The sequence below is a fragment of the Primulina eburnea genome, chromosome 3 (assembly GCF_022965805.1).
Source record: "Primulina eburnea isolate SZY01 chromosome 3, ASM2296580v1, whole genome shotgun sequence".
In the NCBI taxonomy this organism is placed as follows: domain Eukaryota; kingdom Viridiplantae; phylum Streptophyta; class Magnoliopsida; order Lamiales; family Gesneriaceae; genus Primulina; species Primulina eburnea.
This window is the reverse complement of record NC_133103.1, coordinates 29,763,658-29,835,746: the sequence shown is the minus strand read 5'-3', so window position 1 is coordinate 29,835,746 and position 72,089 is coordinate 29,763,658. Positions and strand designations below refer to the sequence as shown.

General features: G+C 38.4%; 2 protein-coding genes across 2 annotated transcripts; both read left to right on the top strand.

The window, feature by feature from the left end:
* The first annotated feature begins 60,560 nt into the window (after nucleotides 1-60,560).
* LOC140827233 (uncharacterized) lies at nucleotides 60,561-61,103 on the top strand. The gene has a single exon (XM_073189862.1). The coding sequence runs from the start codon at nucleotides 60,561-60,563 to the stop codon at nucleotides 61,101-61,103; it is 543 nt and encodes a 180-aa protein (XP_073045963.1).
* Nucleotides 61,104-62,924: 1,821 nt separating this feature from the next.
* On the top strand, nucleotides 62,925-63,696 carry LOC140827232 (uncharacterized). Its single transcript, XM_073189861.1, has 2 exons — nucleotides 62,925-63,479; nucleotides 63,577-63,696. The coding sequence occupies exons 1-2, from the start codon at nucleotides 62,925-62,927 to the stop codon at nucleotides 63,694-63,696; spliced, it is 675 nt and encodes a 224-aa protein (XP_073045962.1).
* Nucleotides 63,697-72,089: the final 8,393 nt, after the last annotated feature.

The following is a 72,089-nucleotide window of genomic DNA, read 5'->3' as shown; positions in this document are numbered from 1 at the left end:
TAATTCTAGATCATGAATAGGGTACTTCTCCTCGTGAGGTTTTAACTGCCTGGATGCGTAAGCGATCACATGATCATTCTGCGTCAACACACACCCTAAGCCTTGAAAAGAGGCATCGGTGTAAACACTGAAACCATCAGATCCTGATGGTAACGCCAAAACAGGTGCAGAAGTCAGAAGTCGACGAAGCTCTCTGAAACTATCTTCGCACTCAGATGACCACTCAAATGGAACATCCTTCCGAGTAAGTTGCGTCAATGGTCTAGCTACCTGAGAGAAATTCACAATGAAGCGACGATAATACCCTGCCAGACCTAGGAAACTACGGATCTCAGCCACCGTCGTAGGACGTGACCAATTCAGCACTGCCTCAATCTTGCTGGGATCCACAGAAATTCCTTCCTTGGAAATCACATGACCAAGGAATACTACACGATCAATCCAGAACTCGCACTTACTCAGCTTAGCATACAATTGCTTCTCGCGAAGAATCTGCAACACAATCCTCAAGTGCTGGATATGCTCTTCCACACTGTGAGAATAAATCAAGATATCATCGATGAAAACCACAACAAACTGATCCAGAAAATCACGAAAGACTCGGTTCATTAGATCCATGAACACCGCTGGCGCATTCGTCAATCCGAATGGCATAACTAGAAACTCGTAATGCCCATATCGAGTACGAAATGCAGTCTTGGAAATATCATCATCTCTGACTCTCATCTGATGATAACCCGATCGCAAGTCAATCTTGGAGTAAACAGAGGTACCCTGAAGCTGATCGAACAAGTCATCAATACGAGGTAATGGATACTTGTTTTTGATCGTCACACGATTCAGCTGGCGATAATCAATACACAATCGCATCGATCCATCCTTTTTCTTGACAAACAAGACTGGAGCTCCCCAAGGTGAAACACTCGGGCGAATATAACCTTTATCAAGAAGATCCTGCAATTGCTGCTTCAATTCTCTCATCTCTGACGGAGCAAGACGATAGGGGGCACGAGAAATCGGTGCAGTCCCTGGCATTAATTCAATGCCAAATTCCACCTCTCTAACCGGAGGAAAACCTGGAATCTCATCTGGAAAAACATCAGGAAATTCACAAACCACTGGAATATCATCTATACCAACACTACCTGTGGAGGAATCAATCGCATAGATGAGGTAGCCTTCCCCGCCCGCCTCTAAAGCACGACAGGCTTTCAGAGCAGATACCACTGGCATCGGAGGTCGCGCTCCCTCACCATAGAAAAACCAACTAGAGCTCTCAGTCGTACGAAACTGAACAAGCTTCTGGTAACAATCCACGGTAGCTCGGTAGGTAGTCAAAAGGTCTATACCTAGAATACAATCAAAATCTTCCATCTCCAGGATCATAAGATTCACAATCAATTCGTTACCCTCAAAATCTAAGGGACAACCCATCACTAGACGCTTAGCTAACACCGAATGACCCATCGGGGTAGAAACGTAAAGAATGACGTCTAGAGAAACATACGGTAACTTATGACGCTTAACAAATCGTGCAGAGATGAATGAATGTGATGCTCCGGTATCAATAAGAACAAAAGAAGGAATACCGCATAAACGAAAAGTACCTGCTATGACTCTCTCTGTCTCATCTGCAGCCTGATCCTGGTTCAGCGCAAAAACCTGACCTTGGGCACGAGGTCGAAGATTTGAACTACCCACTGCCTGACCCTGCCTCCTCTGCTGAACAGTCGTCTGAGATCCGGAACCAGATCCTGCTCCACCTCGCAACTGAGGACAATTCTTCTTGATATGACCCATCTCTCCGCACTGAAAACAAGCTCCCGCGGCTGATCGGCATTGCTCCGATGGATGGTTCTTCCCACAATGCACACAAGAAACCTTCTTCTTACCAAAGCGAAAAACACCGCTAGACCGTGATCCAGATCCAGAAGAAGAAGAACCTGACTTCTTGAAAGACTGAGATCGAGGGCTCAAAGTACTCAGAGGTCTAGAAGAAAGAATAGCCCTACCACGCTGGAGACTGATCTCTGCCTGGCGACACCGGTTCACTAACCCATCATAAGAAGTAGGATTATCACAGACAGTGACTCGATCAAAAATCTCCTGGTTAAGACCCTGAAGGAAATGGTCATACTTGGCCTCAGAACTGCCACTGATATGAGGAGCAAAGGGTAACAACTCGAAGAACTTCTGCTGATATTCATCAACAGACATACTACCCTGCTTAAGGTTCAGGAGCTCAATCGTCTTTGCCTGGCGAAGGGCTGGAGGAAAGTATAGCTGCATGAAAGCCGCACGGAAATCGGCCCAAGTCACCCTACCCTGGGACTGAACTATCGGCGCAGAAGTCGATCGCCACCACTTACGCGCACGTCCCTCGAGAAGAAAACTAAGGGTCTCTATCTTCTGCTCCTCGGTGCACTGGAATGCACGGAAACAGCTCTCCATGCGCTCTAACCAATCCTCAGCATCATCGGGAGTCTCACCGCCGACTAAAGGCTTAGGCCCCATCTGAATGAAACGGTGCAAATCAAAACGCCTAGGACCATCCCGACGATGACGATGTTCACGATGACGCCTACGATCGTCCTGGTCACCCCAACGACCTACACTTCCCTGACTACTCTCATCACCAAAGTGGTCAGCCATCGCTACAAGATAGAATGGGGAAAATGGTAAAATGGTCAACGAAAATCCCAAAACAGAAATCTATATCCCAAAATCGTAAGCATGCTCTGATACCATAAATGTAGTGACCCGTTCCAGAATCACCTACTAATCAAGAACTAATCATGCGATTAACTTAATTAAAAACAATCAGAAATAATGGCGGAAAACTGTCACCAAAAGATAGTTATACAACCCAATCGAAAATCCAGGACAACTCAACTAAAATGAAATATACGGTACAACCATATCGAATCAAAAAGATACCGAAGAACTAAACCAACCAGCTACTCAACGTCCTCCTCCTCCTCCTCCTGAGCTGTCCAACCTGAGGCCTGCCCCGTGGGAATGGGGTGTCCAAGATAAACAAAACCGAGGACATGAGCGATAAGAACGCCCAGTACAAAAGCATGAGTATACAAACCTATATGAAATGCACATGCTATGATATGATACCAGGGTAGTCAAGAAACAGGAGTAACAAAGGATCTCAATATGCTCAGTCTAGAGGCGCCAAGTGGATAGTGCCGCGCGGTACTCCTCTGGGTCACTGCATCCACTACAAGAACAGACGTGGACCTAAAATGTCCCGGATCACCGAAGCCCTCCGGACCCGTCGGCCACTGTGTACTCTCGGTGTCCATGCGTCCACAACACAAGACAGGGCTGAGCGGCCCCACAAGATATAGCTTATCTCGAAAGAGATACAGCTCAACAGTAAAGGCTATCTCGAAGGAGATACGGCTCAACTTGAAATGCAACATGCATCATACAGCGTGACATAATAGCATGCATCATATGACATATATCAATGCACCACATAATCATGCAACACATATAAGAATGTATACTCGACCAGGATATCTCGGATAGTACTTTCGTACCTCTATCACTGCAATCCTAATCCACTGGAAAACCAGACAAACAGGTCTATTCCAAGCCTATTCATCAAGTGAAAACCATCACTAAAACTTATCTACCAGACTTAACTAGATAATCCTGAAATAATAATGATACAATTCCAAACCTTCGTCCGTCGCTAGCCCGCTGATGCCGCTAGCTCCCAACTAGAGCACAGCTCCGCTACAAAGCCAGTAGCTCCCTGCTAGTGCCTGAACCTCGGGAAAGACTAGAAACCTCTCAGAAACGACTAAAACGCTCTGGAACGCTCTGAAATGGCGAGTAAGAAATGAAGCCTCGTGCCTCTATTTATAGCCAATGTTCGGACGATCCGATCGACTTCGGAAGCTCCGATCCGGTACACTTCGGACGATCCGAACCCACTTCGGACGATCCGAACCTTGCATGCGTTCTACGTGTCCAGCCACCTGTCTCGGACGATCCGAACCCTTGCTCGGACGATCCGAATTCTGCATGTCTGCCACGGGTCCAGCCACCTGGCTCGGACGATCCGACATCTGGCTCGGACGATCCGAACCATGATCGGACGATCCGAACCCGGTTCGGTCCTTCCGATCCAACCGAAAATAATTAATCCAATAATTAACTCAAATTAGGAATCGGGATACTACAGTGTTGCTGGTGTCCCCGTCGCCCAGTATTGTGGTTTTCTTTAGATGGATCTATCGCCCAATACGATTAAGAATACGAGTCACAATCATGATCTGAATTCAACAAACACGAACATGAATATGAATATGAATACGTATATGTAGATGATGATATGAATATGTTTATGATAATATGAAAATGTTTATGATTTTGCATGTTTATGAAAATGTTTTTATTTAAAGTTTATGCATTATTAAGAAAATGATATTTTAAGTACAAATATTTTTTACTGTTATATGTTAACTGTATTACGTATTATTTGTTATTAAAGGTAGGATGTGTTGAGTCTTTAGACTCACTAGGTGTGTTGATGCAGGTGATATTAATAATTATGATGTTGGAGGTCTTGACGGGTGACGTTGCTGGACTGTCGGTGCACATAACCCGAGGACCTGCGTTTCTATTTCCGTGTTTAAGTTTACGATTTTAAGTTAAAGATTTTTATGACTTTTTATTTATGTTTTTGAGAGATTTTTGATAGGTTTAGTATGTGCTAATCTTTTCAAATTATTGCTTTTAGGTTTTGGTAAAACAGTAGACGATTTTATTTTATGTTTATTTCACTTGATTTTAAAAATGCTAGTTGGTTGATGTTTTATTCTTAAGGGAAAAATATTTTATAAAAATATTTTTGGTCATGGCCGAAATTGAGAAAAAAAGAAAAAATTTATAGTACTTTTAAAGCAATAAAAAGGGCAGACGTTTCAGTTAATATCAGAGCAAAGGTCCTGTAAAGGGTTGTGCCACCATCAGCGCCAGAAAGATCAGTCGTAAAGCCTCAATCTGTAAGTTTACATGCTTTATATGATTTTATGATATTACCTGCATAAGTACAAGAATTATATGTTCACGTCACATGTTTAATAGCTTCATAATAATATATGATTTATATGATTTAGAATTTTTATTCGTGATACGATATGAAATGAAAAATTATTTGATTTCAACGCATGTTGGCTTCGTGGTGGAATTGGACTATGTTGATTTTTGGATTTTAGTATTCACGTTCAATTTTTGGGTCATAAGAAATAGTGAATATTATGAGTGCTTTGGGGATACGTAGATTTTTCTACGAAAATATTTATGATTTGTGGTTACTAGTTAAATTAATTTTTGGGAATTACTCATAAGAATAAGGATTTGAGGATTTGCAACGACTTTGGGAATAAGAAAATGTATAAATTGAGATTTTAAGTTTAATGAAAAGACAGTATTGGTTATAGGAATTGATTTTTGGGTAAATAAGTTTAAATTTATCGAAATTATGTTATGAGGAATCAGTAGAAGGAAATTAAGAATGTCAAGAATTTATGGGTTAATCGTAGGATTTCGAAATTAATAATTTATTTCGCAAATATTAAGGAATTTGAGGACTAGTTTAGCAATAAATGCGAATTGAATAGGTTAAATAGTAAGAATTTTGAGGATTTAGACTTTTTAAGAATATATGGAACCTTGGGATATCATGGTTATAGTGTTATAAGGAATGTTAATCAAGGGTTTTTAAGGATGAATCGATATTAAACTTGAAAAATCTAAGCGTTAACAGATGCGTTTGGAATTTTAGGATTAAAATATGATAAGTCGACGAACATTTGGGTATAAATTAAGGAAAATAATATACGATAAGTATGGTCATCCATATTTTATATTGGGAATTTTAAGAAAAGTCGAAATTCGAGGTAATAATAACATAGCGCTTAGTCATTATGGGTCTTTTTAAGTTGCGATTTGAAAATAAGGATTTAGAAGGAAAATTTAATCGGGATCAAGGAGACGTAAGGACCTTCTAGAATTTAAGTTTTATCCGAGTAACGCACGGAAACGTGGATTTTCAGGATACTAGAGCTGAATCTAAACTTTGGGTTATTAAGGATAAGGGAATTTCGAGGACGAAATTCAATTTAAGGGGGAAAGATTGTAACGCCCCGAAAATTCGAAGGTCCACGCAAACCACATGCATGTAAATTCTCTTGTATTTTAATTATTTGTTTTAATTGCATTAATTAATTATTTTTGTGCATATTTGCATGTTTAAATTTTATTTTCTACATGGTTACATTAAAATGTATTTTTAAAGGTTATTCAAGTTGCGATCAAGGAACGGAGACCGAAGGCTGAAAAAATAGAAAATGTTTTTATTCGTCAATTGTTTTTTTTTAAATTAAGGGTGGTGTTTTTTCTTATTTTTGAAAATAAGGAGTTTTGAGGTGAATTTATACGCCGTGACGTAAATTTTATCGGTGTTGGTTTTTCAACAAAATACGAACTTCTTGGCAATCCGGCTATTTAATTTACAAACTTATTTTTTTACCAAAACTATTTTTATATGTTAATTAAATACTAATTAAGCACTAATGGGCCTAATTATATGTTTAATGGGCCTAAGCCTAATTAGTAAGCAATTAACTATAAAATATATTAAAAACCCTCCCCAAAACCACAACTTCACGCCACACAATCCCAAAATTGTAAAACTCTTCCCCCAGCAGCCCTACTTAACGAAGCACACGACACACACACTTTAAGTTTTGAAGAAATTTGCGTGGGAAGCTTAGGGAGATTCAAGCCAAAGGTTCCCGTCTGTTCTTCGCAATCGTCAACAAGTTTTTCGTGCGTTAAATACGCAAAGGCACGCCTATTCTTTTCTTCAAACCATCAGCACATCATATTAATTGTTTTATGCATGAAAAGTTTGCAAAATAAGAGACACTTTATGTAATTTTCGTTTGTGCATGTAACATGAAATTTTCAAGTAGGTTCTTTGATCCAAAGTATGTTTTTTTTGTGAAAAAAGGGGCTGCCACGTCTAGGAAGGGTTAAGGTATGGTTTTACATGAATTTTAGACTCTTAAAACATCACCTAAACCACACACACCAATCTGGACGCAACCTACAAGCACTTGGCTGTCATGGGGAACAAGGGGGTTCGGTTTTATTGTTGCAAGGGCTAGGGCTCGGTTTGTTGGTTCCAGAGGCTAGCCAAGGTCGAGGGATGAGTCAGTGGGAGAGTCCTAGCCACACTAGGACTCGATACCATGGGCTGGGAAGGAGTCCTAGCAAGCTAGGACTCTACCCGAGAGGGAGAAAACATAGGGGCTGTGCAGGTTGCAGCAAATGTGCAAGGTTTGTGGCTCGGTCAGGGGCGTTGGGGCTGGGATAGGGTAGGTCCTTAGGGTCCTAAGAAGGTGCACAAGGGGCTGGTTCAAGGTCTGGCTCGATGGTTAGGGGCTTAGCATCAGAAAACGTGAGGAAGGGTCATAGCAACAAGGGTGGCGTGAGGGTGCTGTCCAACTTCAGGAGTTTGCTCCTCACGTCCAGGGGCTTGGGTTGGTCTGGTATGGTCTGGGCGTGGTCCAGGGTCAGTTAGGGTCAGGGTGGCTCGATGGTTAAGGGTTGGGAGGAGTCCTAGCCTAGGTAGGAGTTCATTGGCTCAAGGTAAATCATGCACACACACTTGCAGAAGGTGGGGTCAAATTCCAGCAAGCTTTTGGTCAGGGCCAGGGCCTGGCTTTCGGGCTGGGCTTGGTCAGTAGGGTCCCTAGGTGGGTTGACTAGGTTTTGGCTCAAGGTGGCACGGGCGTGGCTCGAGTAAATTAGGAGATAGCTCGGGTTGATCGGTTAAGGGTCAATTTCGAAAATTAAACAACTAAAATTGAATCCATGGGTCCACAGGTGTGGCTCATCACTTGGAAGGGTAGAATAAATCATGAAAAGGTTATGTTAAAAATTTGGGATCAAAATAACGAGTTTTGGATTTATTCGGTATTTAATCGCCGCGAAACGCTAATTAACGAGTTAATTGAAACGCCTAGTTTTAAGCCTTATAAAATTATGAAAAAATTAGGGTTAAGCTTAAATAATTATTATAAGTCTAAGTCTTTAATTTGGGAATTTTACAATAAGGTTTGGTTTAATTCGGGATTAAAACTCATTAATACGTCACATTTAAAAATTAATTTAAAAGTCATCGAATTAAGCTAAATAAAATATGAGAAATTTCAGGTAAGCTTAAATATTTATTTAGGACACGTTAGAGTCAATGAAATTAAGAACATGTCTAAAACGTGAAAATTTTACATCCAGGGGTAAAACGGTCTTTTTACACCTAGAAATTAGTAAACGTCATGGCAGTGTCCTAAATGCTATTTTATATGCTAATATGTTTATTTCAATAATTATGGATGATTATGAATTTTGATATGTTAAATTATGATTTTTAAAATGTTCATGAAATTTTATGGATTTAATTATTGGACATTTAAAAGAAATGGTGCACGCTTGGTTTCAAAAATAAAAACGATACGTATATGCATGATTTTTATTAAGTGGTGATAACATGTTGAAGGATGTGAAGGGATTATGAGTACTGATATGTTGGAGATATCGTGAGGGTTATGGTCCCAGTGGGAGCCCGACGATCGTATTTCCTTGGATACGGATACGAATACGAATACATAATACGAATACGAATATGTTAATACGTAGGCCAATGCCCAGTTGACCGGTGAGAGTGTTGCTGGTGTCCCCGTCGCCCAGTATTGTGGTTTTCTTTAGATGGATCTATCGCCCAATACGATTAAGAATACGAGTCACAATCACGATCTGAATTCAACAAACACGAACATGAATATGAATATGAATACGTATATGTAGATGATGATATGAATATGTTTATGATAATATGAAAATGTTTATGATTTTGCATGTTTATGAAAATGTTTTTATTTAAAGTTTATGCATTATTAAGAAAATGATATTTTAAGTACAAATATTTTTTACTGTTATATGTTAACTGTATTACGTATTATTTGTTATTAAAGGTAGGATGTGTTGAGTCTTTAGACTCACTAGGTGTGTTGATGCAGGTGATATTAATAATTATGATGTTGGAGGTCTTGACGGGTGACGTTGCTGGACTGTCGGTGCACATAACCCGAAGACCTGCGTTTCTATTTCCGTGTTTAAGTTTACGATTTTAAGTTAAAGATTTTTATGACTTTTTATTTATGTTTTTGAGAGATTTTTGAGAGGTTTAGTATGTGCTATTCTTTTCAAATTATTGCTTTTAGGTTTTGGTAAAACAGTAGACGATTTTATTTTATGATTATTTCACTTGATTTTAAAATGCTAGTTGGTTGATGTTTTATTCTTAAGGGAAAAATATTTTATAAAAATATTTTTGGTCATGGCCGAAATTGAGAAAAAAAGAAAAAATTTATAGTACTTTTAAAGCAATAAAAAGGGCAGACGTTTCCGTTTTGTTGAATTTACTAGTACTATTCAACCTGTTTTTCACAATATTTCTAGGCACACACTTAAGAATATTGTTTTGATATTTACAAAGAATATAAAGAAACACTAAAATCGCATCTTTCAAATATTTCTTGTAGAGTTAGTTTGACAACTGATATTTGGACTAATTTAAAATATGAATCATATCTTGTTGTTACATGTCATTGGATTGACGAAACTTGGACTATGCAAAAAATGATTTTAGCACTAGATCATTTAGAATCGTCTCACAACGCGTACACTATAGCTAGATATGTTTTAAATATTGTTAAGATTTATGGCATACAAAATATAATAATGTCGATAACGTTAGCTAATGCAAATGCCAATACTCTTGCAATTAAATATCTTAAAGATTCACTAAAACCAATTTTAGAAGGTAATTTGCTTCATGTTAGATGTGCGTGTCATATTATCAACTTATGTTTTAAATGTGCACGTGATGAACAAATGTCCACTGTAATAGAAAAATTCAAATTATGTGGGAAATTATTAAGTGAAAGAAGATATGGACGTGATTGGAAAACACTAGTCGAATCAACCGGAATTAAATTTAAAAAATTTCCTCTTCCTATTGAAACTAGATGGAATTCTTTATATCACTTTCTTCATACTTTATTACGTTTTCAAGATTTAGTTACTCCATATTATAATAATATTACAACACAATTTTAATGCTAAGTGACGATGATTGGAATATTTTGAGTAAATGTGTTTCTTTGTTAGAAATTTTTAAAGAAGCAACCGAAAATTTTTTTGGCATTAAGTACCCTACTTCAACCATGTTTCTACCTTTACTTTTCAATATGTTTTATAAATTTATAGAATATCGCGATGATTCTGTTATGCGTGATTTTGTTTCAAATACGGAAATTTTTTTTAAAATATTGGGAAACTATCCCAATTGTGCATGGTTTAGCAATATTACATGATCTTACTCAAAATCAAGGAGGATTAGACGTGTTTTTTGAATATTATGCTAAATTTCTTGGGAAGAATGTTGACGATCAAAAGAAGTCAATCATGCATTCTCTCTAAGAATTGTTTGATTTGTATGCTAGTGAACAATGTGATGAACTGAGTGCGCAGCCGGAGGAGATGCCGACATATAAGAGCAAAAGTGGATCACTGAACTTCTTTCAAAGTTTGAAATATAAAAGTTCAAAAGAAAATCGATGACAACAACCAATTACAATGAGATCCAAATTTATCTAAGTCAATATTGAGACTACGGATAATTTCGATTTTCTTGATTGGTGGAAAATAAATTCTAAATTTTATCAAGTGTTATCTACAATTGCAAGAGATTTCCTACCCATTCAAAATTCAAGTGTTGCTTCCGAATTAGCATTTTCAGTATATGGACGGATCATTGGTGACCAAAGAACCAACTTAAAGCCAGAAACACTTTCCATGCTAACGTGCCTACAAGATTGGTTTGCAAGTAGAAAAAAAGAATAGGACCTCTGGCGCGATCGACGAATTCCAAAGCTCAAGTTCCGACGAAGATCCAGAATATTCCAAATATATTTTAATAAATCGTGATGAATTTTAAATGTTCAATTGTAAAAATAAATGTTTAAGTTATTCTGTTAAATTTTTTTATGTAATCACAATTATTAGCAATCAAAATACTAAATAAAAAATTGTTCATTAATATTATTAATTTTAATTATATAGTAAAATATAATAAATTAGAGTTCGGAACTGGTTTAAAAAGAAGCCGGAACCGGTTTATTAGAAGCCGAACCGGTCTTGGTTTGCTCACCCCAGAAAGGTTGTTGTTGTCTTTATATGTGGACAATGACATGTACTCCAGGATAGTAATTGTTTCCCAGTATATATGTTTATGTATCTATATACCGGGGCATAGTCCCGAGGATATGAGTTTGCTTTTATGTATTTGATCTAGATTATGTGTGGGCTTGTTTTATACTGTGACATGTTGAGACGAGACTATATTATATATTATTTTTAGTATTATAATTACAGTTGACATGTTTTGGCTCATTGTAAAGAAAATTTAAACTCGTTTTCCATTATAATTATTTAACCTTAATCAAATTGTGTTGTAATAATGATTAAGAGTTAAGGACTCCACAAATTGAAAGACGGTAAGATGGATTTTTCCCAAATTTATCATATAAATAATATGTTTTTTTAATAGTCAAATTAATGTATGTATTTTACACATCACACATATATTTGACTTGACTGGTATACAAATGGGGTGGGTGAGAACCACAAGGCACCGACACTCCGTACTTATATTAAATATATAATATATATTAAGGTTGTAACATTATATCATATATTCTTTCAATCCATTTTTCTTTTCTCTTCATTTTTTCTTTGTATTAGAACTTATTTTTATACAATTAAAAAAATATATAATATATATTAGGTCGTAACATTATATCATATATTCTTTCAATTCATTTTTCTTTTCTCTTCATTTTTTCTTTGTATGAGAACTTATTTTTATACAATTAAAAAACTTAATTTTACTATTATAATTACAAATTTATGCGTTACTAAAATATTTTCTGACTTCATATATTGATGCGTAGACGTGGTACGAAGATCATATTTCAAATACAATTTCTTGCAAATGCATATAAAAATTACTTTAACGTATTAGCATAGTAATTCAAAAAAAGAGAAAATAATAATAATAATTTTAAAAAATGCATCTGGCAATGAAGTCATGTAAGTTGACCTGAAAGTTTTTTTAGTCGTACTGTTCAGTTTATTTAGATAGACCGCACATGTCCTGTACATTTTGGGATATTGGATCAACCCCGAGGATAATACACATAATAACATCTTGTTAACGGGAAAGGATAGATTTTGAGCTCCATTTTATTTATTCACAAAACCAAGATAAGAATATACTTTTAAATTAGCTCACTTTCGAGTATTATTTATAGAGAAATAGCAGCCATGTTAAAAATGAGGAGGATGTATTCGTTGAAATGATTTCCTTTTGGGATCGGTGATGGTGATTTAGAGAAGGGTAAATAAAGCACTACAATTTTTGAATTTTCTTTTCTTCAAGTGACCTCTACTGATATTAACAGTAGAAATCTGATCTCGACCTTCAAATGTCAATAGACAAATGATAAGTAATGCGAAACGAGTTTATTGAACTCTATGAATGTAGAATCCGTAACTTAGTCTACGTATAAGCCATGCATAATTCTAGTATTTTAAATTAAATTGACTTCATTGCATGATTATTTAAATGCATTTCTTTGAAGTTAATTATTTTAGCCAGCAGTTAATTTTTATTCTTTTCAGTTAATTCAGTGAGGTCGGACTGGAGTGGAGTTTAGAAATAAAATTTAGGACTCATAAAATATTTCAGAATTTAATTTAGCTAGCAAGTAAGTTAATTTAAGTTAAAAAGGAGGTTTGAGGATTTAATTTAATTACTTGAGGTGAATAGGAAATAAGATTCATTTAAGTTCCAATAATTAAGGGTTTAATTCACTAAATTAATTAAAGGATTAGTGAGACTTTTAAGGGTTATTAATTTATTAGATAATCAACATTTCCCCTTTACTTATTTGTGAATTTTCGGCCACCTTAGTTGCTAGAACAATCCTTGCCAACTCATCACCCTTTTGACCCATTCTTTGTTGAGTTAGCATAATAATCTTTTTAATTCTTGATCCACCTTAATTAATTAATTAATGAGCATTATCCTAGTCCAGATTAGCAAGGAGAATTTCGGCCACCTCATTCCCCCAAAAGATTTGATAGCAAACCACAATTCAAATTTCAAAATGAGGGAGACTTACTCTTTTTTTGTCCCTTATATTTTGCACCCATCACCCTCACTCTCCTAACCATTTCCCCACCTCCCTACTCTCGAAAATTCAGAGTGTTTTCAGAGTAAAAAAACGTGAGAATTCAGTGGGTGATAGGAGAGAAAAATCAAGTGCAAGAAAGATAGAAAAGAAAGCGTTCCACTCCTCCGCGCCGCGTCGTCGTCGTTTCGTTCGTTTTCTTTCAAAACGAAACCAGGCATGTCTAGATTTCTTTCAAACTTCAATCAAGTCCTATTATCAATTATTTTTCATTACATGATCATCATTTCCCATGTCATAAACCGAAAATCACCAAAGAAATTTTCAGAAAATAACATGCAGATTTTCGGTGCTTCACAGGTTGGCTAGTTTTTGTTGTGCAGGTATTGGATCGACTTCCAGTCTCCCCAAAGCTGATCCTAGGCATGTACTAGGACATGTTAGGAACACACTTGGACAGAAATGGTGTTGCTGTCATTTTTCTTGGTCTCGGCTGACATGGGGCTCAAGGCCCGAAAATTCGTGTTTGAAAATTTGCGGAAAAATTAAAAATTTTCTTTTTAAAATAATCAAGATGCCTAAATTCACAAAATAAACTGATAAATCAAGTCTGATGTTTAAAAGTAGCGGCGGAAGAAATTATTACTTGCCAAAATAACAATTTAAAATATCCAACAACTGATAAAATGTTTGAGCAATAAAAAAAATGGCAAGTGCTAAAATGAGGTCCTCGGGTGCCACTACTGCCGACCCAAGCTGGCTCACTGGTCCCTGCCCTCGGCCCCCTGCTCATCGGTACCTACAACAATCAAGTCTAGTGAGCCTAAAGACTCAGCATGCAAGTATCGTAGGTAACGAGTAAATGCTATAATAAAATTTGCATGGGATAAAATGTCATGTCATGGGGGCATACTGAAAATAACTTGTACTGAGCAATTATATTACGTGCATGACTGTATAAAATACTTATTTTTGAGATTTATGCGATATTTGCTTGTGGTCAATTCACTATTATGGGAGCATTATTTTTACACGGTTGCCAGTGACCGATCAGTTCAGTTTGGTACCACCTGGTCGCCAGTGACCGGTCAGTTCAGTTCAGTTTGATACTCCCCGGTAGCCAGTTACCGATCAGTTCACTTCAGTGCAGGGGCCACAGGCGTAGACCATAATCTCAACAGAAAATTGTTACCAGTTATTTCAGTACAGGGCTCCAAGGAGCAAACATTTTTGCTATGATATTTAATTCAGTCATGCACGTAATACAATTGCTCAGTACAAGTTATTTTCAGTATGCCCCATGACATGACATTTTATCCCATGCAAATTTTATTATAGCATTTACTCGTTACCTACGATATTTGCATGCTGAGTCTTTAGGCTCACTAGACTTGATTGTTGTAGGTACCGATGAGCAGGGGGCCGAGGGCGGGGACCAGTGAGCCAGCTTGGGTCGGCAGTAGTGGCACCCGAGGACCTCATTTCTGCACTTGCCATTTTTTTTTTATTGCTCAAACATTTTATTAGTTGTTGGATATTTTAAATTGTTATTTTGGCAAGTAATAATTTCTTCCGCCGCTACTTTTAAACATTAGACTTGATTTATCAGTTTATTTTGTGAATTTAGGCATCTTGATTATTTTAAAAAGAAAATTTTTAATTTTTCCGCAAATTTTCAAACACGAATTTTCGGGCCTTCACAATGAACAATAATAGAAGTAATGAAATGACACAATGATTGTTTCTGCAAGTTTGAAGGATGAAAACATTATATGTCTCTCCTTCTTCTATTTCCAGAAGATATTGATCACTAAAAAACTTTGATATTTACAACTTCGGTATAAGCTCACTTCAGTGGACTTAACAATGCCTACTGAAACTCTTAATATCAACTTCTTTACAACTTTCGCACTGACTTTTGATCAGAAAAACTTTTCCGTCTGTAACAAAGATCAAATCAAAATGCTAATATAATAATGAGATTACAGAGAGTAGAAGATTACACAAGATGATCTCTTAGAAGATATGATAAGGCTTTTATGAGTGTGCTTCTAATTTATTTTCAACATGCTTCTGAATAATAAGTTATGTTCGCTTGAGTGTATTGTCTCTTGCTGAAATATGATCTTACATTATATAGATGATATTCAAACTATCAGATCTGAATGGCAATAAATTGGTCGTATCAAGATTCAAACGATCAGATCTGAAAGGCAATAAATTGGTCGTATCAAGATCATTACTGCATTTGTCAAGCATGTCAAATATGACATGCTCCAAAAGTAGAAAGCGACATTAAATGCTTGACATTGTATGTCAAATCATTCGGAATGTGTCCTGTATAACTAGAATGCTGAACATTTTCTGAATGTCCTTTATGATGATTTTATGCTTCAATATGAACAAAAGTATATTCAATGCTTATAAATGACCGTTGTCAAGATCCAGTAGTCTATGGATGTTCAGTAATTCTTGTCCATTAGATTTAGTATACTATGATTACATTCCAAATTATCGGCTATTGGCTAATAAATTTTTCGGATTGCTGAATTTAATAATTTTGAGTTAATTCATTTAGCCTAGCTGATCACAAAAACTTAAATTCTCTAATAATTTTATTATTTTTGGTGATGCCAAAATTCAACACGCAAGCAGTTTAAAAAACTACAAATTATTATCAGATCAAGTTAGATACAAAGAAAATTAAAAAATAATTTATCGGTTATGGGTTCTGATGAACATATATATTTCGTGGAGTTTTAGCTTTCAGTCCTTTTTCTCTTTTTTGGAATCAATTTCTTTAATGTAAGCAAAAAGTTCAGAAATATGATAAGTGATGTGAGGCCCGGGGTCGAAGAGGCGGGGGATGATAGCCGGTGCCATGAGTTGCACGGACAATGAGCGGCTCTTGGCAGGCTTCTAGGCGGAGGGAACATGAATGAACCGATCTTATATATGTAATACTCATATCAAGAAGGTACATCTTCTTTTTGGGAGCTCATCACATAAGAATTGCAAAGTTAAGCGTGCTTGACGTGTTGCAATTTTTTGATGGGTGACCCTTGGGAAGTTTCCCAAGGTGCGTGTGAGTGAGAACATAAGCACGCTATAAAGACCCGTCTTGATACAAGGGCAGTCGTCGAATCTGGAGCGTTACAGTTGGTATCAGAGCCGACCTCTCCTAGTACGGTGTGATTCGGGGACGAACCAAGCGGAAGCTGGTGGGCATGTGAGGCCCGAGGTCGAAGAGAGCGGGGGGTGATCACCAGTGCCATGAGGTTGCACGGACAATGAGCGGCTCCTGGCAGGCTTCTAGGTGGAGAAAACATGAATGAACCTATCTTACACCGGAAGGAGAGGGATTCCGAAACTGTTCAGGTATGAGACTATGCAGTTGAGAAGGGCTTAAAGATTTGATATGTACTAGTCATATCAAGAAGGTGCATCTTCTTTTTGGGAGCTCATCACTTAAGAACTCTAAAGTTAAGTGTGCTTGAATTGGGGCAATTTTGGGATGGCTGACCCCTGGGAAGTTTTCTAAGGTGTGTGTGAGTGAGGACATAAGCACGCTGAAAAGACCCGTCCTGATATAGTGAGTACAGTCGTCGAATCTGGGGCTTTACAAGTGAAAGAAGCCTGTACATGATCAGTTTTATCTCAGAACTCTTTGGGGCTTTGTTGTTGTGCCACTAGCTCTTAATGGCTTAAATTCTAAAATTCAACAAGAACATTATATATTCCCATAACAGATTCCTGATATTAAATAATGAATGTCTTAAAATGAACAAAAGACTTGTGAAGCGAGTAAATTTTTTTAATAATCTCCACATATCTCATGATTCTTGTCTTGAAAAGTTTAATTGTCACACTCTTACTCTATAATTGGCATAATTATCATACTCAAAATAGGGTTTGAATGATATATCTATAGTATGAAGAAAATCAAACAAGGGGCAGCAATTTGACGGTTTATAAAAAATTTGATATGATGTCCCTATATTTTGTGTAAACCAAAAACTCAAGCAATACCATATATATAACAACATCAACTATATTATCATACACAACCATACACCATATGGTTATACAAATACATATTCTCATATATAAGCATACTTTGTATGATCGTAAATATCGTAAAACTTGTTCAAACCCTGACATATTTTAGTACAATACATATGCGGAAGCTATACAATAATAAGTTCCGGTTCTTGTCAAGGTGAGGCACGTCACAAGCATCCATTGGCGAACCGACATCCTATGTCTCTTCACTACCTGATCCTGTAATACATGAGCTACGTGAGTTTATAAAACTCAATAAGTTGGCACTTATACATATCAATATGCGTCAAAGGAACATACATATCAAGTCGTGACAACAATGAATCTTTAAACGATGTCATATCATAGCATATATTCATGTTCATTTTTGTACTTGAGCCTCATTATTTGACCTGTACTACCGTGCTTGCTTTATTATATAGCTACTACTGTGTTGGACGTCAGGGAGAAATCTTTGGCAACCCCACGCCCCATGAACATATATTGACCAATAGCTTTAGTGGACTTAAAACCACCCATGATGTCAACAAGCTCTATATCATGTAAAAATCAATCATTTTCCTTTCATGTTCATGTTCATGTTCATTACATAGCACCCATCTTCAATATTCATCAGTTCCTTTCATATTTAATACATAACAATGGAATCTGGTGCTATGTTTTCAACAATAAGATACTAACAATGTACATTTAGCAATAAAAAATTGGAATTAATTAAAATCATAATATTATTCATGTATTACTTTAAAAACATGCCAACTTACTGTCCAAGCGTACTAATACTTGTTTGAGGCGATGTTTATCAGTCATATGCTGTCAATAAACCAATAGTTCAGTTACTATTTCTATACAAGGTGAAAGTTACTCCTATACATGTAGAACAACTAAAGGAGAAGAAAACTTACACCCTTAGGAAGTTCTTGTGATGGAAAACTTAATTCTAACTTCAAAATGATGAAATGAATGAAGAAGAAATCATTTGGAGGAAGTTTTCTAGGTTTTCTTTCGAGTTTATGCTGTTATAGAAGGTGAGAATGGTGGAAAGTTCTTAGAAAAGTCGATACTTATCTTTTATACAACAGCCAGCGCCCGGGCGAACGTATTTTACCGCCCGGGCGCGTAACTCTCGGCCCTAACATGTTTATTTTTTTGTGAAGGTCCGCCTGGGCGGACATTCACCTCGGCTCGGGCGCACAAGTTTCGGCTCTGCACACGTTTCATCAAAAATTGCTCCAAAAACGTTTCTTCCTTTCATAATCTGAAAGAGTGGTAGACATGAAAGTTGTAGCCCTATGTCTTGGCTTGAATCTCAAACATGTTTCATGTCATTTGGAGGTCTGAGTAAAATGTTATGCTTCTTCTCCCAACATGTGTTAGTAAAGGAATGACAATACACACGACACACTTCGGGGCACTTTTAGCTTGTCTTCCACAATGATTTGGACAAAACCCAAAACATGAAAGATGTAGCATTATATCTTAGCTTTCTAATGGTTATGGTCACACACAATTTAGGATCATTATTCAAATGATTATGCTAAAAATCGTAAGAACTACCATATTTTCATCTAATTTCCTATCAACTTCATTACACTACTTCTACCTACACATCTTACTATCACTATTTAGACACATATTCATTCTCAATACACTATGGACAATCTAGAAATCATATTTAATGTCAATATTGATACCGCAATCAACATGTAAAACTTAATGAGTTAAATAACTACATATTAAATGACATAAACGCATTATTATCATTTGTACAAGTAACCGGGCATTACAATGTGAGGCCCGGGGCCGAAGAGGGCAGGGGCTGATCGCCGGTGCATGAGGTTGCACGAACAATAAACGGCTCCTGGCAGGCTTCTAGGCGGAGGGAACATGGATGAACCGATCTTACACCAGAAGGAGATGGATTTTGAAACTGTTCAGGTATGGGACTGTGTAGTTGAGGAGGACTTAAAAGATTTGATTTGTACTACTCATATCAAGAAGGTGCATCTACTTTTCGGTAGCTCATAACATAAGAACTCCAAAATTAAGCGTGCTTTACTTGGGGCAATTCTGGGATGGGTGATCCCCTGAGAAGTTTCTTAAGATGCGTGTGAGTGAGGACATAAGCGCGCTGGAAAGACTCGTCTTGGTACAGTGATGACAGTTGTCGAATCTGGGGCGTTACATTAATGTTGTTCTTTAAATCAGTAACACTATATTGAGTATCTTTTATTAGAGATTCAAGAGATCTTCTCAATGCAGCAAGATCTTCCAATTTTGTTTCCTTGGGTGTAACTTCATCTGATTCAGGCACAAGAGCTTCACTCCTCTGGTTTTGAGAAAATCGGTCCAAGATTTCTTGAATCTAGCTGCTGTAGCTTCTGCTGTTCTGGATGACTGAAAACATTTGTATCAGCAGAGGGCCCTTCATTCAACACTCATACTTCAAGATTTTGATTTGACCGAGGACACATGGGAGTGTCATCGTTGATTGTTGTCGTATGATGAGCATAGATGGTTTCAATGGAAATGGCTTCTTCTTGCACTTAATTTTGAGAGACTACTAGAACAACTTGCACATTAATAGTCTCGGAAGCCTATACTGAAATTTGATATGGAAGAGGAGGCGGAGAAGGTGCAGATGCTAGCTCAACATGTGCTTGATCTTGCGAAGGATCAATAGTTTTATTTTCTGTCAAATTTTCTACATGAGAAATTAAGTTGACTACATCATCGACTGTTGATAAAATCAGGTATCTAACTGAGAGCAAAGAAGAAGATTTATGAGATTGAAGAAGAACTGGTGCTGATACATGAGTACTTGATGCAGTTTCTCGGGGAATAAATTGAGCACATTCCTATTGTTGAGATTCATTGGAACATGGATCTAAAAAGCCAAGGGAGTTGCAAACTCTGCTTCCATAACTGTGACCCTCATAACCAAGGTAGACCAATCACTGCTTCACTGCTGAATAACCACACCATCATGAAAAACAGTAGGGCTTGTATGGTCATAATTGTCTTTGAGAGCAACAAAAGTATCACCTTCATCTTGGCCCGCATATAGGCTCCCCGTTGCATGGCCCTAGAAAAAATATTTGGTTTATCCTATGCAAAGAACAATGCTTCAAGCTTGACAACCTTCCTCAACTTCTTCAGGGTTCTTCTCAAAGATGGTCTATCTTGTGACAATCCTAAACTTCACTCATTCATCAAAATAAATGATCACATGATCAACAAAATCATATGTTTTTTCCATGTGAAGATCAATTTGTGTATGGACAAAGGATTTTGGAACATCCTCTTCATCTTTCTCTTCAACAATAGGGTCATCAGTCATCTTCCCCTTTATTTTTTCCCTTAAATATAGGGACAATCCAACTCGCATTGGGTATATTCTGGCAAAGTTTCTTCAATAATCACTCCTTTAAATCTAGGAGCAATAGTAGGAGCTGAAGATGATCTTGCTCTGGGTGGTATTGCTGAGATCAGTTGAGCTCTATCGGGTTGTTTTGATTTAGTAAAGACTTGAATCATTGGTACCTATTCAGTAGTAGTAGTGGAGAATGATACAATAGAAACAATTTTATTTGAAGCTTTACCTTGAAGTTCTAGATTTTTTCTTCAGCGACAAGGTGATTGGCAAGGAAGCAGAGACGTCAGAGGCTATTTGCTCAGAATCACTTGCCAAAATCATTTTTCTTTTGGATTTCTTCTTTGTGGTTGATTCTTGTACTTCACCACGTTCCTTATTGATAAAAGCTGCTGGAATGACTTAGATCTTGGATCTTAGAGCCAGAACATTCACATCATCCAAAAATTTGGATTTGCTCCAATCCTGAGCAAAAAAGTACTTGAACTCTAAGAACAGTAAGCATTTTTTTGATGAACAGTACGAATTTTGGTGATCTGAATAGCAAATCTAGTAGTGTTTGGTGGTCATATCCATCAAAACATTAAACAATATTGAATACCAGTTGATCTTTGTACTAGCAGTGACATCAAACACCACCAGAAACTTCTCTTTGGTGTTGGCATCAAAGGATCCAGCCTTCACTAGCAGAGCTTTCGAGATGACGTCCATAAGAACCTCGTTTCCATCTGCATCTCATTCTTTTTTCAAGAAACGGAAATACCAGAATCAAAGAGTGATCACTTCAGGTTCATTTGAAAAATAAACATAAGGGGATAGCTTGGAAAATTATGAGAGTCCTTCGATAGGCAGAAGAAAGTATAACCAAACATGGCTTCGTTGAACAAATACACCAACTCATTAAATTAGTATGAAATTTGTTTCTTAGTAATGACTGTGGCCTTGGCAAAAAAATCCAATAAGATATCTTCATAGATAACAACTTGAAAACTGAGAAATGGACGGAGTCCAGTATTCTCAAGGGTTTTGAACATAGCCTCGCAACATCTTCCAATCCATAGACATATTCGAAGTTCACTTGAGAAGCATTCATCCTTTAAGATGTCATTATAGTAGATTTTGAAAGATAGTAAGCTATGAATCAAATATGTGAAAATAAGAAGGGTGCAGAGAGTAGTGAAAGCAAGAATTAGAAAATTTTGCTGAGAGTAAAGTAAAATGAAGATGAGGCAACGAAAGAGCATACATACAGACTTTTTACCCATTTAACAACTGGTTTTAGTGAAAAAATCGTTGTTTTATAGGGGGTCAAAGACAACGGTTTTGTAAAAACTTTTGTTTTTTAGGGGGTCAACGACAACGGTTTTCTAAAAATCGTTGTCTTTTAGCGTTAATTTAGGGCAAAAGACAACGGTTCTACGAACTGTTGTCTTTCGGCGAGTTTTTTTGGACAATCGACAGTGGTTTTTGAAAACCGTTGTCGATTAGCATGTTTTTTTGACAAACAAAAACGGTCTTTTTAAACCGTTGTCTATTAGCGTGTTTTTTTGGACATTCGACAACGGTTTTAAAAATCGTTGTCGATCAGCGTGGCTTTTGGACAAACAACAACAGATTTGGAAAAAGTTGCCATATTTAGCGACAGATTTTAAAAAGCCGTCGCTAACTTTAGCGACGGTTTTATAATAACCGGCGCTAAGTTCAAATTAGCGACGGTTGTAGACAAACTGTCGCTACTTATTGCGACAGTTTTAGATGTAAGAAAATTCGTCGCATGTTTAAAATTAGCGACTGTTTTACAACACCTGTCGCTAAACATGCGACAGTTTTTTAAAACAACCGCTACATTTAGCGACGGTTTGTCTAAACCCGTCGCTAAATTTGGTGACGGGTTTATGAAAACCGTCTCTAACGTAAACTAAGTGACGGTTTAACAACAAACCGTCGCACAAGCTCTATAAATAACTCCATTTTCGGTCGATTTTCCTCCACAACACTTAAAATTTTTCTCTCTTACACAATTTTATCACTTCACACACCACTTAAAATTTTTCTCACTACTTCATAACACTTAAAACTTAAAATTTTTGTCATTACTTCATAACACTTAAAATTTTTCTCACTACTTCATAAAATTTTTCTCACTACTTCATAACACTTAAAATTTATCTCATGTACACGATTTTAACTACTTTACGACACTTAAAATTTTTCTCTTTTACACGATTTTAGTTTCATTTAGATTTATTAAATTATTAAAAGAAATTTTTATTTATTTTTCGAAACAAGTTAGCGAAGGAAATCATGATTAAAGTATGTCGCTGAAATTAGCAACGGTCTATATATGCTAATTGTCGCTAAATATAGCGGCGGTTATCATTTTAGTGACGGTTTGAAAAACCGTCGTTAATTGAATAAAACCGTCGCTAATAATAAGCGACGATTTTCAAAAACTGTCGCAAATTCTACCTACCAGAATAGATAAAAACCATTTTCGTTGAACGGACTTTCAACCACACCCTCAGTTACAACAGTTTTAAAAATGCTACGACAACCGATAAAATCCGTTGTCGTATGCCGTTTTTGTTGTAGTGTATATTTATGATATATGAAAACTTAGCCCATGTGAGTGATTTGGTGAAGAAATCAGCATCTTGTTTGTCAATAGACACATATTCCACTCTGATATATTTCTTCATAACGTGGTATCGTTATGATTTCTGGAATGCAACACTGGATTATATGTGATCGCAATCGCACTGGAGTTTTCATAGAAATTAGAAGATTTAGAAGCTTGCATTCCTTATGCATGTAGCTGCTGCTGAATTCATAGCTACTGAGAACAACAACTTCCAGTAGCCAAATAGTCAGCTCCAGAAGTTTATGTAGCAATGCAATTCTTCTTTTTACTGAACCATAATATTAGGCGATCACCGAGAAATTTGCATGAATCACTTGTTTTTTTCCTAATGGATTTACATTCTAAGTAATCAACATTTGAATATCAAATTAAATAACATGGAATCTTTTTGATACCACGGTCCAACGTTCTGAGTGTTTTAAATATTTCAGTATTCTTTTAGCAACAATAACATGAAATTGCTTAGGGTCAAATAGAAACCTAACACAAATACATACTGTAAACATTATATTTGGTATACTGGCTGTAAAATAAAGCAATGATCCAATAAAACCTCGGTACTGAGTCACCTCTACTGAATTTATCTCTTCATCTTTATCAAGCTTAGTTGATGAACTCATTGGGTTGTTGATGAAGAACAAGTCTCCATAAAAAACTTTTTCAATATCACCTTGGTTTATTTTGCTTAATTTATCAAGATTGTAAATTCCAGTTGTCTAATTTGTAATCCTAAGAAAAATTTCAGTTTTACTATCATGCTCATTTTGAGTTTGTCCTACATTAACTTGGTAAATTTATCTGACAGTTTTGAATTAGTAGAACCAAAAATAATATCATCTACATAAATTTGTATAAGTAAAAATTGATCATTTTTAGAAAATTTCAACAGTGTCTTGTATAGTGATATGATAAAAATTCATGATTATTTTGACGTTGAGACATAGTATCATACCATGCACTTGGTGCCTTCTTTAAGTCATATAAAGCTTTATGCAGTTTGTAAGCATGATTTGGCAGAGTATAATCAATAAATCCTAAAGTTTGTTCCCCATATACCTCATTTTAATAGACCATTTAGGAAGGTAATTTTGATATCAATTTGAAATATCTTGAAATTCTTAAGCAAAAAAAGCAAGAAAGATTTTAGTAGCTTCTAATCGAGCTACTGATGCAAAGTCTCGTCGAAGTCTATAATTTCCTCTTGTTGAAAATTTGAGTCACTAATTTGGCCTTGTTTCTAATTACTACGCCATCTTCATTCAACTTATTTCTGAATACCCACTTGGTACCGATTACCAATTAATGACTAGGTCTAGGAACTAGATACCAAATATTATTTCTTTTAAATTGAGTTAATTCATCTCGCATAACTTCAATCCAACTATAATCAGTAAGAGTCTCTTCAATTTCTTAGGTTCTAATTGGGATATGAATGTTGCATGCATAAATTTATTTATCATTTGTTTCCTAGTTCTAAGAGGTGCTGAGGGATTACCAACTACAAGTGAAGGAAGATGTGTTTTGCTCCATCTATAGCTTGGTTTTGAGAAGATTTTTGTTTGAGTTGGATCAAGATTATCTTGTAGTAGGATCTCTTCAGTATCCTCTGAAACATTTTGATCAGTATACATTTGATCGTGTCCTCTATTCATATCTATTACTGATTGCATCTCAGTAAAATCAGGTTCATGAGGCTGGACAAAAACAGCAGGCTGTTAGTCAAAATCAGTAGACAATATAAAAGTAGGACTAAGTTCTCAGAATTTAGTTAACCAGAAGTAGAACCGAGTATGGAATTAAGATAACTTGATGTCTTTTATGCTAACTGAAGTAGTCTTAAATGTTACCGTTACTTTATCGAGTACAAGTATTTATTGCACCATTAAATGCTGTACTAAGTCATTTAATTCGATTTACCCATTTTAGTAAGTAACAAGACTGATTGTGTTGAAAGCTTTTTGCAGGATCCATTTAAGGAATAAAGTTGTTTCTTTCAGACATCAAAAGAGCCGCTTTTTATTATAGACATTGGATTCAAGTTATCTATATATGGATCAAAACCACTTGAAGATGACCATTGATCTTCTATCTATCCAACGCTAATTTGAGCAACCGCGAATCAATCACCATCTTCCAAACTCAAAATTGCAGAAAAGTAGTACACGCTTCATATGTTACATCTGATCTTTGGAGATCATTTTTTACTGCTGTTTCTTCATCTCTTCAAGCAAAACACCTTACTATATTTCGAGAAGAGTTTATAAACTGGAAAAAAGTCTTTCCCAGAACTTTATTTTACTGAGTGACTTTGTGTTTAGTTAGTAAAAGTTTCAGTAGGCAAAAGATAAGCCCTGCTGAAGTGGGTGTGTACAAGTGTTGCACTGTAAAATCCAAAGTCTTTTAGTGATACCTTCTGGAAACAGAAGAAGGGGAGACGTAGAGAATTTTATCTTCGAACATCCAGAAACAACTATTGTTTTATTGTCTAATGTTATTACTGTTTTAACATACTCCATCGGATGGTTTCCGCACTTACTTTTGTGATCTGCTGGACGTACTATTGAACAAGAACATCTACAATCTGTAACAGGATTCTAGCACCCTTTGCAAAAACTATCAACAGAGGAGAAGAGTTTATTCACCCCCCTCTAAACTCTACATCGATCCCCAAGAAGTGGTATCAGAGCAGATTTATCTTGTTCTGAAAATTTGCAACAGTTATGGCACATTTTAGCAAGGTTCCCATGTTCTCGAAAGAAGATTTTGATGATTGGAAGATCCGGATGCAAACTCATCTGGCGGCCCAAGATGATGACATGTGGTATGTCATCACAGATGGTCCATTAAAGATCTTAAAACCAAATACAGCTATTGCAGTTACTGAAGATGCACCACAAATGATTGAAAAATCAAGAAACGAATGGACTGGAAAAGACAAGAAGAAAGCTAATCTTGGCAATGTTGCGAAAGATATTCTCTATAAAACTCTTGATAAAAACACATCAAGTAAAATCAAGATGTGTTCTACTGCGAAAGAAATCTGGGAAAAGCTCATTCAGATATGTGAAGGAAATGAGCAGACGAAGAAAAATAAATTGTCTGTAGGAATGTAGAAGTTTGAAAACCTGAAAATGAAGGCTTGAGAAAATCTAAATGAGTTTGATGAACGATTCAGCAGCCTCGTTAATGAACTAGCAGCCCTTGGTAAAGAGCATAGCAACAGAGAAATAGCACTCAAGGTGATGAGAGCTTTACTTAGGGAATGTGACGTCAAAACAATGGCTATGAGAGTCTCTAAATACCTAAACAATGAGTTCGAGCTAGAAGTGAGAAGCGGAGAAGAGCCTTCAACAAACCTGCCAACCAAAGCCCTTGCTGCAACTACTGCTACTACTTCTACTGCTGCTGCTGTAGTCATCCCACAAGCAGTACCTACTACATTTATTGAGAGTACTTCTGAAAAGACTGATGAAAAGATCAGCAATGACGCTATGTCTCTCGTTGTAAAAAAGTTCTCCAGGTTCATGAAGAAGAATCACCGAGCTTACCAAAACCCTAATCGGAACTTCAAGAAAGATTGCACCACCTGGTGATATGGCGTGCTTCAATTGTGGAAAGATTGGTCACTTTATTGCTGACTGTCCAAAGCCCAAGAAAGATGATCAGAAGAAGAAAGAGTACAAAAGGAATGACAAGAAGTTCAGAAAAGACCGCAAAACGATGATTGCTAAAGAAAGAAAATCTAAATAGGCGGATTCCAGTTCTGAGTCATCTGACTCAGAAAGTCATTCTAGTGAAAGTGATGCAGAAGAGTTCAAGTGTCTTATGGCAGATGTTGAACCAAACTCGACATCTGAAGAGGTATTCGACTTTGACTCTGACGAATTTACACGAACTGATTTAACTAAAGCATTGATGACATGGTAGGGGAGTACTCGAGATTTTCTCAATCATTCGAGGAAGTTAAGATTGAAAATCTAAACTTAAAAAATCAAGTCAGTAAATTCACTTGCTTGCAAGAGAATAGCTGCAATGATTTGAAAGTGGAGATGAGTAAGTTAAAAACCGAGAATGAAAAAGTGAAGGCAGTTTACCAGACAATGAGATCTGAAAATTAGAAGCTGTCTATTCTGGTAAATGCTTGGAATAAGTCTTCTGTTTCATTGGAAAAGATGCAAGAATTGCAGAAGCAATCCGGAGATAGAAGTGGTCTCGGATTCAGCAATAATGAAAGCACTTCTGAAACCAGTACCAAGCCAGAACTGGATAAAGGCAAAGGGAAATTCATTCACTTTGTCAAATCCAATGTACCTGAAGTACCAACTGTTCAAGTTGAAAGGAATGTAAATCAGATGACAAAAGGAAGAATTATGGTCTTGGATATGTTGAACCTAAGGGAAAAGTTCACCAGAGTGCTGGATCCAGTAGAGGATTCAACTCAGGAGGACAACCCCTTATGAAGGTTAAAAACTATCAGTACTATAATTCTAGACCTGTTCAGAAGAGATACAGGCTAGACAACACAAACAGAAGGGAAAAACATCATCCCAATATGCATACTGTTAGAAATAACATATCCTCTGCTGCACACACCTCTATGGATACCTGAAGTACTAAATCATCGAAAATTGTATAAATGTGGGTTCCTAAGAGACTAATAAGGCATGGACCCAAGTAGATTGGGTACCCGTTACTAAAATTTGTGTTTGCAGGAACATGTGAAGAAAGCTAAAGTAAGCAGATCCACATGGTATCTGGATAGTGGAAGTTCCAGACACATGACTGGATAGAAAAATCTGCTATAAGAAATAATGAACTGTACTGGACCAAAGATAACCTTTGGAGATAATTCAAAAGGTAAAATCGTGGGTAAGGGTAAGATTATCCATGGTAACATAACTATCAACGACGTAATACTGGTTGAGAATCTCTGTTATAATTTGATTAGCATTAGTCAACTGTGTGATAATGGTTATTATGTAGCTTTTCAAAAGCACATATGCACAATTAAAGATTCTGCTGAGTCTACAGTATTAACTGGAAAGAGAGAAGGCAACACTTACAAAGTCTCGTGGAACTTAGATCATGCTACTGTTCCTACATGTTTAGTTGCTTCTCTTACTGATAAGCATTGGATCTGGCACAAGAGATTCAATCATCTGAATTTCAAATCAATCAATAATCTCAAGAAGCAGAGCATAGTTGATGGTTTGCCTGAGATTAGTTTTGTTAAGAATCATGTCTGTTCTGCATGTCAGCTTGGAAAAAAGATCAGATCCAGCACTACAAGAAAATTGATTTTTCGCAGCACGTCATCAACATCGTGCATTAAAAGCATGCTGCGAATACTAATTTTTACGGCGTGCACCTATATATGCGCTGTTAATAGTGTTGCACTTGATACTATTAACGGCGTGCATTAAAAGCATGCTACGGAAATTACTATTGACGGCGTGCATTCAAAGCACACTGCGGATTGATACTATGAACGACGTGCATTAAAAGTATGCTGTGGATATTACTATCCGCAGTTTGCATTAAAAGCACGTTGCGGATATTACTATGGACGGCGTGCATTAAAAGCACGCTGCGGATAGTAACTTGATACTATTAACGGCGTGCATTAAAAGCACGCTGCGGATAGTAAATTATTTTTTTGAAAAAAAAATCGTGTTCAGACATTAACGACGTACATTAATCGCACGCCGTCAATAGTATTATTCACGGCATGCATATTATTAGCACGCTGTCCAAATTTTTTAAATTAGCGACTGTTTCAGTAAAGCGTCGCTAATTTAGAAAGTGATTTTAACGCCACATTTAGTGACGGGTTAGAGGAATCCGTCGCCGATGTAGCATCGGCGACAGGTTTATAGTAACCGTCGCTAATAGCCATACATCGGCGACGGTTGTTTACTAAACCGTCGCTACAAAATCGCAAATTCACTATTTATATCAGCTCTCCGTTCTATTTTCCTCCACGCCACTTCACAACACTTAAAATTTTCTCTACTTATAAGATTTTAGTTTCGATTTAGATACGTGTTTTTGTTTCAATTTTTGGTTAATTTTTTAGTTGTTAATTATAATTATGAGTATTATTATTATAATTGTATTGTAGTTTTATAAAAAAATTACTAAATTATAAAAGTAATTTTTTTTTATTTTTACGCAAAATTTAGCGACTGTTCGTCGCAAAACTATAAAACGGTCCCTATATTTGAAGACCGTCGCTACGAGAGGCGGATTTGATTTGTCGCCAATTGGCGAATGTTTTGTCTAAAACCGTCGCTAATATTTTATTTTTTATGGCTACTAACGGCGTATATTGCACGCTGCGGAAAGTTATATGAACAGCGTCCACATGCACATGCACGCTGCGGATAAACTTGAACTTTTAACAGCTTCCAACTTTGCAGCGTGCAATGCACGCTGCGGAAAGCCCATATGCGCGCTGCGGAAAGCCGTTTTTGTTGTAGTGCAGCTTCAAAAACAAAGGTAGTAAATCAACTTCAAGATGTTTGGAATTACTGCATATGGTGTAGAACCCGTAACTTAGACTACGTATAAGCCATGCATGATTCTAGTATTTAAATTAAAATGATTTTTATTGCATGATTATTTAAATGCTTTTCCTTAATTTAATTATTTTATCATAGTAGTTTGAATTTTTATCATTTCAGTTAATTCAGTGAGGCCGGACTGAAGTTTGAGTTTAGAGATAAAATTTAAGATTTAGAAATCATTTCCAGAATTTATTTTATCTAGCAAGTAAGTTAATTTAAGTTAATAAAGAAGTTTAAGGAATTATTTAAGTTACTTGAGGTAAGTAGAAAATAAATTCATTTAAGATCCTTAATTAAGGGGTTAGTTCACTAAATTAATTAAAGAATATGTAAGGCTTTTAAGGGTCATAAATTTAGTAACTAAACACATTTCCCTTCATTTTTAGTGATGATTTTTGGCCCCCCTTGGATGACTTAGCATGCCTTGCCACCTCACCACCTTTGACCCTTTCTTTGTATTTAATTAGTAGGACAATTCTTTTATTTTTGGGAGCACCATTTAATTAATGATCAACCTTATCATCACCTAGTCTAGATGGTAATATGATCGGCCACCTCACCCCAGCAAGCACCAACAAATCATTTGATATCAAATAAGAATTCAAATTTCAAAAATGGGGGAGACTTGGTCTTGCATGCATCCCACCTATATTGCACCCATCTCCCTCACTCTCCCAACCATCATTCTCCACCCCTCCATCACCGAAATTCAGAGGATTTTAGAGACACAAATCGTGAGGTGCTAATGGAAAAACAAGAGAGAAAAATCGAGAGCAAGAAAGGTAGAAAAGAAAGCGCTCCACCTCTCCTCCGGGCCGTATCGTCTTGTTCATTCGTTTTTCGTTCAAAACGAAACCAGGCATGCATATATTCTTCCTTGACTCTTCAATCAAGTCATACTATCATTATTTTTATGTTTCATGATCATCCTTTCATGTAAAAACCGAAACACACCAAGAAATTTCAGAAAATGTACATGCAGATTTTCGGCCCTCCCTTTTCAAGCTTCACGATTTTCTTTTGTTTTGTGGTTTCAGATATTGGTTCGATTCCAGGCTCCCAAGGCTGCTCCTAGGCATGTACTAGGACATGTTAGGATCACATTTGTCCATTGGTTTGAGTCCCAAGCTAGCCGTAATAAAGAAGAGGACATCAACCTCCGTAAGTTATGAGCTTGAGGCAAGGAGATATGACTGTTACGGAATTCATCCGTAAGTTCGAGAGGGGTTGTCATTTTGTACCCCTTATCGCAAGTGATGCTAGAGACAAGATGATGCATTTTCTGGTGGGTCTACGGCTGATCTTGCGCCGTGATGTTAGGGTGTCTGACCCTACTTCTTATGAGGTCGCTGTATCCAAAGCTCTAGCCGCAGAGCAGGATCAGCGTGATATTGAGAGAGATCGCTAGGGAAAGCGACCAGCCCAGGTACCGCACCGCCTTCCTCCTCAGCAGCTTCAGCAGCAGAACAAGAGGCCTTTTCACGGGCCGCCTAGAAACAGAGGCCAACAGCAGCAGCGGGGACGCCCAACCCCGAGGGCTCTTGAGTGCCCAGTCTGTCCTAAGTGCTCACGTCGCCATCCTGGAGCATGTATGTACGGCTTAGGAAAGTGTTTTAGGTGTGGTAGTCCAGACCACTTATTTCTACAGTGCCCTCAGAGGAATCTGCCTACCCAAGGCAGAGTGTTCGCTCTCCATGCCACGGAGACGAACCCAGATACGATGCTTATGACAGGTACCTTACGCTTTAAGTTTGCAGTTGGAACTTAATGTTTTGGGTTAATATTTTGAACATAGAATTGCGATAGGATTGCATGCTCTACTTTGTAATATTTTGGAAATTTAAGTTAGAAGAACTTCAACCTTTGCATGTCTATAAGTTTAGTCTTTGTAACTATTGGGTTCAACTTAGAGTTCCGATCTTTCAGGGAGAATTTTTATATCCGGTTCCGCTACGAAGGCCTTGATAGATTCAGGGGCCACTCACTCATTCATTTCAGAGGTCTTTGCTAGTTTCCTCAAAGTTAAGACCATTGGGCTAGATATATCCTATTTCGTAGTACTGCCGTCTGGCGAGGAGATGGCAGCCACCAATGTGATCCGAGACATAGATCTTGAGCTCCATGGCAACCTTGTTTATGCGGATCTTATCATACTGCCGATGCCAGAGTTTGACATTATTCTAGGGATGGATTGGCTACTGCGGAACAGAGTTTTGATTGAGTTACAGCGGAGATCTGTTCTAGTCCGACCGCCTGGAATGACGCAGTTCTTACTCGAGCCAGACAGGTACTTTCCTCTACCACGTATTATTCCTTATGTCCAGGCTAGGAAGCTCATGCATAGAGGGTGTCGGGCGTTTCTAGCAACCTTTGTATCTGCCCCCGAGGCGCCCAGTCAGTCAGCCTCAGATGTTCCGATTGTTAGAGACTTCTTAGACGTTTTTCCTGAGGACGTCTCTGGAATGCCACCTGAGAGAGAGGTGGAGTTTTCCATCGAGCTTATGCCATGTACGGCTCCAATCTCAAAATCACCGTACCGACTTGCCCCGACAGAGATGGCAGAGCTAAGAAGCAGATTCAGGAACTTCTTGACAAGGAGTTCATTAGCCCTAGTTTCTCACCTTGGGGCGCGCCAGTCTTGTTTGTTAAGAAGAAAGATGGCACGATGAGGCTTTGTATTGACTATCGAGAGTTGAACAGGGTTACAGTGAAGAATAAATACCCACTTCCGAGGATTGAGGATCTTTTTGACCAGTTGCAGGGAGTTTCGATTTTCTCTAAGATAGATCTGCGTTCAGGTTATCACCAGTTGAGGGTGAGAGACGCCGATGTTTCGAAGACAGCTTTCAGGACTCGTTACGGTCACTACGAGTTCCTTGTGATGCCGTTCGGTTGGACGAATGCGCCAGCGATCTTCATGGATCTCATGAATCGAGTATTTCAAGCCGTACCTCGACCAGTTTGTGATAGTGTTCATAGATGACATTCTCGTCTACTCCAAGAATCGGGAGGATCACAGCAGGCATCTGACCACAGTGTTGCAGACATTGCAGAAGCACAAATTATTCGCAAAATTCAGTAAATGCGAATTCTGGTTAGAGAAGGTGGCGTTCTTAGGCCACATTTCTTCCAGCTGTGGCATTGAGGTAGACCCAGTGAAAGTTGCAGCAGTCAGAGATTGGGTTGTGCCGCAGAATGCATCATAGATCCGCAGTTTTCTTGGCTTAGCAGGATATTATCGGAAGTTCATTAAGGGATTCTCTTCGATTGCAGTTCCACTCACAACACTGACAAAGAAGAATGTGAAATTTGTTTGGAGCGAGGAGTGTCAGAAGAGCTTCGATACTTTGAAGCAAGCTCTTATCTCAGCATCAGTTTTGGACGTGCCGTCAGGGTCTGGTGAGTTTGTACTGTATACCGATGCTTCGAAGCTCGGTCTTGGCGCCGTATTGATGCATCATGGGAAGGTAATAGCTTATGCTTCTAGACAGTTGAAGACTCATGAGAAGAATTACCCTACCCATGATCTAGAGTTGGCCGCAGTAGTTTTTGCCTTGAAGATTTGGAGGCACTACTTGTATGGAGAGAAATGCCAGATCTTTACCGACCACAAGAGCCTCAAGTTTTTCTTTACACAGAAGGAGCTGAATATGCGTCAGAGTCGTTGGTTGGAGCTTGTGAAGGACTATGATTGTGACATTAGCTACCACCCGGGTAAAGCTAATGTAGTTGCGGATGCATTGAGCAGGAAAGTTGCAGCGATGGCCCATTTGACAGTTTCGAAACCTCTTCAGTTTGAGATGTAGAGGTTTGATCTTGAGACTTATCCTCAAGGTAGAGTTCCCCGTCTATCTACCTTGACCATTCAGTCTTCTCTTTTGGACCGCATTCGCAGTGGTCAGTCAGCAGATGAAGAGTTGGCCAAGTGGAAGCAAAGAGATGAGGCCAAGGGCAGTGTCTTGTATTCAGTCAGTGATGGTATTGTGAGGTACCGAGACAGGATATGGGTTCCTAGCAGTGATTCTATCCGAGCAGATATTTTATCAGAAGTCCATACGTCGCCGTACTCTATTCATCCAAGGAGTACGAAGATGTACAAGGATCTACAGCTATTGTATTGGTGGCCAGGGATGAAAAAGGATATCAGACGATTTGTATCCGAGTGTCTGACTTGTCAGTTAGTGAAGGCCGAGCATCAGAGACCATCAGGTTTGCTCAAGCCTCTTTCTATTCCCGAGTGGAAGTGGGAGAATGTTACCATGGACTTTGTGACCGGATTGCCGAGGTCAGCCAGAGGATCGAATGCCATCTGGGTGATTGTTGATCGTCTTACCAAATCAAGGCATTTCTTGCCTATTAAGACGACTTTCACCATGATTAGTATGCAGAGTTGTACATCCGGGAGATAGTCTGACAGAGATCCCAGATTTACTTCCTCATTTTTGAAGAGTTTGCATTCGACTATGGGGACAAAGTTGCTGTTTAGCACAGCTTTCCATCCGCAGACAGATGGGCAGTCAGAGCGAGTCATTCAGATTTTGGAGAATCTTCTTCGTGCTTGTGTGATTAACTTCTCAGGGAGTTGGGAGTCGAACTTGCCATTAGTAGAGTTCAGCTACAACAACAGCTTCCAGTCTTCTATTGGAATGGCTTCTTATGAAACACTATATGGCCGTAAGTGTAGATCTCCTGTTCATTGGGATGAAGTAGGAGAGAGAGCAGAGTTGGGTCCAGAGATTATTCAGCAGACGGTCGACGAAGTTTCCCGGATCCGTGATAGAATGAGGAATGCTCAGAGTTGACAGAAGTGTTATGCAGATCAGCGGAGGAGAGATTTAGAGTTTGCTGTCGGCGACCATGTCTTTGTAAAGGTAGCACCTATGAAGGGTGTCATGAGATTTGGGAAGAAAGGGAAGCTCAGTCAGAGATTTATTGGACCGTTTGAGATCCTCGACAGAGTTGGGACGCTAGCTTATCGTGTTGCTCTTCCGCCGAATTTGGCTTGAGTACACAATGTCTTCCACGTCTCTATGCTGAGGAAGTATATGGCGAACCCTTCGCATGTCCTTAACTTTGAGCCGTTGCAGCTTACTCCGAACATATCTTATGAGGAGAGACCAGTGCAGATCTTAGACAGGCAGGAGAAGAAGCTTCGGAACAAGCTTCGGAACAAGCTGGTTAAGCGAGTCAAAGCCAAATGGCTTAACCATTCTGAGGAGGAAGCTACGTAGGAGTCTGAGCCGGAGATGAGAGATCGTTACCCCGAGTTATTCGGTGAGTTTTAATTTCGAGGACGAAATATTTTTTTAGGGGGGAAGGATTGTAGAACCCGTAACTTAGACTACGTATAAGCCATGCATGATTCTAGTATTTAAATTAAAATGATTTTTATTGCATGAGTATTTAAATGCTTTTCCTTAATTTAATTATTTTATCATAGTAGTTTGAATTTTTATCATTTCAGTTAATTCAGTGAGGCTGGACTGGAGTTGGAGTTTAGAGATAAAATTTAAGATTTAGAAATCATTTCCAGAATTTATTTTAGCTAGCAAGTAAGTTAATTTAAGTTAATAAAGAATTTTAAGGAATTATTTAAGTTACTTGAGGTGAGTAGAAAATAAATTCATTTAAGATCTTTAATTAAGGGGTTAGTTCACTAAATTAATTAAATAATAGGTAAGGCTTTTAAGGGTTATAAATTTAGTAACAAAACAACATTTCCCTTCATTTTTAGTGATGATTTTCGGCCCCCCTTGGATGACTTAGCATGCCTTGCCACCTCACCACCTTTGACCCTTTCTTTGTATTTAATTAGTAGGATAATTCTTTTATTTTTGGGAGCACCATTTAATTAATGATCAACCTTATCCTCACCTAGTCTAGATGGTAATATGATCGGCCACCTCACCCCAGCAAGCACCAACAAATCATTTGATATCAAATAAGAATTCAAATTTCAAAAAGGGGAGACTTGGTCTTGCATGCATCCCACCTATATTGCACCCATCTCCCTCACTCTCCCAACCATCATTCTCCACCCCTCCATCACCGAAATTCAGAGGATTTTAGAGACAAAAATCGTGAGGTGCTAAGGGAAAAACAAGAGAGAAAAATCGAGAGCAAGAAAGGTAGAAAAGAAAGCGCTCCACCTCCTCCGCGCCGTATCGTCTGGTTCATTCGTTTTTCGTTCAAAACGAAATCAGGCATGCATATATTCTTCCTTGACTTTTCAATCAAGTCATACTATCATTATTTTTATGTTTCATGATCATCCTTTCATGTAAAAACCGAAACACACCAAGAAATTTCAAAAAATGTACATGCAGATTTTCGGCCCTCCCTTTTCAAGCTTCACGGTTTTCTTTTTTTTTTGGTGGTTTCAGGTATTGGTTCGATTCCAGGCTCCCAAGGCTGCTCCTAGACATGTACTAGGACATGTTAGGATCACATTTGTTTATTGGTTTGAGTCCCATGCTAGCCGTAATCAAGAAGAGGACAGCAACCTCCCATTTGGTGTCCACATGAGTTTCGAAAATTCAGTTTGTGGTCTAGGGGAAAGTTTCAGATCATGGCTGCCCAAAAGGCCTATAGCCATGGTTAGATCACTTCCCTAGCATTTCTAAGACGTGACTAAGTCGCCCTTTTGGTGGCTTGGTCCATGGTGTAACGGTTTTCAAATAAAACAACAAGAACAGCCCCTTCCCCTTTCGGCCCCTTCACTTTTCAGCTACTGTTGTTTCAATTTGTAGGGAAAGGTGTGGATCTTGGTTGGCCTCCGGCCCTTAGCCATGGTTCATATCATACCCCTAGATGTCTAGATCATGCCATGGTCAATCAAATGGCCACTGGAATGACGAGAGACAGCAAACAAAGAGACACACTTCCCACGCGCAGAATTGCACTCGGCCGGGACGTTTGGCTTGTTTCATGGTGTGGTTCGAATTGTGGCTGGCCTATAGCCCTTAGCCATGGTTCAAATCATTCCTTAGGATGTTGGTAAGAGGTTCTGGTCAGTGGTTCAAGCCCCAATGCCCATTAGCCTCGCAAACGATGCAAAGAAACCAAAGCACAGTTGCTGTATTTTTGGACAGCAACTTGCTGTGACGGTTCGGTGGCTCGTTTGAGTTCTTGGTGGCTTTTAGCCCATGGCTTTGGACTGGACAGTGCCTCATCGAGTTAGGAAGGTCAGGTTTTTAACCGTTTGTGATTCAGATCATTTTTGAGGTCGTACGAGAATTTACGGTGCGATGTGCCAAATTGACTCTCGAAAAAGCGTTTCATGTTTCGGCCTCCATTCACCTAAAATTCGACTTGCATCATTTTAGGAGCATTAATTCATCATTTTAAGCGTATTTTAATAATGACTATATGATGTTTCAGTGTTGGCTCGGGTTGGTTAGGAGTCATGATTAAATACGAAGTCGTTCGGTGTAATTGTCACATTTTTGAATGTTATTGCATAGTTCGGTCCCATAAATCTATTGCATATTTTTCATGGCATATTTAAGTTGCAGCGAGCCTGGGAGCGATCCAATCCAAGCAGTAAATTATTTCAGGATATTTAAATGTGCCATTTAATTATATTACGTGCATAAAATTATAAAATGTTCATTTTATAGATTATGAGATATTGCTTGTGGCCATTTCACTATCATGGGATTATTGCTAAATCCGGTCGCCAGTTACCGGTCAGTTCAGTTTGTACCACCCAGTATACTGTGGCATAGTCTGATCAGACGTTTACTATTTTACCCGGTCGCCAGTTACCGGTCATGGGAGCATTTTATTATCCGGTCGCCAGTTACCGGTCAGTTTTCAGTGCAGGGGCCACTTGCGTAGATCATAATCTCAACATAAAATTTATTACAGGCTATTTCAGTACAAGGCTCCAAGGATCAAACATTTTCACTATGACTTTCAGTTCAGTTATGCACGTATTATAATCGCCTATGTTATGTTATTTTCACATTGTGCCTCATGACATGATATTTTTACTCCCATGAAAATTTTACTATATTTACTCGTTATTTACTGATATATGCATGTTGAGTCTTTAGACTCACTAGACTTGATTGTTGTAGGTACTGTTGATGTCGGGGCTGAGGGCGGGGACCAGTGAGCTAGCTTGAGTCGTCAGTAGTGGAACCCGAGGACCTCATTTTAACATTTACCATTTTTATGCTCAAACTGTTTATCCGTTGTTGGATTATTCTTAAATTGTTCTTTTGCAAACAAATAATTTCTTCCGCTGCTATTTTTAACATTTAAACTTTATTTAACGATCTATTTTACGAATTAGGAATTTTACTTACTTTACAAAGAAAATTTTTAGTTTTTCCACAAATATTCAAACACGAATTTTCGGGCGGTTATATATGGACTTATTTGGTCCAATCCCTATCATGAGTTTAGGGGTAATGAAATATACCATAGTTGTTATTGATGATTTTTCTAGATTTACTTGGGTAATATTTCTTGCTGGAAAAGATCAAACCAGTAACCTCCTGATCAAGCTTCTGAAAAAGATTCAAAATGAAAAATCTTCTTCTATTATTAAAATCAGAAGTGATCAGGGTACTGAGTTCACTAACAAAATTCTTGAGATGTATTTAGATGAACAGAGAATTAATCATGAATATTCAGCTACCAGAATGCCTCAACAGAACGGAGTAGCTGAGAGGAGAAACAGAACTCTTAAAGAAGCTGCTAGAACAATGCAAGCAGATACAGATATCTCTCAAGCGCTTCTGGGCAGAAGCAATCAACACTGCATGTTACACGCAAAACAGAACAATGATCAACTAAAGGCATAATCAGAATCCTTGTGAGATGTGGAAAGGGAGTAAGACTAATATATCTTATTTCATGTGTTTGGTTGCAAATACTTTGTGCTCAATAATGGCAAAAATTATTTAACTGCATTTGATTCAAAATCAGATGCTGGACTATTTCTTGGTTACTCTGCTGTGAGCAAAGCTTTCAAAATCTTCAACAATAGAACTCTCAATGTTGAAGAATCGGTTCATGTTGTCTTTGATGAGGACAGTAGTGCTCCTGAAATATCTAATATGTCAAATTTGAGTAACAGGTTAAACAGGATTCACTTGGAACTGGATAGTGAAGATGTTGCAGAACCAAATATCAAAGATGTTCAAAATCCAGAACCAGACATTCCAATAGTGGAACCAGAAGTACAAACATTAGATTTACCAGTACCAGCAGAAGACACTCAAGAACCTACTACTGGTTCAGTTGAGATCAATCCAAATATATCAAACCAGGAAGAAATCCCTTTAAACCCTTTTGTTTGGATAAAATCTCATCCTCCATCTTTGGTTATCGGAAATACAGCAGCGCCCTTGAGAACCAAAAGGCAAATGATTAATGAATATATGCATGCTGCTTTTATTTCTTAGGATGAACCAAAGAAAATTGAAGAAGCTCTTCTGGATCCAAGTTGGATTGAAGCTATGCAAGAAGAAGTGAATCAATTCAAAAGAAATTAAGTTTGGTTTCTAGTACCTAGACCATCTCACCAAGATGTGATTGGAACCCGGTGGGTATTCAGAAAAAAACTAAATGAAGAAGGCACTGTGATTAGAAATAAAGCAAGACTGGTGGCTCAAGGTTTTAGACAAGAGGAAGGAATCGACTATGATGAAACCTACGCGCCAGTAGCAAGGCTCGAAGCTATCAGAATAATTTTGGTTTTTGCTGCTTTTAAGAATTTCAAAGTTTATCAAATGGATGTGAAGAGTGCCTTCCTAAATGGTCTATTACAAGGAGAGGTCTACGTTGAAAGCCTCCAGGTTTTATTGATCATTTTTTACCTCATCATGTATTCAAATTACACAAAGCCCTGTATGGTTTAAAACAAGCACCTAGAGCATGGTATGACACTTGTCACAATTTCTTATCAATCATGATTTTAAAATTGGCAAAATATACAAGACCTTGTTCACTCTAGTCAAGAATAAACATATTCTATTAGTGCAGATCTATGTTGATGACATTATTTTTGGGTCAACTAACCCCAAACTATGTGCAAAGTTGATGCAGGATCAATTCGAAATGACCATGATGGGAAAATTAACATTCTTCCTAGGATTGCAGATCAAACAACTTGATACTGGTATTTTCATAAATCAAGCCAAATATACTAAGGAGCTACTGAAAAAAGTTTGGTATGGAAGCATGCTCTGCTGCTTCCACTACAATGAGCTCATCTACCAAGCTTGATAAAGATGAAAGTGGAATTTCAGTAGAGGTAACTCAGTATCGTGGTCTCATTGGCTCACTATTGTATATTACTGCCAGTAGACCTGATATTCAATTTGCTGTCTGCATTTGTGCAAGATTTCAATCTAACCCCAAGCAATCTCATTACATTGCTGCAAAACGTATTTTGAAGTAAGTACTTAAAGGGAAATCAAAATGTCGGCTTATGGTATCACATTTATTCATCTTTCAATCTTATTGGATATTCATATGCTGATTATGCAGGTTGCAAACTAGACAGGAAAAGCACAAGTGGTTTTTGTCAATTCCTTGGTGATAGGCTGATCTCCTGGTTTAGTAAAAAGCAGACTTCCATAGCTACGTCTACTGCAAAAGCATAATACCTTGCTGCTGGAAGTTGCTGCTCTTAAATACTTTGGATACAACAACAACTCAAAGACTAAGGAATTCAAGCCTCATAATCACCTATCTTCTGTGACAATACCAGTGCCATGCAATCACGCAAAATCCAGTACTTCATTCCAAAACGAAGCACATCGACATCAGACATCATTTTATAAGAGATTGATAAAGATAAAAAATTGTATATTAATTAAATGTTTTATAATATAAATATATAGTTTTTGTTTTATTAAATGTTTAAATATTATATGTTTTATAATAAATTGTATAAAATATAAGTTGTTGTGTAATTATAAGTTTTAACTATTTTACAGGTTCGATAAAACAAGAATAACCTTGGCGTTGCAAATGGGATTAAGATGATTCTTGGACCTATAGAAAGTTGATTATAATATCTACAATATTGTTGACAAGCATGAGATAAAAATCCTCTCACAATTGGGATCAAATAAAGCAACAAAGAAAGTTACCAAAGGAGTGGCAGTTTTACCATGCTTTAGTATTTTGACCATATCTCTCAAATTACTTGGTCAAATATTCTGAAAAAAATACCACAACTAGACAACTCAATTATCCACATGTTTCTTTTTATGTGAAGAAGCAAATTTGGAGAAGAAGATTTTCAAAAGTGATGTGTAATATAATATTAGTTTCTTGGAACACCAATGAAGACTTATGTGTAAAAAATAATAATTTATTTGTGGTTGTCTCCCCAAATTTGGCTATAAATAGGGGTGCATTGTAATGTATTGAGATATCTCTCATTCTATGAACAAACCTTTGAGTTCATAATATTTCTCTCTATATTTTTCTTTTATTTCTTCATTTAAATATAATTAGCATGTTAATTTCATATTCAAAGTTTTACACTTTGAATAATGAATAGCTAACTTCCTAAAGTTGAGATGATAAGGTGAAACTCTTGGCATTATTATAAGGTTATTAAAAGGTAAGAATCTATGTTTTATATTATTTAATCATTATTTATTGTTTATGTTATATTTATTTCTTTAAGCATTTTTATACCCTACTTATAAGTGAGAGTTTGATTTATTGTTGCTACATGTTACACTAAATTCTTGGAACCATTTAAATGTTAGTTTGGTATTACCAACCATTTAAAGTGGATGCCTTGATTTATTATATATAAATTTATTATAATATTAAATTCTTGGAACCATTTAAATGTTAGTTTGGTTTTACCAACCATTTAACTTGGATTCCTTGATTTACTATATATAAATATATCATAATAATATTTTCTTGGTACCATTTAAATGTTAGTTTGGTTTTACTAACCATTTAAATCGGAACCTTGATTTAGTGTTTACAAATATATATATAGCACAATAAATACTTGACCACATTTATAAGTTTTGGTATATATTATATATTTATGAGATAATAATTATAACATAATATAAATATGATTATTTAATATATTGGAACCATTTTATTAAGTGGATTTCAATATTGTTCGTTAATGTTAACTTTATTAAAATATCAAGAGTGGATCCTTTAATCTCAACTACTTAAATTAAAATTTGAACAATTAAAATTTACCCATTAAATATTCAAACAATTAAGATTAAAAAGAAACAAAAACAAAAACAAAACAAAAAGATATTGTAGTGGACTTGTAATTATCCTTAGCTTTCCTATGGATACGATATTCGGACTCACTGAATTATATTACTTGTGGACAACCTGCTCTTGGGAGTGCAACAATCAAAGTCGCAACAAGTTTTTGGCGCCGTTTCCGGGGAAGTATAATTTAATTTCAAGTCTATTTAATATTGTTTATAGTTTATTTTTCTTTATTTGAATTTTTATTGCTTTTGTGTGTTTTTTTTCTTTTTCTTTTGCATTTGCATGAGCATTTGGTCACGTACACTTAGTGGTCGACTCATTCGAAATAACCCTTTATTTTCACGAAACATGGCGGAGGAACCCATCCAAGAAAATGAAGATGAAATTCAATCTCAACATGATCATGATAGACGAAGAACACTTAGAGATCACATGAATCCTACACGTACTAGTGCACCTTCATGTCTAGTTTTTCCCCTTGATGCATCTCATTTCAATTTTAAGCCTGGTATTATCCAACTTTTACCCAAGTTTCATGGCTTAGATTCTGAAAATCCATACATGCATTTACGAGAGTTTGAAGAAGTGTGCAACACATATAATGATCTAAATTGTAGCATGAACACCATTCGACTTAAGTTTTTTCCTTTTTCTTTAAAAGATAAAGCTAAAACTTGCTACAAAATCTTAGATCAGGATCCATTTGAACTTGGGATGAATTGCAACAACAATTTTTGAAAAAGTTTTTTCCATCTCATAGAACAAATTCTTTCAAAAGGCAAATCATCACTTTCACTCAAAAACAAGGAGAAACTTTTTATCAGTGTTGAGATAGATACAAAGAATTGATTAATCTTTGTCCACATCATGGTTTTGAAATTTGGAGAGTTGTTTCTCAATTTTATGAAGGCTTAACACCTAAAGATAGGCAAATGGTTGAATTTATGTGTAATGGAACATTTGAAGATAAAGATCCAAACGAAGCAATTGAGTATCTCGATTCATTAGCTGAAAATGCTCAAAATTGGGATACTATAGGTACAATTGAACTATCAAACAAGATTCAATCTCCTACATCTGGTGGAGGTATGTACACTCTCAAAGATGAACATGATCTTCAAGCTAGATTTACCTCTTTGGCAAGATAAGTTGAGGCACTTGAATTGAAAAATAATGGTCAATTAAAATCTGTTCAAGAAATTGTGTGTCACATCTGTGATACAAGTGATCATTTTACAAAAGATTGTCCCACTTTGCCCTCTTTTAAAGAATGTCTCTATGAACAAGCCAATGTTTTGAACAATTTCAAAGGCCAAATTTTGAACCATTTTCTAAAAATTACAATCCAGGTTGGCGAAATCATCCAAATTTTAGTTGGAGGAATGATAATGCTGCACAATTTTCACAACCACATTTCCAAAATCAACAAAATTTTCAAAATTATGCACCTTATGTTCCTCTACCTAATAGAAATTTGGAAGATATATTGAATTCTTTCATTGCAAAGCAAGAGTCTATCAATACTCAAACTGCTACAAACCATGACAGATTTGAAAGATACTCTTACTAAATTTGCATCTGCACCTAATGTTCATGAAAAAGGTAAATTTCCTTCACAACCTCTGCCTAATCCCAAGGATCATCATTCACAAACTGGAACTTCTGGAACTCAACCGATGGATCAGGTAAAATCTGTTATTACCCTTCGAAGTGGTAAGGTTGTTGAAAAATCCATTCTTGAACCTTGTGAAGATGATGATAAATCAACTTCAAAGGGTAAGGAAGTGGAACCCATAACTTCCGAAGAGGAGGTTCAACAGACAGTGTCACCACCATTCCCTCATGCATTGAAAAATACAAAAAAATCAAATTTGAATTCTGATATATATGATATTTTTAAACAATTAAAAGTTAATATTCCTTTAAGATGCAATAAAACAGGTACTATCATATGCAAAGTTTTTGAAAGACTTGTGCACTGTGAAAAGAAAATTGAATGTGAAAAAGAAAGCATTTTTAGCCGAACAAGTAAGTGCAATCATTCAAAATAATAATACTTTGAAATACAAAGACCCTGGTTGTCCTACTATTTCATGTATTATTGGAGAACGAAAGATTAAAAAAGCCTTGCTTGATCTTGGAGCTAGTGTTAATTTACTTCCATATTCAGTTTATCAAGAACTCAATCTAGGCGAGTTAAAACCTACTTCAATAACACTTTTACTTGCCGATAGATCTGTTAAGGTGCCAAGAGGTATGGTAGAAGACGTATTGGTCCAAGTTGATAACTTTGTATATCCTGTCGATTTCATAGTTTTAGATACACAACCTATCGAAGCTTGTAATGCAATTCCTGTAATTCTGGGTCGTCCATTTTTAGCAACTTCTAATGCTCTTTTAAATTGCAGGAATGAATAATGAAGTTGTCATTTGGTAACATGACCTTGGAGCTCAATGTTTTTAATCTTTGTAAGCAACCACATGACAAAGGAGATGAAAGTGAAGATGAAAATCTTATTGAAACTCTTGTGGAAGAAAACATTCAAGAAGGGAGTACTCGTGACCAATTAAATATTTGTTCAATTGAAACGGTTAAAGAAAATATTGAAATTGATCTTGATGATTTTATCAGGTATCACTCGTTACCAGGATCAGAGAAAGAATTTGATGCAAAATATGAGAACAAAGACGAACCACCCATATTGGAGTTAAAACCCTTGCCAGAAGAATTGAAGTATGCATTTCTTGGAGAAGATGAAACATATCCGGTGGTAATTTCTTCCAAACTAGAAAGTGATCAAGAAGGTAAATTAGTTGATATGCTTAAAAGACATAAAAATGCAATTGGTTGGACACTAAAAGATCTCAAGGGCATTAATCCACTAATTTGCACACACAAAATTCATTTAGAAGAAAATGCTAAAACATCTCAACAACCACAAAGGAGATTAAATCCACACATGAAAGATGTTGTGAAAACTGAAGTTCTCAAACTACTTGATGTTGGGATTATCTACCCTATTTCTGATAGTAAGTGGGTAAGCCCAACACAAGTAGTTCCAAAAAAATCTGGCATCACAGTGATAAAAAATGAAAAAGGTGAATTGTTAACAAGTCGAGTCCCATCTAGTTGGCGGATGTGTATTGATTATAGAAAATTAAATGACGCCACTAGAAAAGATCATTTTCCATTACCATTTTGGATCAAATTTTAGAAAGAGTAGCAGGTCATCCATACTACTGTTTTCTTGATGGATATTCTGGTTATTATCAAATTCCCATTGCACTCGAAGATCAAGATAAAACTACATTCACAGGTCCTTTTGGAATATTGCATTTAGAAGGATGCCATTTGGATTATGCAATACCCCAGCAACATTTCAAAGATGTATGCTAAGCATTTTTTGCGACATGGTTGAAAATTGTTTGGAAATTTTCATGGATGATTTAACTGTCTTTGGGAATACATTTGATAATTGTCTTGAAAATTTGGAAAAAGTTTTAAAAAGATGCGACGAAAAAGGTCTTATTTTACATTGGGAAAAATGTCATTACATGATTACTTCTGGAACTGTTTTGGGACATGTCGTGTCATCTCATGGAATTGAAGTTGATAAAGCAAAAGTTGATGTCATTGCCAATTTACCCCCTCCAAAAACCATTAAAGAAATTCGCTTATTTTTGGGACATGCTGGATTTTATAGGAGGTTTATAAAGGTACTTTAGTTTAATCTCTAAACCATTTGTAACCTCTTAACAAAAGACAGTGCATTTGAGTGGACTCAAGAATGTCAAAATGCTTTTGATAAAATCATTCGACATTTAACATCAGCTCCTATCATGCAACCTCCTGATTGGTCTTTACCATTTGAAATCATGTGCGACGCGAGTGATTATGCAGTCAGTGCAGTACTAGGTCAAAGAAGAAACGGTAAGCCTTATGTGATATATTATGCAAGTAGAACTTTAAACAATGCTCAAATAAATTACTCCACAACTGAAAAAGAACTACTTGCTGTAATATTTGCATTAGATAAATTTCGTTCTTATTTGATTGGATCAACGACTATTGTGTTTACTGATCATTCTGCTATTAGATATTTGTTGACGAAACAGGATGCAAAGCCACGACTGATACGATGGATTTTGTTACTCCAAGAATTTGACATTGTGATCAAAGATAAAAAAAGGAACCGAGAATGTCGTAGCCGATCATTTATCGAGACTAGTAACAGGATCATCTTGTGAAATGACACCAATTAAGGATAATTTTCCTGATGAACATCTATTTTCAGTTACTACTACACCTTGGTTTGCTAACATAGTAAATTTTCTTGTGACAGGAAAAATGCCACCGCAATGGAGTTCTCAAGATAAAAGAAAATATTTGAATGAGGTAAAAAACTTTTATTGGGATGATTCGTATCTGTTCAAGTATTGTCCGGATCAAATTTTTCGACGTTGCATACCCGAAAATGAGGTAAGTAGTGTCATTAAATTTTGTCATTCAGAAGCATGCGGAGGACATTTTTCTTCAAAGAAAACGGCTGCAAAAATCTTGCAGTGTGGATTTTATTGGCCCACTTTGTTTAAAGACACCCACGAAATCTGCAAGATCTGTGAAAATTGTCAAAAATTGGGTGCGATTTCAAAAAGAAACATGATGCCTTTGAATCCTATCATTGAAATTGAAATTTTTGACTGTTGGGGAATTGATTTTATGGGACCTTTTCCACCGTCGTTTGGATACTTGTATATTTTAGTTGCAGTTGATTATGTTTTCAAATGGATAGAGGCAATTCCATGTCGAACAAATGATCATAAAATCGTCATCAAATTTTTGAAAGAAATTATTTTTAGTAGATTCGGAATTCCTCGAGCTATGATAAGTGATGAGGGAACTCACTTTGTTAATAAACCATTTGCTTCATTAATGAAAAAATATAGTATTACTCACAAAGTAACTACTCCTTATCATCCTCAAACAAATGGACAAGTTGAATTAGCTAATAGGGAGATAAAGCAAATTTTGGAAAAAACTGTTAACTCAAATAGAAAAGATTGGTCTCTGCGACTTAATGATGCACTTTGGGCATATCGAACAGCTTTTAAAACATCATTGAATATGTCTCCCTATAGGTTGATTTATGGAAAACATTGTCATTTGCATGTGGAATTGGAACATAAAGCTTATTGGGCGATCAAAACTTTAAATTCAAGCATGGATGATGTCAACAAATTGCGTAAATTGCAACTTAATGAACTTGATGAACTCAGAAATGACGCGTATGAGAATTCAAGGATTTATAAAGCAAAAATCAAATCATTTCATGATAAAACTATTCTTAGAAAATCTTTTGAGATTGGTAAAAAAGTTTTGCTTTATAATTCTCGACTTCACATATTCCCAGGAAAATTACGATCAAGATGGACAGGCCCATATGTTGTAAAGTATGTGTATCCTTATGGAGTTGTGGATATTGAAAATCCTAAAAATGGCGATGTTTTTAAAGTGAATGGACAAAGGCTTAAACCATTTTTGGAAAATGAAATCTTTCAAGAAGAGTTTATTTCCCTTTCTGATCCTTAAATTTTTATGTTGCATTTAATTTTGTTTGTTTTTATTTCAGGTTTCCTTAATCTTTTTATTTTCCCGGTTAAATGGCGGATAACGGTACTCCGTGACTCTCATAGTCGGTTAAATCAGTTTCCCACAATTGCTGATACAAAAATAAAAAAAATCATTTCTTTTCTTTTCAAAATGGATGAAATTCTCTCAAAAATTTGTAAATATTTTCCCTCTGTTTCTGAAAATGTTCTAAGAAAAATTTATGAAGTAAAGTGTGAACGATTGAGATTGCTAATGCAAAAAGGAATTCCAGAAGATATTCGTCTTGTAATAGAAGCTAAGGTCCGATTAGGAGGAGAAGTTCCACAATCTTTGCTCATTCGATATTTGCCTGGATTAGGAAAAAGCACTTATGCGAAAAAACGAAGGGCCAAAAGTTTAGGGGTTTGTCATAAGTGTGCGAGATGGACTTGTGACAAACGATGCAGATCTTTGGGATGTGTTTCCAATAACAGAGAAGATAAAATTGGTTTCATTAAGAATGGACTGAGTAAGGAGTCTTTAGATAACATCTTATTGACTCTTGAGACGCATTATAGTGGACATGTGCATATTGAACTTCTCTGTTTATGAAAACAATTCCAAGATGAGCGTCATAGTCTTGGGAATCCTACTAAAAAAAATCATGTTTGCCAATTTATAAGAAAATTGGATGGGAAGCATATCCTCGACTCATAGAAGGCGTTGAAGCCTTTTCTGGACGTAAAACCAGAGGAAAATTAAAAAAAAAGAAATTAAAAACATGGCTGGATCCTCTGCACAAACATTGAAAAATATTTGTGTATTTTGTGGGTCGAGTCCTGGAAAAAATGAAGTGTTTGTAGAAGCAGCGAATAATCTTGGAAAGATATTGGCTGAGAGAAAAATTCACTTGGTATATGGGGGAGGTAATATTGGGTTAATGAGATCTGTTTCAACATCTGCTCATCTTGGAGGTAGTCAGGTTTTGGGTATTATTCCTACAGCTTTAGCTGAAGGAAATATTACAGGTGTTACGATTGGGGAAGAATTAAAAGTTTCTTCTATGTATGAAAGAATCACTCAAATGATTGAAAATTCTGATGCTTTTATCGCACTACCAGGTGGTTTTGGTACATTAGAAGAAATTTTTCACACTGTTTCTTGGGCACAACTTAATATCCATAATAAACCCGTGGGCTTGTTGAATATCAATAATTAATTATGACAGTTTGTTGACATTTCTTGATAAAGCTGTGGAACAGAATTTCATTTCAGAAAATTCACGACGGATGCTCATCTGTGCTTCGACTGCCGACCAATTAATTGATGATTTGGAAGCTTTTGTTCATAAGCCTGATCCGATGATAGAAAATATCAATTGGTCGCAATCAAGCAGTAAGAAAAGGAAGTTGGATCATTGATTCAAAAGTCGTGGATTGGTTTGCGTTTGTTTCAGTTTGTTATCTTCAATAAAATTCCAGGTGATATCTCTTTCATTATGTACTCTTTATTAATAGCTATTTTGACATTAGGGACAATGTCATATTCTGATTGGGGGGAGAACAAATTTAAAAAAAAAACAAATTTAAAAAAAATAATTAAATATTATTTTAAAATAAAACCATGTTTATTGTTTGTACCTTAGTAATTTTTGCAAAAATGTCATACTTTACATATTTGAAAAATTTAAATTAGAACATGTATTAATCTATTTAAGAATGTTTAAATTTTTATTTGAAAAAAGGTCATTTTTAATATTCTGATCAATATAAAAATATGATTTATGAAATCTTTTTGAGTGATTAACCATTGTGCTAAAATTAGGTATTAAAGTATATGGCCCAAGATATACCTTATAAGAGTGCCTAAAATTTTAAACTCACACATATTTTGTGAGTGAGTGGAGAGGACTGAGAAAACAACTTTCGAGCCTTTATTGATAATGAGAGAGACTATCTATTGTTTAGATCTTGAGTTCTTATTTTGAAAAAAAAAATGATATTTCCTGAAAAAAAAAGAGGAGAAAAAAAAAAGATATTGAAGATCTAAGTAATTTTTAAGTTATATGCTACGACCCATATATCTCTCATAAAAAAAAAGAGAGAGAAAATTATTGTACAAATTAAATAAATATGTGGTCAAGAAGCATAAACTTAGTCTGATTCCATGATGTTATGAAAAAAAAATAATAATAATAAATATTATCAGGAAAAAAAAATATAATAAGAACAACTAGATTTTGAATCAATCGATTTTCTATCTTTTGATTAGTTTGGCTCGTTTGTCTGTCTGCATTCTGTAAACCATTTCCTTGAGCATTTATCTGTATTCCAACTCCATGAAAGAAATCGTTTCCATAAATTTGAAACATTTATTAACCTGTGAGGATATGGAGTTGAGACTCTTACTAGAAATTTCTAAAGGCCGTATACATTTAACTACCTAAAATAAGCTTTGAATTGATCATCTCAAATTATTTCACAAATTATAATTATGATGATCTTGATATAACTTTGACAGTTTTCAAATTTAATTTTAACACTTAGATAGTTTTGATTACATTTCTAATTAAATTAATCAATATGTTTTGTATTGCTATTAACGCTTAAATTGCTAGGGACTAGCAATAAGCTGGTTGGAGAGTGTGATAAAGATAAAAAATTGTATATTAATTAAATGTTTTATAATATAAATATATAGTTTTTGTTTTATTAAATGTTTAAATATTATATGTTTTATAATAAATTGTATAAAATATAAGTTGTTGTGTAATTATAAGTTTTTACTATTTTTACAGGTTCGATAAAACAAGAATAACATTGACGTTGCAAATGAGATTAAGATGATTCTTGGACCTGTAGAAAGTCGATTATAATATCTACAATATTGTTGACAAGCATGAGATAAAAATCCTCTCACAATTGAGATCAAATAAAGCAACAAAGAAAGTTACCAAAGGACTGACAGTTTTACCATGTTCTAGTATTTTGACCATATCTCTCAAATTACTTGGTCAAATATTCTGAAAAAAATACCACAACTAGACAACTCAATTATCCACATGTTTCTTTTTATGTGAAGAAGCAAATTCGGAGAAGAAGATTTTCAAAAGTGATGTGTAATATAATATTAATTTCTTGGAACACCAATGAAGACTTATGTGTAAAAAATAATATTTTATTTGTGGTTGTCTCCCCAAATTTGGCTATAAATAGGGGTGCATTGTAATGTATTGAGATATCCCTCATTCTATGAACAAACCTTTGAGTTCATAATATTTCTCTCTATATTTTTCTTTTATTTTTTCATTTAAATATAATTAGCATGTTAATTTCATATTCAAAGTTTTACACTTTGAATAATGAATAGCTAACTTCCTAAAGTTGAGATGATAAGGTGAAACTCTTGGCATGATAATAAGGTTATTAAAAGGTAAGAATCTATGTTTTATATTATTTAATCATTATTTATTGTTTATGTTATATTTATTTCTTTAAGCATTTTTATACCCTACTTATAAGTGGGAGTTTTGATTTACTGTTGCTATATGTTACACTAAATTCTTGGAACCATTTAAATGTTAGTTTGGTATTACCAACCATTTAAAGTGGATGCCTTGATTTATTATATATAAATATATTATAATATTAAATTCTTGGAACCATTTAAATGTTAGTTTGGTTTTACCAACCATTTAACTTGGATTCCTTGATTTACTATATATAAATATATCATATTAATATTTTCTTGGTACCATTTAATGTTAGTTTGGTTTTACCAACCATTTAAATCGGAACCTTGATTTAGTGTTTACAAATATATATATAGCACAATAAATACTTGACCACATTTATAAGTTTTGGTATATATTATATATTTATGAGATAATAATTTATAACATAATATAAATATGATTATTTAATATATTGGAGCCATTTTATTAGTGGATTTCAATATTGTTCGTTAATGTTAACTTTATTAAAATACCAAGAGTGGATCCTTTAATCTCAACTACTTAAATTAAAATTTGAACAAGTAAAATTTACCCATTAAATATTCAAACAATTAAAATTAAAAAGAAACAAAAAAAAAAACAAAACAAAAAGACATTGTAGTGGACTTGTAATTACCTTAGCTTCCCTGTGGATACGATATTCGGACTCACCGAATTATATTACTTGTGGACAACCTGCTCTTGGGAGTGCAACAATCAAAGTCGCAACAGAGATCATGTGCAGAAGAAGGACATTCGTCTGGAATATGTCTTTACTGATTTACAAGCAGCAGATATCTTTACTAAACCTTTGCTTGAGAATAAGTTTTCTTACTTTCGAAATATATTGGGATTAATTGATTTAACTTGATTTCATTAATGTTATTATCTGGTTAATTATTATCGATTTTGTGTTAACTCTGTTCTCTTTGCAGAAGAATATAAAGACAATTTAAGATAAATACTGTTATTTCATCTTGAATGTAATCGAGATCAGGTTACACTACACAATCAGTATCTATAGAATCTTTCTACTCAGTAATCCAGTTATTCAACTCATGACTCCTAATTTGGTTAAAGGACTATGTGCTGAAAATATTATCGAGTAGATACCACTCCTTCCAGAGCATCATCTGAAGCAGTACCCTTTCAGTAGCCAGCTCAGAGACTTGATCAACTTGAAATTCACGTTTTTACTTTCTTGCTCTTGCTCTTTGAGCAGTAGTAGAAGCCAAACCATTCTGATACACATTCTGCAGCTCCTGCACTTTGAACCATACGGACATGACCTTTATCCCGACATACTCCTCTATGGTTTTCTTCAAAGCTTCCAGATGTGGAAGTGTCTCCGGTGTTACCAAAACATGAGTGCTGCTACAAGCATCAGAATTGCTTGAGTTCGACATATCGAATTACTGTTTTCTTAACACTTGTTGTCGTATTATTTATAGATAGGTTGCATATTAATGGTGAAGAAGTTGAAAAGTTTCAAGTCAACCGAACCGTTCTACTGAATTACACAGACTGAGTTTTTCTTACTCAATTTTTATTATTATCATTTATTCAATGAAAGCAGTAGATAAAAAAAACATGTCAAAATGAGACTTTTCATTCATAAAACCAGAAGCATTACATTGAGTTTATCTACTACATTTATTGATATCAGCAGCTTGAAGTACTTCTATGTTGCAAAGTACTTCAACATGAACTTATCTAAGGACTGCTGGGACCCCAACTCTCTCGCTTTGCGTGATCATGGTTGGTGAAGAGGATTATCCCTCAGCTTAGTCCTAACAAGAACAAACAATCTAACTGATTGTTCATATTAATAAACTGAGGATTTTCTTTCTAGTCTTCATATCTTGAAAAAGGATGTCTTCAAACATCTGCTTACGATAGGCTGTAATTTGTCTTTGGAATTCCTCTGCTGATTCTGACTCTGGAAAAGACTCCGAGAGATCACTTGCACTTATCATTTGTGTTGGTTTGATGAAAAGATTGAATGATTTAGTTTGTGAATTTGCACGTAATTTTATAGAGTCTTGGGAAGCTGAAGAGACGGCGATTTGACTATACGAATATAAAGATTAATCTATCTTTTCCTAAGAAACCGTATTGTCGCATTTATTAATTGCATGAATTTAGGGGGAACAATATCGTTTTTCAGACTGTCACTTTTATACCCTATCAGAAGCAGAAAGGATGTTTGTCTTTTTCATAAAACAAGTGTCTACTGGTTTTTGTATTAATCTGCTGAAAATATTTCAGCATCCTATGACTTCCAGTAGATATTATCATAAAACGACAAACCCTCTTCTGGTCTTTTTCAGTAACCATCTGGACAGCCCGCTCTTTTATTATTACTTTTCAAATTTTGAAATAATTAGTGTCTCTCTGACATGCTCTACATGAATTTTCTCATACTCAACCGTAAACATAATGAAACGTGTCTTTGTGTTTACATTGACGGCTGTACATTCTCTTTTGAATATTAACCGCTCTTTTCACTCCTTTTCACCTTTTACTTTTCCAGAATCTTACTCTCTAACTATTGCTTTCTTTCGAAATCATGATTACACAATCTACTTCGAAGCTACTCTCTTTACATGCAACGAAATGGCTGGAGCTTATATTCTAAATTCTTATTAAGTCAACTTTGCATCAACTTTGTATAAAATCTGGACTTTGAAAGTTTCTAGAAGCACTCGCTGTTATCTACAAGACCGCACTTTTGGAATTCTTCGCCAAAGCAACTGTTCAAGATGGGAATATTGTTTATTCTCAGGGGGACGCATCTATTACTATTGATGCTACAGTGCTAGGTTCAACTTTCTTTCTTCCAATCTCAGGCACCTCTGATCTGTCAGGAATTTCGAAGGAAGAAATGTCCATTGCCCTCTCTACCTTCTCAGCTTCTGGAGAGGAACTTTCTCCCTCTTCCTTCAAGAAGCTTCTGAAAATGGAGTACCAAATACTCGCTTTGGTACTTTTGATCGATTAACCAAAGAAGCTTCTTCCTTCAAGAAGCTTCTTCCTTCAAGAAGCTGGTACTTTTGATCGATTAACCAAAGAAAAAGTTCAGGTGATGGTAGCAATCACTTCTGAGATCAAGGTAGATTGGAGTTTGTTTCTATTCAAAATCAAGAGAGAAATGATTTCAAGAAAAAAGACTGGGTTTGCTGTTCAAATTAGCCAGATGTTGAAGGATGCTGGTTTTCCGTTCACCACTGAACATGATTCTTCTTTTGTTACTATGGCAAACGCTGATAACGTGCTTGTTCTTCGACTTAAGCCAACTGTGGCTTAATTTGTTTCAATGAAAAAGAAGATTGGGGATGCCCAAGCCGAAGGTCTAGCTGTTCAAAATAAAATCAAAAGAAAAAGAGTAATTGTCTTGACTGATTCAGAGAACACTGTATCTGAAGAATCAGCTGCACCTACTGCTGCTTCCATTCCAGTAGCAACTCCGAACAAAAAGAAGCCCCGAACTACCATCCGCATCCAGAAAACAACAGTCATTGCTGATTTGGATACTGTCTCGTTGAGACAAGTATTTCCAGCTGTCAACTCACCCAAACCCAAGTCTGTTTCAGATCCAGCAGTCACTATTGCTGTCTCACAACCAACTGATATCACCTCTGTCATCGCACCAGTAGATGCTCTTGTTTCATCAACATCAACTTCAGTGTCTACTCTCAGACCTGTTACTGGAGTTGTTTTTCGAGATTCACTATCCGGATCCTCCACTACTCGATCTGTGCTGCCTTCTCCTACTGGAAAAGGAAAAGGGAAGTTATTTGAAAAACCCCAACGCCAATGCACCAAAACATAGTACAAACTGGCATTGAACTCCACTTCAGGAGATTGAAAACTCTGCCAAGGAAAATTTGTTATTTTTTGATGAATGGCTGAAGATGAGAGTTTTTCATACTATCACTTATTTACGTACTAAAAACACATTGGGACGCATGATGAAGCATGAGAAGAATGTTTTTGCTACTGCAAAAGCCAAAAATGTTATTGAGGCAATGAATCGAAGGAACTACATCCTTGATCAATTAAGGCAGAAGGAAATGGACTCTGTGTTGTCAACACTAAAGTCTAATTTTGATCCAATGAGTCCTACTGCTTCTCATGATCAGGATATTATCAAGCTTATCTATGATAAATTGAATTTTTTGATTGAACAGATTCACACTCAAGAGCAGGCTTTTGCTAAGCCTCTTTCATACAGATTAGGCCTGGTTCCTGAACTTTTACAGATACAGCTAGTTGAGGAAAGGACCACAGCTCCCATAAACGCAAAAGTCTCAAGTACTACTGCATTACCAGAACTGCCTACTCGATCATCGTCATTGATCTCTGTTCAAGAGCTGGCCTCGGTGGATGAGGTCATTCAGTCCATTGTTCCTACTGCTGCTCCACCTCAATCAAATCAGGATGTGTTCTCCTCAGAACCATCACCCGAAACCCAACCCATGGAAGCTTCAGATGATCATCCTTTACCAAATCTTGAGAAATTTTCTGCTGAACATCAAGCAGAAATGTCAGCTCTCCTGCATAGGTCATCTGAACTCACCTCCTCGGAGCAACCACTGGAAACTACTGAAAATGTTCACCACGACGAGAATGTTGCTTATGAATAAATTAATAATCTTGAAGTCACTTCTCCTGCTCCATCTGCTGCTGAAGAAACTATTTCAACACAAATCTCTCCTACTGCTCTAGAAGAAATCTCTGTTGAACCTGATTCTTCTACTGCTCTGCTGGACACAATTCTTCCTACTGCTCCTCAACAGTTTCCAGTCTCTACTGCATTGGTTGTATCTGTTTCTGACTCTGCTGCTCATATTGCCCATGTTGCCGAAATCAGGCAGCGTATGCTCACCAAAACTCCTTCTCCGGAACTAGAAATATTTAACATGGAATCTAAGATAGAAGCTCTGCAAAGAAATCTCAACAATCTATCGAAGATGGTAAAGCAAATCTCGCGTGAACATGCTGCAGAAGTGAGTGGTGCACAGTTTTTCTGAGACCGTATCTCTAAAGAGATATTTCGCACGATGGAATCTGTTAACAAAATGCATGCTGAGACAAATGTTTTTGGACAGGCTGTTTCCAGAAGTCAATGTGCTATGATGCTCGGAAAAACTGACATTCTCCAACGACTCACCGACCATTATGATGTTATCCGTTCAGTTTCTATTTCAATGGAGTCTATGGATGCCAAGATTGAGTCTCAATCTCAATCTCTTAATACTCTAAGTGAACAAGTATCTCATCATACACCATATTTGGAGATGCTCGACAACGGAATAATGAATCTCTCTGGGCATATGGACTACTTAATTGCTCAAGTCATGGCCGTTGATGCCAAAAAGGGGGAAGAAGCACAACCAGAAGATAGAAGAACTGGAGACTTGGCAGAATTCTCTGCCAGAAGAAATCTTAATGCTGATACTCAGGTTGTTGAAATTATTTTCAGAGACATTGGCAATGATAACTAAAATATTTTTTGTTTTAGTATCTTAATATATTTTGTTGTTTTAGTATCTCTCATGGAGTACCAAATACTCGCTGATATTGTGGCAAAGGCACTACTTGTGAAAGCTGGTACTTTTGATCGATTAACCAAAGAAAAAGTTCAGGTGATGGTAGCAATCACTTCTGAGATCAAGGTAGATTGGAGTTTGTTTCTATTCAAAATCATGAGAGAAATGATTTCAAGAAAAAAGACTGGGTTTGCTGTTCAAATTAGCCAGATGTTGAAGGATGCTGGTTTTCCGTTCACCACTGAACATGATTCTTCTTTTGTTACTATGGCAAACGCTGATAACGTGCTTGCTCTTCGACTTAAGCCAACTGTGGCTGAATTTGTTTCAATGAAAAAGGAGATTGGGGATGCCCAAGCCGAAGGTCTAGCTGTTCAAAATAAAATCAAAAGAAAAAGAGTAATTGTCTTGACTGATTCAGAGAACACTGTATCTGAAGAATCAGCTGCACCTACTGCTGCTTCCATTCCAGTAGCAACTCCGAACAAAAAGAAGCCCCGAACTACCATCCGCATCCAGAAAACAACAGTCATTGCTGATTTGGATACTGTCTCGTTGAGACAAGTATTTCCAGTTGTCAACTCACCCAAACCCAAGTCTGTTTCAGATCCAGCAGTCACTATTGCTGTCTCACAACCAACTGATATCATCTCTATCATCGCACCAGTAGATGCTCTTGTTTCATCAACATCAACTTCAGTGTCTACTCTCAGACCTGTTACTGGAGTTGTTTTTCGAGATTCACTATCCGGATCCTCCACTACTCGATCTGTGCTGCCTTCTCCTACTGGAAAAGGAAAAGGGAAGTTATTTGAAAAACCCCAACGCCAATGCACCAAAACACAGTACAAACTGGCATTGAACTCCACTTCAGGAGATTGAAAACTCTGCCAAGGAAAATTTGTTATTTTTTGATGAATGGCTGAAGATGAGAGTTTTTCATACTATCACTTATTTACGTACTAAAAACACATTGGGACGCATGATGAAGCATGAGAAGAATGTTTTTGCTACTGCAAAAGCCAAAAATGTTATTGAGGCAATGAATCGAAGGAACTACATCCTTGATCAATTAAGGCAGAAGGAAATGGACTCTGTGTTGTCAACACTAAAGTCTAATTTTGATCCAATGAGTCCTACTGCTTCTCATGATCAGGATATTATCAAGCTTATCTATGATAAATTGAATTTGTTGATTGAACAGATTCACACTCAAGAGCAGGCTTTTGCTAAGCCTCTTTCATACAGATTAGGCCTGGTTCCTGAACTTTTACAGATACAGCTAGTTGAGGAAAGGACCACAGCTCCCATAAACGCAAAAGTCTCAAGTACTACTGCATTACCAGAACTGACTACTCGATCATCGTCATTGATCTCTGTTCAAGAGCTGGCCTCGGTGGATGAGGTCATTCAGTCCATTGTTCCTACTGCTGCTCCACCTCAATCAAATCAGGATGTGTTCTCCTCAGAACCATCACCCGAAACCCAACCCATGGAAGCTTCAGATGATCATCCTTTACCAAATCTTGAGAAATTTTTTGCTGAACATCAAGCAGAAATGTCAGCTCTCCTGCATAGGTCATCTGAACTCACCTCCTCGGAGCAACCACTGGAAACTACTGAAAATGTTCACCACGACGAGAATGTTGCTTATGAATAAATTAATAATCTTGAAGTCACTTCTCCTGCTCCATCTGCTGCTGAAGAAACTATTTCAACACAAATCTCTCCTACTGCTCTAGAAGAAATCTCTGTTGAACCTGATTCTTCTACTGCTCTGCTGGACACAATTCTTCCTACTGCTCCTCAACAGTTTCCAGTCTCTACTGCATTGGTTGTATCTGTTTCTGACTCTGCTGCTCATATTGCCCATGTTGCCGAAATTAGGCAGCGTATGCTCACCAAAACTCCTTCTCCGGAACTAGAAATATTTAACATGGAATCTGAGATAGAAGCTCTGCAAAGAAATCTCAACAATCTATCGAAGATGGTAAAGCAAATCTCGCGTGAACATGCTGCAGAAGTGAGTGGTGCACAGTTTTTCTGAGACCGTATCTCTAAAGAGATATTTCGCACGATGGAATCTGTTAACAAAATGCATGCTGAGACAAATGTTTTTTGGACAGGCTATAATGCTCGGAAAAACTGACATTCTCCAACGACTCACCGACCATTATGATGTTATCCGTTCAGTTTCTATTTCAATGGAGTCTATGGATGCCAAGATTGAGTCTCAATCCCAATCTCTAATACTCTAAGTGAACAAGTATCTCATCATACACCATATTTGGAGATGCTCGACAACGGAATAATGAATCTCTCTGGGCATATGGACTACTTAATTGCTCAAGTCATGGCCGTTGATGCCAAAAAGGGGGAAGAAGCACAACCAGAAGATAGAAGAACTGGAGACTTGGCAGAATTCTCTGCCAGAAGAAATCTTAATGCTGATACTCAGGTTGTTGAAATTATTTTCAGAGACATTGGCAATGATAACTAAAATATTTTTTGTTTTAGTATCTTAATATATTTTGTTGTTTTATATTGCCGTTATCTATCTTTGCTTACATCCAGGTTTTGGCATCACCACAAAGGGGTAAATTGTTAGGCCTAAATTTATTGTGGCAATACGAATAAAAACCGGCAGGCTGTTAGTTAAAATTAGTATAAAATATAAAAGCAGGACTAATTTTTCAGAACTTAGATAACGAGAAGCAGAACCGAGTCTGGACTTAGGATAACTTGACGTCTTCTATGCTAACGGAAGTAGTCTTAAATGTTACAGTTACCCAAGCGAGGAAGCTTTCACTAATCTTGAAGTTCCCTTGAATTTGACAATTGAAATGCGGTATTAAGGACTTGCAACCTGAGAACACTTGGGAAGATTTGAGAATGCGGCTCTGTTGCACCAATATTCGGACGGAGTCAGGTGCAGGGTGTTTCTGGGCACGTTGGTGAGGTCCGCCCAGCAATGGTTTAATACCCTGCAGCCCAACTCCATACAGTCGTTCGAGGATTTCTCTGCAGCCTTCTTGCAACCGATTTGCCAGCAGCAAGAGGCATCAAAAGAACTATTTGAGTCTATTTGTGATGAAACAGCAAGAGGCTGAAACGTTGCGGGAGTTTGTCCAGCGCTTCAACACTGCAGCGCTAGAAATACCAGCGGCTACCACTGACATCATGATAAGCGCCTTTACCCAAGGGCTGAGGGGGGGAGAATTCTTCAAATCGCTGGTCAAGAAGCCTCTGTCGAGCTATGATGACTTGTTAGCTCGGGCGGAGAAATATGTAAACTTGGAGGATGCTCAACGATACAGGAGGATGGAAAACCGGCCCGGAGGAAGTAGGGTGGAGGGAGCCTAGAGAGGTGGAAAGAAGAGGGGTGCAGGGGAAAGAGATGAGGACAGAACCAAAGGTAGAGGACAATTCTCATCACATGTTCCTCTGAATAGGAGTCGGGATAAGGTGATGGAGGTGAGGGAGTCGGGGGAGAGGGGGGAGAAGTCACAGAGGGTTGAGAGCAGTGCTCGACCTCCGCCACGGGGTAGACATGAAGGGTCCTCGTCCGGGAGTGAGCTGAGATCTCTCCCGTCTTCTAGGCGGGGTCGAGGCCCTCCATGGATACATCCAAGGATCGAAGCGCCGAGGAGAGAGGGTCGAGGTCAGGATGTCCCATCGGGAGCTCGCTGAACCGAGGAGGAGAATGAATGAGGATAACCACCCCACGAGAGGGATGATTCATATGATCTCGGGGGGTGCTACTGATGGAGATTCCGGGAGAGCGCGGAAAGCGCATGGGAGGAGGTTGGAAAATTTTGAGATTTCTAGAGGTACGGACCTGCCCCCGGATCCCATCATCAGTTTCGGGCCGGAGGACCTCCGAGGCATCGTGGCCCCTCATAACGATGCCTTGGTGGTGACGACCACCATTGCCAATTACGATGTGGCAAGGATCTTCATTGATAATGGGAGCTCTGTAAATATATTGTTTAAGAGCACGTTGGACCAGATGAAAGTCGAAGGATTCGAGTTTGATCCAGTCTCCACTCCTCTATATGGGTTCACAGGCCATGCCATTCCGCCGTTGGGCCAGATTAATCTTCCCCTATCTTTGGGACGTGACTCTCGGCGGGTAACAAAGATGATAACATTTATCGTGGTAGTAAAGGATTTCAGAGCCGTAGCTTCCACGTATCATCAGAAGTTGAAATTTCCTGTGGGAAAGGAGGTGGGAGTCTTGTGTTGAGACCAGAAAGTTGCACGAAGATGTTATGAAGGAATAGTGAAAGAAGAGGGGAAGAGGGCACGTGTGGAGGTTAATATGATTAGAAGGGGGCGAAGCGGGTTGCCCGTGGTAAGGAGGGAGGTTCGTGAGGTGATGGATGAGAAGTCGGAGATCGTGACATTGGGGCCTGACAAGAAAACTCTAAGAATATCCCCTGACCTTGACCTAGAGGTAAGGGAAAAACTTATTACTTGTTTACAAGCTAATCTCAACAGGTTCGCTTGGTCAGCCCAAGAGCTCACAGGGACGAGTCCAGATGTAGCAGAACATCGTTTAAACATCTTACCGAATTCTCGTCCCGTGAAATAGAAGAAAAGACACTTCGGTCCCGAGAAAGATATAGTTATAAAAAAGGAGGTGGGAGATTTGCTCAGTGCTGAGCACATTCGAGAGGTACAATTTCCTACTTGGCTCTCGAATGTCGTTCTTGTTCCGAAAAGTTCAGGAAAATGGAGGATGTGTGTAGACTTCAGAGATCTCAACAAAGCATGTCCTAAAGATTGTTATCCCTTGCCGCGGATAGATCAGTTGGTGGACTCCACAGCCGGACATCAGTATTTGTGCATGCTGGACTGCTTATTAGGGGTACCATCAAATCCACTTGGCAGTGGAGGATCAAGATAAAGTAAGTTTCATCACCTCTGAAGGAACTTTCTGTTATGTGGTCATGCCCTTCGGACTCGAAAATTCCGGAGCCACGTATCAGCGGTTGATGGATAAAGTCTTTTCTAAGCAGGTAGGGGAGGAAATGTGGAAGTGTATGTGGATGAAATCATGGTAAAGTCTAAGGATTCGACCCTGCTCATACCTGACCTAGTGGAGACATTTTCCACCCGCAGGACCTATGGGCTGAAGCTGAACCCTCAAAAGTGTATATTTGGGGTGAAGAGTGGGAAGTTTCTGGGCTATATGGTGACAGAGAGGGGGATTGAGGCTAACCCCGAGAAAGTTCAAGCCATCCAGGGTATGGTCTCCCCTCGGGGCCCAAAGATGTTCAGCAGTTGACAGGGAGGATTGCTGCGCTGGCACGTTTTATCTCGAGGTCCGCCCACAGGAGCTTACCTTTCTTCCGGACCTTGCAAAAAGCAAAAAAATTGAATGGGGGCCGGATTGTGAGAAGGCTTTCACAGAATTGAAGGAGTACCTGGCCGAGCTTCCCGTCCTGGCCAAACCGTCAACGGGTGGGCCTTTATGGGTATATTTATCTGCCACTGAAGGGGCTGTGAGTTCAGTCCTTGTTAAGCTAGATGGATCAGTTCAGCAGCCGGTGTACTATGTTTCGCATGCGCTCAAAGGGGCAGAGATCCGATACTCGGGGTTGGAAAAATTGGCTTTGGCTTTGGTAATGACAGCCAGACGCTTGAGGCCTTACTTCTTATCTCATCCGATTGTGGTGGTCACGAACAGCCCATTGGGCAGAATTATAACTCATTCGGATATGTCTGGCCACTTGATCAAGTGGACCCTTGAGCTAGGGGAGTATGACATCCAGTATGAGCCAAGAACATCTATCAAAGAACAAGCCTTAGCTGATTTTCTAGCTGAGACTGTGCATCTTGAAAATGAGGACCCTTGGAAAGTATATGTTGATGGTTCATCTTCTAAAGAGGGGAGCGGGGTAGGAGTGGTACTGATTTCACCAGCTGGGGAGGAAGTGAAGTTGGCAGTTAGGTTGGACTTTCGAGCATCCAACAATGAGGCAGAATATGAGGCTGTGTTGGCTGGGACTACGAGCAGCCAAAAATGTAGGAGCTACCCGGGTACTTATTTTTTCTGACTCACATGTTGGTAGCGCAGCAGATGAAGGGAATGTATGATGTGAAAGATGAGAAACTTATTGAGTATGCTCAAGAAGTGGATAGAGTCAGAGAGAAATTCACGGAGATTACATTTGAACAGATTCCCAGGAAAGAAAATGAGAAGGCAGACACTCTAGCCAAAATGGCTGGGACAATGGGGAGTTGGAAGACTAGAGATGTGGTATTTCAAATTGAACTCACACCTCAAACGAGTTCACCCGCAGTTGAACAGGAGGAGGAGGATTGGAGAACCGCAATAACTGATTATTTGAAAGAGGGAAAGCTTCCCGATGACCCTCGCGAAGCTCGTAAGTTGAAGATGAAATGTTCACGTTATGTGATGGTCGGAGATGTGTTGTTTAGAACATCTTTTGTAGGGCTGCTTCTTCGATGTTTGAGTTATACAGAGGCTGATTATGTGCTCCGAGAGGTTCACGAGGGATGTTGTGGAAATCATCTAGGGGCTTATGCATTGGCGAGGAAAGTGATGCTCGCCGGTTATTCTTGGCCCTCGATACTGTATGATGCTCAAGAGTTAGTGATGTCTTGTGATAGTTGTCAACGTCATGCTCGATTGCATCACCGGCCAGCGACCATGATGAAGACTGTCACTGGCTGCCTGTACTTTTGACCAGTGGGGAATGGATATTGTGGGACCTTTTCCTACAGCTCCTGCTCAGAAGAAATTCCTTTTGGTATCGGTTGACTATTTCTCAAAATGGGTGGAGGCAGAACCGTTGGCCAGAATCTACTGAGAATGACGTCATGAAGTTCTAGTGGAAGAATATAGTATGTAGATACGGGGTACCCAGGAGACTGATATCCGATAATGGGAGACAGTTCCAAGGGGCCAAGATCCAAGCTTGGTGTAAGGAGATGAAGATCCAACAGGTCTTTACCTCTGTAGCTTACCCGCAGAGTAATGGCCAGGTAGAGGTGACTAATCGGACGCTGGTGCAGGGTCTGAAAGTTCGACTGGGCAAAGCTAAAGGCAATTGGGTGGATGAGCTACCAAGTGTCTTATGGGCATACCGAACCACTCCGAGAGAAGGAACCAAAGAAACTCCTTTCGGTTTGGTTTATGGTACTGAAGCAGTGCTCCCGGCTGAGATCGGGTTGGAATCGTCAAGGGTGATGTTTTATGACGAGGACAATGGTGCGAGACGCGCTACTGACCTTGATCTGTTGGAGGGAAAGAGAGAGTCTGCCAGCATTCAACTGGAAGCTTATAAGAACCGCATTGCACAGTCTTATAATCGGAGAGTCGTGCAGAGAAACTTTCAAGTGGGTGATTTGGTCCTAAGGAAGGTGCAAGAAGAGCAGAGGGGAAAATTGGACCCAAAGTGGGAGGGTCCCTTCAAGGTGATCGAGAGACTGAGCTCTGGAGCCTATTACTTGGAGAATACACAAGGCAAAGCTTTGAAGAGGCCTTGGAATGCTTATCACCTTAGGAAGTATTATTCTTAATTCTGTCGTCGATGTATTTTACTTTCTGAACTTTCTTATGTACTCCATTGGAACTCAATAAAATCAAGTTCTTCTTTTCGAATTTATGAATGTTGGTATATTATGATGGTGTTGATTTTTATTTTCCTACTAAGGCATCGCCTAGTAGAGGAGTAGAGTGGGGCAGGGAAAAATTTTATTTTCCTATTAAGGCATCGCCTAGTAGAGGAGCAGAGTTGGGGCGAAGAGAAAAATTTTATTTTCCTACTTAGGCATCGCCTAGTAGAGGAGCAGAGTTGGGGCGGAGAGAAATTTTATTTTCCTACTAAGGACATCGCCTAGTAGAGGAGTAGAGTCAGAGGGTGGAGAGAAAATTTTATTTTCCTACTAAGGCATCGCCTAGTAGAGGAGCAGAGTTGGGGCGGAGAGAAATTTTATTTTCCTACTTAGGCTGTGCTTAGTAGAGGAGCAGAGTTGAGGCGGAGAGAAATTTCTATCTTCCTGCTAAGGTGTCGCCTAGCAGAGGAGTCAGAAGGTGATGGTGTTGATTTCTATTTTCCTGCTAAGGTGTCACCTAGCAGAGGAGTTAGAGGGTGGTGATGGTGTTAATTTCTATTTTCCTGCTAAGGTGTCACCTAGCAGAGGAGTTAGAAGGTGGTGGTGTTGATTTCTATTTTCCTGCTAAGGTATGACCTAGTAGAGGAGTTAGAGGGTGATGGTGTTGATTTTTATTTTCCTGCTAAGGTGTCACCTAGCAGAGGAGTTAGAAGATGGAGATGGTGAATTTATATTTTCCTGCTAAGGTGTCACCTAGCAGAGGAGTTAAAGGGTGGAGGTGGTTGATTTTTATTTTCCTGCTAAGGTGTCACCTAGCAGAGGAGTTAAAGGGTGGAGGTGGTTGATTTTTATTTTCCTGCTAAGGTATAACCTAGTAAAGGAGTTAGAGGGTGATGGTGTTGATTTTTATTTTCCTGCTAAGGTGTCACCTAGCAGAGGAGTTAGAAGGTGGAGATGGTGAATTTCTATTTTCCTGCTAAGGTGTCACCTAGCAGAGGAGTTAAAGGGTGGAGGTGGTTGATTTTTATTTTCCTGCTAAGGTATGACCTAGTAGAGGAGTTAGAGGGTGATGGTGTTGATTTTTATTTTCCTGCTAAGGTGTCACCTAGCAGAGGAGTTAGAAGGTGGAGATGGTGAATTCCTATTTTCCTGCTAAGGTGTCGCTAGCAGAGGAGTTAGAAGGGGAAGGTGGTTGATTTTTATTTTCCTGTTAAGGTATGACCTAGCAGAGGAGTTAGAGGCTGATGATTTTATTTGCCCTAACAAGTTAATAGTATCAGAGACAAACTCGTGAGAAGCAGTAAATTCAAATGCAAAATACTCAAGGTTGCATAAATAAAACGAGTTCGTACATGTCAAAAGTGCGCAAAAGGAAATTGCCAAATGTAAACGTCCCAAAAGTCGCATAATCCTATGGAAAATAAAACAATGCAGAAAATAACATAAATAAAGGAGCTCAATCTAGGAATCGGGGGGGAGACTCGATATGAAGCCCTCCAAGTCGATAAAGTCAGTAGGGGCGCCTGGTGGAGGATAGCCCGGAGCATGGAAAAGGCCGACTGCACCCTCAAAACCCACCCCCAGGTAGTGAAAAGCTTTCGGGCCACAGATCTCGACAAATTCTTCGGATTTGAGAAATTCCTCTTTGAAGGAGGAAGCTTCTGCAACGTGTCGCACCTTGGCATCTTCGAGCTCAGCCTGCGAATTCTTTAAATCTGTCTTTAACTTCTGGATCTCTTTAGCTTGGTCCTCTGTCAGTCGCTGGAGCTCGTGTTTCTCTTTCAGAAACTCTTGTTTTTCCTTCAGAAGCTCGTCACCTCGAGCTTGGGACTCCGAAAGCTCCTTAGCATGTGACGCTTTCATCTCATCGATAGTAGCTTGGAGCTGTTCACGAAGAGCCATGCCCTCGCGCAAGTCTTGGCAGGCAGTAGATCGAGTGGTGTTGGCACGCTCCACCAACTCCCCTATGTACATCATGCCCTGGGTAAATAGACAAGAGTTAAAAGATGACAAGGAAATCATACATGTATTGGACATTAATCTAGAGAGTAGAAAGAGAAATATACCTCAGTGATGCTGCTGCATTTCCGACGAGTGAGGTCAGACCACCCCAGTGAATTAATGAACGCCGCATCCGCTTCGGAAAGAAGTTGATACATTATCTTTTGAGCCAGCTGAGTAGGACCCCGCCCCACAATGGCTGTATCTGGTGTGTATAGAGGATGTACCCCTGATGCAGGGGGAGGCTCCTCATCCGACCCTGACCCTTCTGGAGAAGAGACCGACACGACTGAGATCTCAGAAATCTTGTGCTTACCAGAATGCGGGACTGACGGGCTAGGAGTAGTTGATGCATTTTGCTTGCCAGACGGACGAGGAGACTTGGCACGGGGAGGGGGAGAGGAAGCTCGCTTTGGGGCAGAGGAGGAGGAGCCGGTCTTCTTCTTCTTCACAGCAGTAGGGGAGCTAGCGGACTTCTGCGCAGTAGTAGAGCAAGAACCGGTTTTCTTTTTCTCAGCGACAAAACAATCTCCTTTTGTGCCCGTCATGACTGCCGGAATAACTGACTTCTGAGGTGCTGATGAGGAACCCTCGGCGTTCTTCTTGGAAAGTTCACGGAGAAATAGGGCATTCATGACTCTAGTACCTGCAAACAGAGACAATAAACCAAATAAAAATGTTATCAAGTAACATACTAAGCAAAAGAAAGACGAAAAGCACGAAAAGTGAGAGTATCTACCAGCATTCTCCTTCAGCTCAATTTCCGCGGGACTTAACCCAGCGTGACACAGGAGATCTTCAGATAGAAGTTTGGGAATGTTAAAGCATCGGTCTCCTAGTGCACTCATTATCTGTAGATACTCCTTATCTTTCTTATAACTCTTGGAAAATTTGGGTTTAGTGAAGGCATGGTACCAATCAGTAAAGCAAGTCAATTCTTTGGGTGGCTGGATAAAGAAGAAATATTTTTTCCAGTCCTTCACATGATTGGGTGCCCCATCGAAAAGTTTGTGGCTAGACCGGGAGGTTACATAAAAAGGTCCATCTTTTGATCTGGACAGAACTAAGAAGTAGGAGAAGGTGGTGCAATTTAAAGGGAGGTCTAAGGCCTTGAGTAACACAGCGAAGCAACTTATTAAACGGAAAGCATTGGGCGTGAGTAAACCTAAGTGCACTTGATAGTACTTGCTCAGTTCTTGGAAAAAATCGCACAAAGGGAAACGGAGACCTGCATCAAAATGATGCTGAAAGAATTTATATAGCCCTTAGGGGCTAGATAAGGTCGGTCCTCTGGGCTAGGGATGAGGATCTGGTGAGAGGAAGGAATATGCCACAGAGTCCTAAGTTTTGACTCGCTACCAGGAGGGATGTGGGATGACAAGTGACAGTATCATAGGTTATCTGCTTCAGATATATTCATTTGTTGGACCACGTGTCGGACTTCCTTACCCGGACGACTATGAGTGGGGACTTCCTCCTCAGGAGGATCAAGGGTAAAATCAGGATCAGCTAGGGAAGTCCTACCCTGGCTAGACTCGCTGGACATGCTAAGCCTGCTAGACTTGCTGGACTCACTAGACCCGTTAGATCTCTCGGAACCACTCGAAGAACTAGACTCGGAATGGAATCATGGAAGAAGACATAATGCTAAGGATAACTAAACAACATGATAAGGATGAGAACTGACCCGGTGCGAGACGTGAAAAATTCTCGAGGGATAAGGACAGCAAGAGATTGCGCAGGTAAAGGGCTGGCTACCCGTCGTTGCAGGGATGGTCGAGCAGTGCGGAGGGACCAGGGCCGAGCCGTCGGGGCGCTCGGCGATCTGGGGCACGGGGCGAGCGTGGATGCTACCTCGGACAGGGGCGTCGTGGGGCGCACGGCGAGTGGGGCCGGGCGAGCGTGGATGCTCGGCAGGGAGAGCGTGGATTGCTCGACGGGGCGAGCGTGGGCGCGCGGCGAGCTGGGGCAATGGGCGAGCGTGGATGCCTCAGCAGGGGCGACCGTCGCTGGGGTGGGGGGGGGCGGGGGTGTTGGTGGTGGTGTGTTTGGGCGATCGGCGAAGGGCGATGCACGGCAGGGGCGAGCGTCGGCAGGCGAGCGTGCGATGGGCTCGGCGGGGGCGAGCGTGCCAGCAGGGCTCGGCGGGGCGAGCGTACAGTAGAGCTCGGCAGGGGCGAGCTGCAGCTGGCTCGGCAGGGGCGAGCGTGCGGCGAGGCTTGGTAGGGGCGAGCACTCAGCAGAGCGAGCGTGCGGCAGTGACTAGCAACGAGCGTGCGCGGGGGGTAGGGCGTAGGCGACGCTTGGCGAGGTGGTGGTCGGTTGTGGGAGGGATGAGGCGTAAACGAAGGGGGATTATAGAATGTATCGTAGGGGTAATTCAGAGGGAGAAGTGAGAATGAAGTGGGGAAGGAGTCTATATTTATAGGGGGAGCCCAAATCTTTCTTTTCAAGGCAGGATTCTGATTTGATTTCCTCCCTTCCAGGAGAAGATTACGATTCGATTTGTGTGATTTCCCTTGCGAGTGGTTGTGTGATTTCTGAAAAAAATTTCAGGAAAATTATTTTATGTCCGGCAGGTCGATCCCCGTAATAGCGGTGAACATCGTTCGTTAACGACAAACAAAATTACTTTTTCTGGCACGGTCCGTCCTCATCGCCGGTAAACCAAGGACAACACAATTAATCGAACTTTGAACCTACGATTCAGTTCGACTCGGGAGGGGGAGACTGGTGATACCCCATGGACTTGAGCGTCGGAGGGGCTACGCCAGGACACCCTCCTGGCCCCCTCCTAACGGTCTTATTTGTGATTTCAGGCTCAGGGTAATTTTGAAGCTCGTGTCTGGATTAGTGACGCTTGCGTGGATCGGACCCTGAATTTCCCGTGAGTATCACATTGTATCAGTGTCAAAGCCAGTCAGTCAGAGGCTCAAGGACGTGGATGTGGTCAGTGAGTTCTCAAGTGTTTTCCTTGACGATGTTTCAGCCATCTCACCAGACAGAGAGGAGCACAGTCAGCACCTGATCTATTCGAAGAGCAGGGAGGAGCACAGTCAGCACCTTAGGACCGTACTGCAGACATTACAAGACAGACGATTGTATGCCAAGTTCAATAAGTGAGAGTTTTGGCATGACAGAGTGGCATTTTTGGGCCACATTGTATCTCGGGATGGTATTGAGGTAGACCCCAATAAGGTCGAAGCAGTCAAAGATTGGCCAGTGCATAAAAGCGTGACAAAGATCTGTAGCTTCTTGGGAATGGCTGGGTACGAAAGGAAATTCATTCAAGGATTCTCTTCTATCGCGGTGCCTATGACCACCTTGATGAAGAAGAATGCCAAGTTTATCTAGGGATCTGAGATCCAGGAGAACTTTGACAGACTGAAGTTAGCATTGATCACAACACAAGTTCTAGCTATGCCATCAGGGCAGAGTGAGTTTGTGGTTAACACAGATGCTTCGAAGCTCGGTTTGGCCACAGTTCTGATGCAACATGACAGACTTATAGCATACGCGTCCAGACGGCTAAATGTCCATGAGAATAACTATCTGACTCATGACCTCGAGCTAGCGGCAGTGGTATTTTCCCTGAATATTTGGAGACACTATTTGTATGGAGAGAAGTCCAGGATTTTCACTGATCACAAGAGCCTGAAGTACTTCTTCACACAGAAAGAGTTGAAAATGAGGCAGGGGAGATGGCTAGAGCTAGTGAAGGATTATGACTGTGACATTAGTTACCATCCGGGTAAGGCTAATGTGGTTGCAGACGCTCTGAGCAAGAAACACGCAGTGATTGCTCATCTGTCAGTACAGAGACCGTTACAGGCGGAGATTTAGAGATTTGAGCTTGCAGTTTATGCCAGGGGCGATGCCCCAATTCTTGCTACTCCAACAGTACAACCGAAATTGAGGACAAAATTTGGGTAAGGCAGAATTCTGACAAGCAGTTGCAAAAGTGGAGGCAGAGGAACAAGGCTAAGGGCCATAGAATGTATTCATTTGTGGATGACATAGTCAGATATAGGGACTGTCTATGGGTTCCTGACAATGATTCCCTAATAGTAGATATCTTTAGCGAGGCCCACAACATCCCGTACTCCATCCATCCAGGGAGTACAAAGATGTATAAAGACCTTCAGACTCTTTATTGGTGGTCGGGTGTCAAGCGAGATATTTTGCGATTCGTTTCCGAGTGTTTGACTTGTCAGCAGGTGAAGGCAGAGCATCGGAGACCTGCAGGAAAGATGAGACCACTCCCTATTCCCGAGTGGAAATGGGAGAAAATCACTATGGAATTTGTGACAGGGCTTCCGAGTACTACTAGAGGATTTCATGCCATTTGGGTGATTGTTGATTGGCTCACAAAATCAGCTCGTTTCCTACCTATTAGGAAGACTTTCATCATGACTCAGTACGCAGAGCTATACATCAAAGAGATAGTCAGACTGCATGGGATTCCAGTGTCCATTGTATCAAACAGGGAATTCGAGGTTCTCGTCTGCGTTCTAGAAGACTCTACACTAGGCATAGGGTACTAAGTTACTGTTCAGTACTGCTATCCATCCTCAGACAGACAGACAGTCAGAGGGGGTGATTCAGATTCTGGAGGACCTACTACAAGCTTGCATGATCGACTTGCAGGGCAGATGGGAGCTGAAGTTACCTCTTGTGGAGTTCACATACAACAACAGTTATCAGGCTTCGATCGTTATGGCTCTATACGAGTCACTGTGGGGAGGAAGTGTAGGTTGCCAGTGTATTGGGATGAGGTGGGAGAGAGACCAGATTTGGGTCCTGATGTCGTCAGGCAGACCGCAGAGTTAGTGGCCAGAATTCGAGACAGGATGAGGACCGCTCAGAGCCTGTCAGAAGAGTTATGTAGATCAGAGGCGTCGAGATCTTGAGTTCGCAGTAGGGGATCATGTGTTTGTGAAAGTCGCACCGATGAAGGGCGTGGTGAGGTTCAAGGAAGAAGGGCCAGCCTTAGCCCTAGAATCATCGGACCATTCGAGATCTTAGAGAGAGTTGGGACACTCGCATACAGTAGATCCTTTACCGCCAAATCTGGAGGGAGTTCATAATGTTTCCACGTCTCTATGCTGCGGAAGTACATATTGAATCCTTCGCATGTGCTAAACTATGAGCCACTACAGCACACACCGCACCTGTCATTCGAGGAGAAACCCACACAGATACTGGACAGACAGGAGAAGAGGGCTCCAGAACAAGGTGATCCATATGGCCCAAGTCAAGTGGCTAAATCATTCCGAGGAAAAATCCTCATGGGAGACGGAGACCGAGATTAGAATTCGCTACCTAGAGTTATTCGGTATGTTTTAATTTCGAGGATAAAATTTTATTTAAGGGGAGAAGATTTGTACTGTGCAAGAATTTAATTTACGTAACCTGAATGCATGAAATCTAAGGTTTTATTTAAAAGATGTGTTTATTTATTTTTATGCATTTAATGCATAATTATTACTTGATAGGATTCATTTCACGATCATCTTAAAAAGTTCACGCAGTATGGTTTCTAAGTGCCTTTTGCTCTCGATCGAGGAACATAGACCGAGGAATTATCAGGAAAATTATTTTTATTACATGTTTAATTTTTATTTATTAATATAAGGTGTTTTAA

Coding starts and splice junctions, on each gene's coding strand:
- LOC140827232 (XM_073189861.1), top strand. CDS start 62,925: ATGTTGGTAGCGCAGCAGATGAAGGGAATGTATGATGTGAAAGATGAG. Junction 63,480..63,576: donor TGTATGATGCTCAAGAGTTA/GTGATGTCTTGT, acceptor ACTTTTGACCAG/TGGGGAATGGATATTGTGGG.
- LOC140827233 (XM_073189862.1), top strand. CDS start 60,561: ATGAATGAGGATAACCACCCCACGAGAGGGATGATTCATATGATCTCG.